The sequence below is a fragment of the Rosa chinensis genome, chromosome 3, assembly GCF_002994745.2.
Source record: "Rosa chinensis cultivar Old Blush chromosome 3, RchiOBHm-V2, whole genome shotgun sequence".
Lineage (NCBI taxonomy): Eukaryota > Viridiplantae > Streptophyta > Magnoliopsida > Rosales > Rosaceae > Rosa > Rosa chinensis.
The window spans coordinates 38,952,862-39,013,809 of NC_037090.1; the positions used below are offsets into that span (position 1 = coordinate 38,952,862).

The window sequence follows — 60,948 nt, forward strand, 5'->3', positions numbered from 1 at the left end:
CTTTACTCTAGCACAATCGGTGCGGACAGTAAAGGTTTTTCCCAGATAAGCTGGAGAATTTAAAATCGTTTTCTTGACAGCTAAAATTTCTTTTTCCCCTGTGGGATAATTCAGTTCTGCAGGGCTGAACTTGCCACTACAAAATTTGCAGATCTTTTCAATGTTAGTTCCAGGCGCTCTCGCCAGAACAACACCAGACCAGTAATTATCACTCGCATCTGTCTGGAGGATAATTTCATCATTCTCTTCTGGTTGTTGAAGAGGAGGGAGGTTCTTGCAGAGGTTTTTTATCTGCTTCACGATCTTTTCATCATCTTCTGTGAAGTTCCATTTCCTTTTGGAACTTGTCTTGGGAGATAACATTGCTGTTAACCCTGAGATTCTAGGGATGAACTCTCTCCCATAATTTATGACACCAAGGAATCTCTCTAGACTCTTAGCATCAGGAATTTTGTCTGGGAACTTCCAGATCTTTTCAAGGATGTGAGGTTGGAGTTTTATGACTCCATTCTTGATGTTTATTCCTAGGAAATCAACTTCATCGAGGATAAAGAAGATTTTCTTCTCTCCTAGGATAATTCCATGCTGAACTATCAGCTTTGCTACCTCGTGGAGGTGCTTCATGTGTTCTTCTCTGTTTTTGGAGAAGACCAGGATATCATCTATGTAGACGACGCAGAACTCCGCTACATGCTTGAAGATGTTGTCCATCTTTCTTTGAAAGATTGAGGGAGCTTGTTTGAGACCAAAAGGCATTACCAACCACTCGTAATGACCTTGTGGTGTTCCAAATGCAGTGAGAGGTACACTCTCAGGATGCATCTTGACCTGCCAGAAACCCGACTTTGCATCGAATTTCGAAAAGACTTTAGCTCCTCTGAGCTGGTTGATCAGGACTCTGACTTGAGCGATCTGATATCCGTCTTTGACAGTCTTCTTATTGACATCTCTATAGTCAATAACCATTCTAGCTTTTCCTCTTAGATTCTCTGCATGATTTCTTACGTAGAAAGCTGGAGCATGATGAGGGCTAGTGGAAGGTTGAATTAATCTCTTCTTCAGGAGATCTTCAATATCACTTCTGAATTCTTTTTGATCTTCCTCTTTGTACTGAGGAATGGCTTTGACATGGCAGATAGCATTCATGTCATGCAATCTCAATTCACAGACCACTGGGTCTTTTTCCCAAAACTTCTGAGGATTTGTGTCCACATTCTGCTCGAGTAGTTTCTTGATTTTGTCAAGAGTGGGAGTTTGTTGAGACTCAAGCTTGTTCTGAAAGTGCTTGAGGTTGTGCTCGTGGATGAAACTAGCTTCTTCATCTTCACTGGCTTCTTCTTCTTCTTCTGAAGATTCTTCAACAAGCAGTTCTTCTTGTTGTTTGATTTGGAGTATGGGTTGAAATTTGGGTTTGTAGGGGGTAAGATCACCACTATTCTGTTGCGATCTCTGATACTGAGTAGTAAAACCGGGACCGGCCACACTGAATGCATGTGGGAGGCGGTCAGCCCAGAACACCCGTTCTCCTTTTCTGAAGCCTATCGCTTCTTCATCCTGAATGAATCTTTGTTGGAGAATAAAATCATTGCCCAACAAGAAATCAGATCCTTGGCCTTCAGATTGCCAAACATTCTGGATGATAAATGTTCCTCCACCAATGGTGATATGAACATTTTTTGCTACTTTCTTCATGGTGAGATGGCTTCCATCGAATGTAACACCAGTAGCTGACTTTTTCTTGTCTTCGTTCCAGAGTTCTTCTGGAATTGCAAATCTCTTTGCAACAGTAAATCCTGATCCATTATCTACAAAAGCATGTAGATGATATTTCCTGTGATCAGGGAACTTGAGTCCGATCTCTATGTAGTTGCTGTATCTACTTGTAGAGACGACTTTCGATTGGTGAGGCTCATTTTCTTGAGCTTGTTCCGTTGGAATGAATGGCTTACATTCTTCTGGAACATTTTCCTGAATGGGTGATTTGTCATCATCATCCCAATCTGTAGGAATTATCTCTTTGCTGTCTGGATTACTGAACCAGGGGGAGGATCATATCTGACTTTGTAATCAAACTTGCCGGAAGGTTGGCCAAGTAGATCCCATGTACCAGTATCCGCAGCTATCTCTTGTCTTTCTAAGAGATGAACATTTTCTGGTATTTCAACCAGTTCAATATCTTCATCGATTGTTTCTTCACCGATGATTTCTTCCTTTATTTCTGAGGAAGATGGTTGTTCCATAGTCGTTTCTTGGACTACAGTTGTTGCAACATTCTTTGTTTGTTCCATGGTTTCCTGGAACAGAGTTTCAACTTCTTTCGCTTTTTTCTCAGCGAAATACTCTTCATATTCTTGCTCAACCCATTGGCTGACAAGACCATTCTTGGTTTTTCTTCTTGCTTCAGCTATGAAGCATTCTTTGTGATACGTCTTTTTAGACTCTTCACAGAACATAGGGAGACCATTCTTCTCGTGACATAAACAGTAGTCACAGACGAACGAACCAGGGTTGACCTGATAAGAAGACATGAAGGATTCTGTCTTGCTTTCTTCCCAGTTTTTGACTTTCAAAACGTTCATTTGTCTGGATTCGAAGTACTCTACTTCAGAATCTATCTCAGACTCTTCTGATGAACTTTCTTCTTCTTCAGACCAGGAAGAATAGACTGACCTGTCGTCATCTTCATCATCAGAATATGCTAGTTCGTAGCCTTTCATATTTGCTACCTCTACTATTTGCTCATATTCTTCAAAGAGAGCTTTAGTAGATCTGTTACCCTTTTCCGGGCATTCATTGGCATAGTGCCCTTCAGCTTTACACAACCAACATCTGCAAGCTTTCTTGCTAGGTTGTTTATGCTGCTGAGTATTCTTCTTTTTCTTGAAGAATTTCTTTTTTGGATCTTCATCCTGTTGCTTCTTGTAATTGGAGCTTTTCTTGAATCTCCAATTCTTTCTCTGATTACTCTTTTTGAATTTTTTCGAGTAATTTTTCTTCTTTCTGTGGAATTTGGATTCATGACATCCCCAGTTTGTGGGCATATCCAGTATTCCGTAGCAGAAATTTTCAACTCCTTTGAGTTGCTTCTTGGCCATCTTAGCTCTAAGATTGGCTTTGCATTGCTCCTTCAGTAGTTGCCGGATTCTGTCGGCAATTCCTCCAACTGAAAATCGTTCAATTGGTTTCTCAGCTATGCTTTCTCTCACAGCTGTTCTCCATGGTTCAGGGAGCTTTCTGTGCAACAGATTAACTAGATCAGTATTCTCTAGTTCACCAATTGTACAGTAATATTCCTGAAATTCATTCAGGTATTCTTCGAAATATCTCATGTCACAGATTTTGAGAGCATAGATATTTGATTTTGCCGTTTCTTTGGCTTTCTCACTCAGATTTGAGAGATCTCCACAGAATTGATCGTACAGGGGTACTGCAAAATCATACGGAGACTTTGAATTTTTTATCTCTTCAAGCCAGTCTCTTCCTCTGGTAGTTTCTTTGAAAGATAGGTAGTACTTTTTTGCTACTCCAGTGAGAGTAGTTTCATAGTACACCTGCAAATCTGGTGCTTCAAATTTTCCAAGGGTGAGTGCAGAGGCCATCATCAGGCTATCTACCCATTGGTCAATGGTTTTTCTTTTGTCTAGACTCTTGTCTAGATTCAACCAGATGCCATAGTTCGTGATCGGAACTCTTGGCAGATTGTCCTCGGGGACGAATCTTTGAGAATTTCTTTCTCCTTTTTTACCCGTGGGGGCTTTCTGAACTGGGAGTTTCATTTCCCTTGTTTCTTTTTTTATGAAAGTTCTGGAGCTTCCTCCTTCTTCCATTTCAACATCTTGGTAAGGAAAGACTTTTCTTGTCTTTCTGCATTTGAATTCTTTTATTTCCTCGATTAGTTTTTCTAATCGTTCAGGACTTTCACAATTCTCAGCTTCTTTGTAAAGATCATAGAGCTTCTCAGCTCTGAGCATATGGACTGGTCTGCATAGATCAGCTTCCAGATCTTCTTCTGATATTGGTTCTTCAATAGTGGGTTTTGTACCACTGACACTTGCTTCTCTGGTGCTGTAGCTTCTTCTCAGAAGATTGCTGTTCATCCTGAGGTTCTCAGGACAGACATCACTCTTTCTGTGATTGTCGAAGTTGAGGCTGATTTCTCCAGTTCTTCTACTCTCGTAGATTTTTGCTTTTGCTCTTTCCGGTTGCTTTTTTGGACCGGATAATTTCCATTCAAGAGGAAACGTTACTTCATTCCAAGTAACTTTGTGGATCTGCTGTGAATGGTTCTTCTGATTGGTGAGGAATCCAGTAGTAAGACCTGGGATATTAGTAATCCGTGTCTTAGGGGCTACTGTAGTACTCATCAATTTATAGTATATCCTGTATACTATTGCTAGTTCTTGCATATCTTCTTTCATGGATATGCCATCTGTCTTGACTCTCAGTCTGAGACAATGAGCTGCATCTTTCAAGCTGGTGGTGAAGTTGGGGAAGCAGTTGAAATATGCCACTTGGTCACATAAAGATGCTTCGAGTGTTCCCAACAGACTAGCTTGGAAGTCTGTTAACCTGTTGTCCTGTAGTACACAGAGGACTGAACAGTTTATACCTTCTCGAGCGAGCAGATTTATGCCTACTTGGACTGCTCCAATATGCATAAATTGGTATTTTTTTGCTTGTGCTCTGGTAACTTCTGCTAGAGTGATCAGTAGAAGATCAGTCTCTCCACCGGCGGTTGCTGGGGTTGTAATCTCCAGTAGTTTAAAATAATGGCTGTCCATTAGATCAAACTTTCCTCTTTTGTAGATCTGTTTGAAATCTAGCTTTGGGATTGAGGAATTTTTTACTTCTTGTTCAATCTCATTGAACTCAAATTCTTCGGCATTTAAAAGTTGAACTCTTTTCTTTTTTCCAAAGATGCTTAACATCTTCATTTCTCTTTTTTCTGTATTCTCCGGATTTTCATACCGGATACTAGTATGACTAGTAGATGGTTCCAGAAAAATCATGTTAGGAACACGATTTGAGTCTGGTTTCTCTAATGGTTTGAACCCATTAGTCTTCTTTTTTACTGTAGGCAATTTCTTGTCCTTCAGTATAAATTCCAGTGTTTTTTGCTGTTCTTTGATTTTTCTACTGACACTTGTCAGTCTTTCTTCTTCCGTTTTTGGAAGTTCTTTGATATAATCCAGTTTGTTTTCCAATCTTTCCAATTGGTGGATTATAGAAGGTATTGTTTCTAGTGTCGACTGACATCTAGATATTTCTAGTAACATCTTCTGATATTTCTCATCAGAAGCTTTTAGTAGAGAATTTATTTTCTCTAGTAACAATTCGGACATTGTCCCCATTAAGGAGGGGTTCTCCTTTGAGCCTTTTACAAGCTCTGATACCAGTGAGGTGCGGATCTAACCAATGCTCAAATAATTCAGAGGTTTTTGTTCCTCTTCCAGAACATATAGGAGATTTTCTATCTCTTCTTCTATCTTATAGATTCTAGTCTGAAGTCTATAAATAATATCCCAATAATTGGGAGATTCTCTATCAAGGCTGTCCCGATAGGTTTTTAATTTTCTCAGTTTTTCTCTCTCTTTCTGCAGTTCTTTAGTAGTATGTTTGCATATAGCAACAAGCTCAAGTCTGTCTACAATTGAAATTATGAATAGTAAATTGTACTGTTTACCTTTCGAATTAGAGGATGACTGTCAGCTTCATACATATATTCAAATGAAACAAACTCTGATGGGCCCACCACGTTTCTAAAACAACATATATAAATTTATGAAAGAGACATATGCAGATGCAGACTCAAACCAAAACAACAAAGGGGTACTAATGGTAGAGATTTTGAAAAGACGGGTAGGTAGGAAAGAAAGTGAGAAAAAGTTGTGTAAAGAGAACAAAAATAATACACTGGGGTGTATGAGAAGTATTTTCCCAAATTTGGGGTGTATGAGCATTAACCCTTTTTGAAAAGGAAAAAGCAAAAGTAGCTTTAGAAAAGTCTAAAGTTCTACAGTTGCTATTTTGGTGCTGATTCTTCACCTGTAGCTTCACATGTTCTCGTCCGTTTCAGAATGGTGGCCAAAGACAAAGGAGTTGTTGTCTGTCTGGGCCATGCGAGTTGTTGTTGCATTATCCTCGACGTCTGTATCAACATACATCTTGTAGTGGTTGTCATTTTCAAGCTTTTCCACCCAACGCATGCATGCCATTGTCGAGTCTATCTCTTTTCTGGTTAGATATAGGAATATATCGCTGCTGACTACGTCAGGATGATCGTAAGCAGTGATAATTGTCTTTTCTCCTGCTGCCAGGAATGTGTTGTTGATGTCTTCAGAGATGATCTTTTTGATGTAGTCAAGAGCCATGGCCTTCATCCAGGGAATGCTAGAATTCGGTTGGCCGTTGTATGCTACACAGGCTGGTTGAAGATATCTTCTTTGAATAATTCTCACATAATGATATGGAGGAATATATTCAACTTCACCATCTGTCTTCTGGATCCATTCAGGAGGTGTGGATCTGAACTTCAGACGAAGCATACAGTTGTCTTTTCTGATGTTCTTGACCGTGTTGACAATAATAGGCGGCAAGCCTCTTAGATCATCATTAGTTTTAGTCCATAAATTATGGACAAAACCATTTTCAACAAGCCATAGCTTGTGTTCTTGAGGATGTTCACTCTGAACATTTACCAGGTATCTTCCAACATATGGTCCTGAGACAATAAAGAGGGTTGGAGGAACTAGGTTTTCAGGATTGTGCCTTCCTATCAGATTATGGAATTCATACCAATCTGATTCATTGAGTGCTGTGATAGGGACCCTAGCACTTTCTGGATTTTCGAGGAAGGATGGTTTTTCTTTCCTTACAGCACTCTGCTGTGTATGAAGCTCTTCACCTTGTGGTCTACCATTCTCGTAGAGTTCTTCAGCTAATGCAAACAGAGCTGGGAACATTAATCCACTGCTTCTTTCTTGAAAGGCAAATAAGAGATTGTCCAGGATTGCCTTCTGGTGATACGCTAGTCTCCTGCCAGTTCTGAACACAGGAGTATCAAAAGTTCTTAATTCGTAATTAAAAACATTTATAACTCCACTAGGAGTTGGTCTGCTTTTTGGCAAAGCAGCAGCCGTTAACGGTCTTGATGTGCCTTTACCGTCTGCCGTTTGAGACGGGCTAGCCAATCCTTTACCCTGGGATTGATCAGTTGAGGCCAAGCCTTTTGAGCTTAGCAGAAACCTTTTAAGGATTTTCTCCTTGGTTTCTTTTGGATCTTCTTCAGATTCCTGTTCTTTCCCAGTCCTTCTGCTTCTGGGATTACGACCTTCGTCGTCTTCTCTTTGGCTGAACATTGCCAGTTCTCTGGTCAATGCGTCTGGAAGATAGTTCTTGTTTCCTGCAATTAATTCAACAGTATAATCATATTGGTTAAGAAACAATTGCCAGTTGGCTAATCTTCCTCTATCAGCAGCTTTGTCAAGTTTAAAATTTTTAAAATTCTTTACTCTAGCACAATCGGTGCGGACAGTAAAGGTTTTTCCCAGATAAGCTGGAGAATTTAAAATCGTTTTCTTGACAGCTAAAATTTCTTTTTCCCCTGTGGGATAATTCAGTTCTGCAGGGCTGAATTTGCCACTACAAAATTTGCAGATTTTTTCAATGTTAGTTCCAGGCGCTCTCGCCAGAACAACACCGGACCAGTAATTATCACTCGCATCTGTCTGGAGGATAATTTCATCATTCTCTTCTGGTTGTTGAAGAGGAGGGAGGTTCTTGCAGAGGTCTTTTATCTGCTTTACGATCTTTTCATCATCTTCTGTGAAGTTCCATTTTCTTTTGGAACTTGTCTTGGGAGATAACATTGCTGTTAACCCTGAGATTCTAGGGATGAAATCTCTCCCATAATTTATGACACCAAGGAATCTCTCTAGACTCTTAGCATCAGGGATTTTGTCTGGGAACTTCCAGATCTTTTCAAGGATGTGAGGTTGGAGCTTTATGACTCCATTCTTGATGTTTATTCCTAGGAAATCAACTTCATCGAGGATAAAGAAGATTTTCTTCTCACCTAGGATAATTCCATGCTGGACTATCAGCTTTGTTACCTCGTGGAGGTGCTTCATGTGTTCTTCTCTGTTTTTGGAGAAGACCAGGATGTCATCTATGTAGACGACGCAGAACTCCGCCACATGCTTGAAGATGTTGTCCATCTTTCTTTGAAAGATTGAGGGAGCTTGCTTGAGACCAAAAGGCATTACTAGCCACTCGTAATGACCTTGTGGTGTTCCAAATGCAGTGAGAGGTACACTCTCAGGATGCATCTTGACCTGCCAGAAACCCGACTTTGCATCGAATTTCGAAAAGACTTTAGCTCCTCTGAGCTGGTTGATCAGGACTCTGACTTGAGCGATCTGATATCCGTCTTTGACAGTCTTCTTATTGACATCTCTATAGTCAATAACCATTCTAGCTTTTCCTCTTAGATTCTCTGCATGATTTCTCACGTAGAATGCTGGAGCATGATGAGGGCTAGTGGAAGGTTGAATTAATCTCTTCTTCAGGAGATCTTGAATATCACTTCGGAATTCTTTTTGATCTTCCTCTTTGTACTGAGGAATGGCTTTGACATGGCAAATAGCATTCATGTCATGCAATCTCAATTCACAGACCACTGGGTCTTTTTCCCAAAACTTCTGAGGATTTGTATCCACATTCTGCTCGAGTAGTTTCTTGATTTTGTCAAGAGTGGGAGTTTGTTGAGACTCAAGCTTGTTCTGAAAGTGCTTGAGGTTGTGCTCATGGATGAAACTAGCTTCTTCATCTTCACTAGCTTCTTCTTCTTCTTCTGAAGATTCTTCAACAAGCAGTTCTTCTTGTTGTTTGATTTGGAGTATGGGTTGAAATTTGGGTTTGTAGGGGGTAAGATCACCACTATTCTGTTGCGATCTCTGATACTGAGTAGTAAAACCGGGACCGGCCACACTGAATGCCTGTGTGAGGCGGTCAGCCCAGAACACCCGTTCTCCTTTTCTGAAGCCTATCGCTTCTTCATCCTGAATGAATCGTTGTTGGAGAATAAAATCATTGCCCAACAAGAAATCAGATCCTTGGCCTTCAGATTGCCAAACATTCTGGATGATAAATGTTCCTCCACCAATGGTGATATGAACATTTTTTGCTACTTTCTTCATGGTGAGATGGCTTCCATCGAATGTAACACCAGTAGCTGACTTTTTCTTGTCTTCGTTCCAGAGTTCGTCTGGAATTGCAAATCTCTTTGCAACAGTAAAGCCTGATCCATTATCTACAAAAGCATGTAGATGATATTTTCTGTGATCAGGGAACTTGAGTCCGATCTCTATGTAGTTGCTGTATCTACTTGTAGAGACGGCTTTCGATTGGTGAAGCTCATTTTCTTGAGCTTGTTCCGTTGAACTGAATGGTTTACATTCTTCTGGAACATTTTCCTGAGTGGGTGATTTGTTATTATCATCCCAATCTGTAGGAGTTATCTCTTTGCTGTCTGGATTACTGAACCAGGGGGGAGGATCATATCTGACTTTGTAATCAAACTTGCCGGAAGGTTGGCCAAGTAGATCCCATGTACCAGTATCCGCAGCTATCTCTTGTCTTTCTAAGAGATGAACATTTTCTGGTATTTCAACCAGTTCAATGTCTTCATCGATTGTTTCTTCACCGATGATTTCTTCCTTTATTTCTGAGGAAGATAGTTGTTCCATAGTCGTTTCTTGGACTACAGTTACTGCAACATTCTTTGTTTGTTCCATGGTTTCCTGGAACAGAGTTTCCACTTCCTTCGCTTTTTTCTCAGCGAAATACTCTTCATATTCTTGCTCAACCCATTGGCTGACAAGACCATTCTTGGTTTTTCTTCTTGCTTCAGCTATGAAGCATTCTTTGTGATAAGTCTTCTTAGACTCTTCGCAGAACATAGGGAGACCATTCTTCTCGTGACATAAACAGTAGTCACAGACGAACGAACCAGGGTTGACCTGATAAGAAGACATGAAGGATTCTGTCTTGCTTTCTTCCCAGTTTTTGACTTTCAAAACGTTCATTTGTCTGGATTCGAAGTACTCTACTTCAGAATCTATCTCAGACTCTTCTGATGAACTTTCTTCTTCTTCAGACCAGGCAGAATAGACTGACCTGTCGTCATCTTCATCATCAGAATAGGCTATTTCGTAGCCTTTCATGTTTGCTACCTCTACTATTTGCTCATATTCTTCAAAGAGAGCTTTAGTAGATCTGTTACCCTTTTCTGGGCATTCATTGGCATAGTGCCCTTCAGCTTTACACAACCAACATCTGCAAGCTTTCTTGCTAGGTTGTTTATGCTGCTGAGTATTCTTCTTTTTCTTGAAGAATTTCTTTTTTGGATCTTCATCCTGTTGCTTCTTGTAATTGGAGCTCTTCTTGAATCTCCAATTCTTTCTCTGATTACTCTTTTGAATTTTTTAGAGTAATATTTTTCTTTTTTCTTCTTTCTGTGGAATTTGGATTCATGACATCCCCAGTTTGTGGGCATATCCAGTATTCCGTAACAGAAATTTTCAACTCCTTTGAGTTGCTTCTTGGCCATCTTAGCTCTAAGATTGGCTTTGCATTGCTCCTTCAGTAGTTGCCGGATTCTGTCGGCAATTCCTCCAACTGAAAATCGTTCAATTGGTTTCTCAGCTATGCTTTCTCTCACAGCTGTTCTCCATGGTTCAGGGAGCTTTCTGTGCAACAGATTAACTAGATCAGTATTCTCTAGTTCACCAATTGTACAGTAATATTCCTGAAATTCATTCAGGTACTCTTCGAAATATCTCATGTCACAGATCTTGAGAGCATAGATATTCGACTTTGCCGTTTCTTTGGCTTTCTCACTCAGATTTGAGAGATCTCCACAGAATTGATCGTACAGGGGTACTGCAAAATCATACGGAGACTTTGAATTTTTTATCTCTTCAAGCCAGTCTCTTCCTCTGGTAGTTTCCTTGAAAGATAGGTAGTACTTTTTTGCTACTCCGGTGAGAGTAGTTTCATAGTACACCTGCAAATCTGGTGCTTCAAATTTTCCAAGGGTCAGTGCAGAAGCCATCATCAGGCTATCTACCCATTGGTCAATGGTTTTTCTTTTGTCTAGACTCTTGTCTAGATTCAACCAGATGCCATAGTTCGTGATCGGAACTCTTGGCAGATTGTCCTCGGGGACGAATCTTTGAGAATTTCTTTCTCATTTTTTACCCGTGGGGGCTTTCTGAACTGGGAGTTTCATTTCCCTTGTTTCTTTTTTTATGAAAGTTCTGGAGCTTCCTCCTTCTTCCATTTCAACATCTTGGTAAGGAAAGACTTTTCTTGTCTTTCTGCATTTGAATTCTTTCATTTCCTCGATTAGTTTTTCTAATCGTTCAGGACTTTCACAATTCTCAGCTACTTTGTAAAGATCATAGAGCTTCTCAGCTCTGAGCATATGGACTGGTCTGCATAGATCAGCTTCCAGATCTTCTTCTGATATTGGTTCTTCAACAGTGGGTTTTGTACCACTGACACCGGCTTCTCTGGTGCTGTAGCTTCTTCTCAGAAAACTGCTGTTTATCCTGATGTTTTCAGGACAGACATCACTTTTCCTGTGATCTTCAAAGTTGAGGCTGATTTCTCCAGTGCGTCTACTCTCGTAGATCTTTGCTTTTGCTCTTTCCAGCAGCTTTTTTGGACCGGACAGTTTCCATTCAAGAGGAAAAATTACTTCATTCCAAGCAACCTTATGAATCTGCTGTGAATGGTTTTTCTGGCTGGTGAGGAATCCAGTAGTGAGACCAGGGATGTTGGAGATCCTTGTCTTTGGTTCCACTGTGGTGCTCATCAGTTTATAGTACACTCTGTATACTATTGCCAATTCTTGCATTTCTTCTTTCATTGAGATCCCGTCTGTCTTGACTCTCAGTCTGAGGCAGTGGGCTGCATCCTTCAACCTGGTTGAAAAGTTGGGGAAGCAGTTGAAATATGCTACTTGGTTGCATAGTGATGCTTCTAGGGTTCGCAACAGACTAGCTTGGAAGTCTGTCAATCTGTTGTCTTGCAGGACACATAGGACTGAACAGTTGATGCCTTCTCTTGCCAATAGTTTTATGCCGACTTGGACTGCTCCAATGTGCATAAATTGGTATTGCTTTGCTTGTGCTCTGGCAACTTCAGCAGGGGTGATCATCAAGAGATCTGTTTCTCCTGTTGTTGAGGGGGTTGTGAATTCAAGTATTTTGAAATGATGGCTGTCCATCAGGTCAAATGTTCCCCGTCTGTAGATCTGTTTGAAATCTAGCTTTGGAATTGAGGAGTTTTTTACCTCATGCTCGATTTCATGGTATTCAAATTCTTCAGAATTTAGGAGTTGAACTCCTTTCTTTTTTCCAAAGATGCTTAACATCTTCATTTTTCTTTTTTCTGTATTTTCCGGGTTTTCATACCGGATACTAGACTGACTAGTAGATGGTTCCAGAAAAATCATGTTAGGAACACAATTTGAGTCTGGTTTCTCTAATGGTTTGAACCCATTAGTCTTCTTTTTTACTGTAGGCAATTTCTTGTCCTTCAGTATAGTTTCCAGCGTTTTTTGCTGTTCTTTGATTTTTCTACTGACACTTGTCAGTCTTTCTTCTTCCGTTTTTGGAAGTTCTTTGATATAATCCAGTTTGTTTTCCAATCTTTCTAATTGGTGGATTATAGCAGGTATTGTTTCTAGTGTCGACTGACATCTAGATATTTCTAGTAACATCTTCTGATATTTCTCATCAGAAGCTTTCAGTAGAGAATTTATTTTCTCTAGTAACAATTCTGACATTGTCCCCATTAAGGAGGGGTTCTCCTTTGAGCCTTTTACAAGCTCTGATACCAGTGATGTGCGGATCTAACCAATGCTCAAATAATTCAGAGGTTTTTGTTCCTCTTCCAGAACATATAGGAGATTTTCTATCTCTTCTTCTATTTTATAGATTCTAGTCTGAAGTCTATAAATAATATCCCAGTAATTGGGAGATTCTCTATCAAGGCTGTCCCGATAGGTTTTTAATTTTCTCAGTTTTTCTCTCTCTTTCTGCAGTTCTTTAGTAGTATGTTTGCATATAGCAACAAGCTCAAGTCTGTCTACAATTGAAATTATGAATAGTAAATTGTACTGTTTACCTTTCGAATTAGAGGATGACTGTCAGCTTCATACATATATTCAAATGAAACAAACTCTGATGGGCCCACCACGTTTCTAAAACAATAAATTTATGAAAGAGACATATGCAGATGCAGACTCTAACAGACCAAAACAACAAAGGGGTACTAATGGTAGAGATTTTGAAAAGACGGGTAGGTAGGAAAGAAAGTGAGAAAAAGTTGTGTAAAAGAGAACAAAACTAATACACTGGGGTGTATGAGAAGTATTTTCCCAAATTTGGGGTGTATGAGCATTAACCCTTTTTTTAAATTCCAATAACTCCCTAGTTTGTTTGGGGAAAATAGTGCGTTTTGGCCCAGGCTAGGCCTGTTTTATTAGTGGGTTTTAGTCTATATTGCTATGGTTTCTTCTTACACCAAGTTAATGAATCTCCTGAAGTACCACAATTGAGTGCATTGACGAAAGGAGATTCGAAATAGTTTTCTTAGTGTACTATGAGATTTGTAGTTGTGTAGGCTCGTAAAATTCAAATAAACATCATTGTACTAGTGAATGGTACCCGTATTCCCTTACCTGCTTAACCACTGATTTAGTAGGGTACAAGCATATAGGGTTTATTTGTACTAGCCTCTTAACACACGCGTCAATTGGCCTTTTTTATTTTTTCATACTTTATTTGTGTCTATAACATTTTGTTTGAGTTTTTATTAGTATTTCTAAAAAAAGAGTTTGTTTTAGTAATTTATCTAAAAAATATTTTTTTTTAAATTATGAATAATTTTTTTTTCTTCAAAAAAAAAAAATAACTTTTTGTTTAATAAGTAATTTTTTTATTTAAACTGCCAACTCCCAAAAAAAAAGATAAAAAAAGAAACTGCCATTGCAGTTAACAAAACGTTTAAGATCTTTTTTTTTTTTTGTAATTTCTTCAATTCAGTTTGCTATTATATTTACTATTTTATCCTTCCTTTGTTAAATTATAGATTTTTAGACTATAATCAAAGAAGGGTAAATTGTGGATTTTTAAAAATTTAACCATAAGCCTTATTGGCTTAATTAATACTGATGTGCCGTTCTGGCTTTGGGATTAAATGAAATCTCTATTACTCTGTCCAAAAAAAAAAATCAATAATGATTTGTTAATTGATATGATCACTATTGGGGATTTGTATTGAACCAACATAATAAAGGAGCCAAGGAGGAGAATCGCTCGCTGGAGTGAGGGAGGGAGAGAGAGAGTTTAAGTAAAAAGAAGAAAAATAATAAAGCTGTTAATAAGCAATAATTAGAGGTATATTTGGAAGAAATGAAATTCAGCTTTGACAAAATTAATATTATGGTTTTGAGTGACAAAAGAGGACACATAGCGGTTAATAAATGGGGAAGGTTACTAACATTTCTCATTCTGAAATCTCACCAACGGGTAGTCCAGGACAAAGCCATTGGGTGCCCTCATCATTCAGCTTTGTGAATTCTATCAAAAATGTTGTTTTGTTCCTCATGACTAATACCAGCACCACTCGACTTGACTTAGAATCAATGGACAAACTTTGCTTTATCCAATAACAAGATGGGAGCAATGTGTATGTACGTCAGCCTTATATGGAGGTTAATTCCCAACTTGAGTCGAAGCATGGTAAAATACCCCATGTTTAATCCAATTAGCCTAACTAATCCATATTGCAGCTTATTACCATTTGATCTAGTAACATAAGTCTCTCATTTTTAAGTGGAAGGTTGTGAGATTGCTTCACGAAATGCTAGTTGTAATTATCATAGATATAAAAACTAGAAAATGGGTGGAGAATGTACAAGGAGGGCAAAACGATTTCATCCATGTTTCTTCAACATATGTTGCAGGTTTTCTTTCCTAGTTTGATTAGGTTTTCTATTTTTATTTTGATTAGAACTTCTTTTTTTGACTTATAGTTGTTACGTTAGCAAGTTGATAACACACCCACCCAGTCAAGATTCGGACCGAGGTTCACGAGAGTATCTCAGTAAAGTCAGACTAATCTCCCACTGTAGGCACACGAACTTGAAGGCCCCTCAAACGTTGCTGGTCACAAACTGGTGGGAGTTGAGACTCAAACTCCAAATATGAGGAGTTCCATACTAGGTAGCTCGACCAACTTTACTACATGCGCCAAGTGGTTTTGATTAGGACTTCTATTCCACATAGATTATGTTTAGTCATAATATCGTCTATAAATACCTACCTTCAAGATAGAAGAGAAGAAGAAACAAGATTTTGATTTCCGATTGCACCAACGAAAACCAGAAGCCGATTTCTACCGAGAAGACCAAATCACAGACAGACCAATACCGAGAGAAAGACGTGTTCTGTGATGGAGATGCTATGGACATGGCTTTTTTGAGTATCTCCTTCATCTTAACTCTCTTATGCCTTGTGGGTTATCAGCTTTTGTGCCTAATGGACCTCGAGGACGATTACATCAACTCATATGATTCATCATCTCGGATAAACCGTACTGTTTTGCCAGAGTTTATCGTTCAAGGAGTTTTCTGCGTCATTCTTTTTATAACGAGACATTGATTTATGCTTCCATTGGCTCTCCCGCGCCTATATTATAACGTCAATTCGTACATGAAGGGGCGGCACTTGGCAGATGTGATTGAGATCTACAACCTGCTGAGCTGGGAGAAAAAACAACGCATCTTCAAGATTGCCTATCTGTTCATCCTGGCCATCCTCTCTCTATTCGGGTTGTTTTGGAGCATTGCAGATGAATAAGATTAATCATGCACTGTTGCTCCCACTGAGCTCTATCATTGTTTTTATGAAGGAGCCATAGAAGAGATGGTCTCGTGTGGATTTGAATCAGTACTTGTGCAAACTCAGCCTGATTTTGACACAACTAGCTTGCTGATTTCTCATTTGATTTTGTGTTGGTAGGTAGATGCTCCACCTATTGTATGTAAATTACTTGCACTCGTTCACTTTATATATGGACAACTTCTTTCCATCATTTACAATGTCAAGCATTATAATCTTTTAATGGTTGCAAATGGGCGAATGGCAGAGCCTCATAGTGATTCTGAAGTTCGTGACATAATAAAATTATGGGATTTTCAATTTATTTATTTTATTATTATTATTATTATTATTATTTTTCTATAAAAGGAGAGAAGAACATTGTACGTCGTGACTACTCGATCTCATTCACCCCAGTATAATTTAGGAAGAGATCATAAATCAAAGTTATTGTCAACTGCTGCAAGATAATAACATAATATTCATGTCTCTACGATTGATGCATGTGCTGCATAATGTACTATAATGCATGTGCATTTATCTGCCCTAACGATAAAGCATGAGTTAAGCTGTTAAGATATGCGGATCCCATTTCTAGGAATAAAAACAATTCCGTTAAAAAAATAAAAACAATGGATATAAAACTAGAAAATGGGTGTAGAATGTACTACGGAGGAAAAACTATTTCATGCATTCTCAGCTTGAGGGAGGTAAATTGCAATATACATGTTTCCTAGTTTAAGACGTGTTATACTAGTTTGATTAAGATTTCTATTCCTAATAGGATAGGATTATGTTTTGTCTATAAATACCTACCTTCAAGATAGACTAGAAGAAGTTTGTACATCCGTGACCACTTGATCTCATTCACCCCAGCACCAAAATAACCCTAGATATGGATGCTTCTGGAATCACAGTGAGACCAGCAGTGGGCAAGGAGAAGGAGAAGTACTCTGAAGAAGATCTAAAGGCTGCCGCCAGAGTCATCAAAAAAGAAGGATGGCAGATTTGTGGTGATGATCACCAACACATTATTAGTTGCCCGTACTTGGAGTGTGTTCCACCTGGTGCAACTGTTGGCCCTGACTATCTAGTAATATGTGACTTGTGTGGTTATGAGTTATTGCAGCCTACAGCGGCTCACTGTTGGATGTGCGGTAAGTGGGGAGTACGTGCGGTGGAGGCGTCTACCTTTGATGAGAGCTATCGTAACCACCTAGAAGAAGATTACATAGCAGAACCAATTGTGTATGCAGGGTACATAGACCTAGACAAAACTAAAAGTCAGACTCTGAAGATCACATAAAGAAACATCATATAAAAACTAAAAGTCAGACTCTGAAGAAAATCAAAACTAAAAGTCGGACACTGCAGAAAAAGAAATGATTTTATGCCAGAGCCGGAGACCTTGGCACAGAAGATCTTTGTTATTGTTTATATGTTTGCGTGGGTTCTATACTTGTATGCATACTTGTCTACAATAGCAAGTGGGATGTTAAAGAGAATAAGCAAAACTATCATCTCCTATTTCTAGTAGCCTGGGTTTAGGGAATGAGCGCCTGGTTCCTGATTGATTTCTACCTTAACATGACAAATGACACTGGTATTCTTATTCCTGAAGATGTCAAAAAAAAAAAAACAAACAAACCAAGCACATTCAAAAAATGGAGCTTCAGGAGAGGGACTTTGCGAACATAATGCACCCCAGTGCCATCACCAAGAGTCCAAGAGAAGTTCGCAGAATGGGAACTTTGCCCTTCATCAACAAATTCGTCACCCTCATCAATCTGGCCAGAAATGCTGACACACCTCACTAATCTCATATTCTTCCTCTTCCCTTTGTCGGGCAACCTCATGCTCCTCATTTCGACGCAGGGTCATACATGGCGGTGAAATTGATTGTAAAGGGGCTACGTGTAGCGGTTCTCCAAACTTACATCCTACAAAAGTAGAACGATGCAACGAGTCAATAAATGCCCTTTTCGAAGGACTAAGTGGCGAAAAATTAGACCTTGATTCTTCACTGCTTGAGATGTTAGTGATAACCGGCATCCCCTACAAACGCTCTAACTTAGAAGTTAGCAATCAAGTTTGATCCAACCTATCCTGCTCTAATTCTATTTTCAAGAACACAAACATTCAAACCTATAAACCCAGAAAAATTAATAGCCCATAACCTAATGAGTACTATACCCAAAACCTTTAGGCACAAAGGAAAAAACACCACAAAAGGGCATGATAGCACATTCGATTTCACCCTGATAAAGCAAATTACAGGACAAATACAAGAGAAACCAAAAAAGCATAAGAAGAAGTCAGCGATTCGATACTAACCTGAGACGAGGCAAAAGTAAAACCACAACCGAACACAACCGAATGCCGAGGAACCAAACTCTACTTCTCACCCCTCGTCGATCCTCCTCTCTGATTTCCCCCTCTTGATCATCTCTCTAGTTCAAAACTCGTGTTCAAAGGTTGAAGATGGGTAAAAGTTTTTAATTGAAGCAAAGAGTGAAAACCTTCTCCATTTCTCTCTTTAAATAAAATTCCTCCGTGACGGTAGAAGCAAAAGGAACTGCCTCAGAAGATCGTGCCACGTGGCCCACGACCCCATTATTTACTTAGCTTAACCGAGTCATCGCATCGGTTTCCCATATAATAATGAGCCCTATTTATGACGAAGCGACTTGTCGATGCACGCCAAGCCAATTAATAAGAGCCACGTGTCACCCCACCCTATTAGAGGATAACTCAGAGTCTTTACCCCATTCAAAATTCAAAACAACTCCGCCAACAGGCCTTGTCCTCCGCCATTGAGACATGTTCTCCCCCAACGACCTCTGCCCTCTGCCCTCTGCCATTTAGACATGTTTTTCATGAAACAACTCTGCCCCTCAGCTAATTAGACATGTCTTTCATCAAATAACTCTGCCATCCGCCATCGAGACATGTTCGTCAACAATGAACCTTGTATCTCGTTAACAAGGTCTATTCAAATAAGTTCCTACTTAGCCGAATATTCCGTTAACATGGCCTATTCCGCCAAGTTCCTACTTAGCCCAATATCCCATTAACGAGATTTATCCCGCTAAGTTCACACTTAGCGCGAAAGATCTGGCAACTCAAATTTTCACCTACCGGCAATGACAATGACCTCCACGAGGCATTGCAGTTAAGCTTCTCCTTCAAAAAAGAGTGAAGGACAAGTTAACATAGCCTATGGCAGCCATTGATCAGGCCGTTAACTCCCGACATTTAGGCAATGAAAGATTAGGCTCGCTAGCTGAAGCCCAAAGGCAGCTCTCCTCACTAAACAATTGTTTGACCAAATGGAGGTCTTTCTTAGTCGGGGAGTGGGGGACTCCCTGGAGGGCCAAGTGTTAAGATCAAAATTTTTAAAGCTCAATATATGGCTTTGTGGATGTTTGTGACCCGAACATCAAAACAAATTCCATCTGTTTGTTTAAAAAATACACACAGAGTCAATTTAAATCAAGATGGTTGAATGCCAAAGAAGGAAGCACATCTTCTCATTCATACAAGTGTCAAGGTGTTAGTAGTTGAGTTCCTAATCATGATAAGATCTAATTCAAATTTATAAAGGAGCTAGCTATCAACTCTATTGTCTTCTGAAGTTAAATGCTAGGCTTATCTCTAAGGTGGGGAAACATATGAAAGACGAGCTGCAAAGATAAAGGAGTTGGCATGGTCAAAATGGTTGTATTTGATATTGAATAACAAATGATTTGAAAATTCAAACCACAGTCATCTCATCTCTATCTTATCCATTTGTTTGCTCTATAAATAAAGCCTTAAACTGGAGGAGGAACGAAAGGGGAAGTAAAAAAGAGAGAGAGGAGGGAAAAAGCAGAGAGGCCAGGCTAGGTAGAATAAGCAACAAAAGAGAAAAAGAAAAAAAATAGACAAAGGAGAGAGCAGTGGGAAACACACAGAGGAGAGAAGAAAAAGACTATGAGCAAGGGAAGAAGAGAAAATTAATCTGAAGCTAAGAAGAGACCACGAGAAGCTACAAATATTCAGCAGTGGAAAGCTAATAGGTGATCAACTCCTAAATAAGAAGTTGATGGTCTATTCTCTCCCCAAGAGTCCCTCGTTGCTCTCTCACCAATGGCTTCCAGGCAAGACACTAAGTCGATATCAAGCCCTCATTCGCAGCCGTAGTTTCACTCCTTGCTCACTTTGTTTTTCGATGTCTATATGGAGGTGTGTCCTGCGTATAGGCAGTGAAAGCAAAGTGAGCTAGACCATGCATGGTGATTCATTTCGTTCGATGTCTATATGGCGGTGCGTTCTGTGCATAGGTGGTGAAAGCAAAGTGAATTAAACCTAGCATAGTGGGTGGTGCCTCTCACTCAAGCATATGAGCATTCATTGCACGCAAACTATATAAATGGAGGGGAGAATGAATTGGCCAGCTTATACGGAGGATTGAACATGTCTATTCAATCCTAGCAAAATACATGTCAAAGCCTCAAAATTGTGGGACCTCTGTGAAGCAATGGCTTGTATGGCGTCTGCAAAGAAACAAGTCCTTATGGTGTTCCTTTTCAAAACTATGTCTGCAAATGAAAGATAACTATTGCACTACTACCATCAAAAGAAGAAAATCGAAGAAGCTACATAGCTAATGGCTATCTGACATCTTTGTTAAATATCAAACTCCACTGCTCCACCATCTTAATTAATGATGGGACACGGATTCATCTAAGAAACAAGGATGAATTCTCTAGCTAAAGTGGAAACATATGAAAGAAGTGAAGAGGCAAATGGAAATTATTCTATGCACCGACGGTGCAAGTGACCCAACCCTTATAAAATAATCTCAACCCTTGATATTTATTATCAACTTTATTTTTAATAAATAAAAAGTGTATTTAATGCAATCTAACCATTCATTTGTGTTGGTGCAAGTGCACGGCGGTGCTCTGAATAATCTCTCAGAGGCAAATTAAAGACAAAGTCCACCGCTTTAAGTATTATGAAAGGGAATTATGAATCCCACTTGAACTACACGGTGCTTATTTTTTAACACGACCAAAAGTCTAAAGCCAAAGTTGTGTATGGAATTTTGCTAGGCAATTGACACCAAAATAAAAAAAGGATAGAGAACATAAATAAATAAGTTAATGGATTATTGTTCAAATAAATATATCCATTAATTTAATAGCTTTCCAGACAATTCTCAAACAAAGTTGGGCCTCCTACAAAAAAATGGAAGCAAGCCCACTCTACAAAAGTCCACATTAAATCTTCGACTCCAATCTCAAAGCTCGTCTTGATGGGTGTCTAGATTAAATATTCATCATCAAATGATACAAGCTTCGGAGATTGTCGACAACTTTACCAAAATTGGGGTGTCCACTTAAGATATTCAGTTGACAAATTTACTAAAATATATGTTGATCACTTGGTACAAAACCAAAAACTCAAACCTATGAATTACAATGGTTTTGTGATGCCCCGAAAATTCGTAATTATTTTCCGAGGAATTTCCAGAATCTAATTTATGGTTGTTGGACGGTTTCGTGGCTCGTGGACGGAGCGGAAATGTTTCGGACGAAATTCTATTTGAAAAGTGTGACTTTAGGGGTGGCGCGAAGGTTGACTTTTTATTTGTTGGGATTCTCTGAAAACTTCCTTCACGAAAGTTGTAGAGGACGTCGATACGAGTTCGTGGATATGTGGAACGCGAGAATCGGAGTTCGTATGAGGAAGTTATGGCCATTGGAAGGAATTTCCATTTTGGTATAAATAGAAGTTTCCCAAGTTGGAAACTTACTATTTTCATTTGGTTTCCTTTTCCGGAAAACCAATTTTCCTTTCTCTCTCTTCTCTCTCGGCTGCTACCTTCAGAAACGAAATTTTCCTTCTGACCCAACCCGAACCCGGACGATCCGACCCGACTTTTCCGGCGAACTGCGGCGGTCTCCGGCGACGAAACTTTCCAGATCAGTTCGTCTCCTCCGTCTGGTCGTCCCTGTGGTGTCCTCTAGCACCGATTCTCGGTGGTGGCGGCGGTAGAAGGCGGTGCAGGTTGGCGTTTTCGGACCCGGTCGGAAATCCTTGTTCCGACGTCGGTGAGGCTTAAAGTCTTCTTGGTTGAGCTCAGAGCAGCCTCGTTGATCGATCCTTGGTGGTTGTTTGGATCGATTCACGTGAAACTTCGATCAACTCGGATTGGATTACTGTTCACGGCTTGTGAGGTAGTTTTCGATCCATTAAGCTTGTTTTCTGACTTCGAGCCTGTTATGAATGTTCACAAGCATGTTTAGATGAAGAATTTTGATGTTGGGAGTTTTGTGAAATATTGAGTTTTGGCCGGCGGCGGTGCGCCACCGTCTGTGGCGGCGTTCCGGCGGTGTTCCGGCCACTTAAGGAACTATTTTTAGTATTATATATGTTCTACTCGTTGATACGAGCGTTTTGATATATAATATGCAAGTTTTGGAGTTCGTTTGGAATTGTTATGATTTTTGTAGTTTCATACCGATCAATTTATTCTATCTGTGAGGATTTGAGCGTCCGATCGACTTGTGGTTTGGTCACATCGATCGCAAACCACAAGTCGATCGTGGACGTATTCCGGAGACTTTGGGAGGTCTCGGATGTGGTTTTTCCTCGATTGGCGCCACTTTGGGGATTTTAGTTCAAAACAGGGGTTTCGGACTTAAATCGTTTGTGAATTATTATTAAGTGGAAACCGATTGTGATTAGGTACTTGACGAAGTATTTGGACGAGTTGTTGGTGATAGTTTTGGTTCAGTTCTGTATTGAAGACGCAGCAGGAGTTCGAGGTGAGTAATCTCACTAAGTTCATTCACGAACGGGTTGACCTTATTGTTTTGAGAGTTATTTAGTTAACTGCAAACTATAGTTAGTATTAGTGGCCTTCCTGAGTGAATGACCACTTATATATATATTTACGTGGATTATGTATATTCTTGTGGGTTGATGAGTGAATTGAAGCAATAGGTATTGATGGGTTTCATTCTATTGTTTGGGGGCTTGACTTTTCGGGAAACATTTTGTGGGAATTGGGAATTTCTATTGTTTTGAAAAGTGTCAAGATTTGGTGTGAGTTGCTTTGATGTGATTTGAATGTTTTGATCTAACGACCGGGGGTAAGAGGATCAGAGAGTCACAGGTTGTGATTTCTCATTTTGGTTTGATTTAATGTTTTGATCTGAAGACCGGGGAGGTCTGATGATTGGAGGTCACGGGGTGACATCTCCTTTTGTGTGAGTTGAGTAACTTTTGGGTCCTGAGTGACCATTTTGAAAGGTTTTGATCTGACGACCTGGGAGGTCTGAGGATTTGGGGTTGCTGGGAGTAACCTCAGGCATATATATCGGGACTTCACGCCTTTGGCCGGGTTTGTGGATACGATCAGTTAGAGCTCTAGTCTGTTGCCATAGTACATCATGGGGGTAGCGGGGAGCTATCTGATGCTCATGAGTACGTGTTTTTAAAAGGGAGTTTCGGGGATTCTTTCTTTTAAATGTCATGGGAGGACTTGTTTATCATATTTAATTGTCAGAGTTTCAATTATTATGATTTTGTCACGGGGTGACTTGTGTTGATTTGAGAATGTGTTTTAAAAGGGAGTTTCGGGGATTCTTTCTTTTAAATGTCCTGGGAGGACTTGTTTATCATATTTAATTGTCAGAGTTTCAATTATTATGATTTTGTCACGGGGTGACTTGTGTTGATTTGAGAATGTGTTTTAAAAGGGAGTTTCGGGGATTCTTTCTTTTAAATTTCCTGGGAGGACTTGTTTATCATATTTAATTGTCAGAGTTTCAATTTATATGATTTGGTCACGGTGTAACCTTTATTGTTTCTTTTGGGAAAAGAATGTGCTGTTTTGGGAAAACATGGTGTGTGTTCCTTTTTACGAGTTGATGGGTTTCCTCGTTAGGCGAGTTGTGCATGTGTGGTTTTGAGTTACTCATACGGGCTTGCAAAGGCTTACCGGGTTTGTTGTGTGGCAACCCGGTACACCATTCAAACGGTGTAGGGGTTAATCTTGCAGGTTAGGATAATCGAGGTTGAGGCAGCGAGCTAGCAGCTTTATGGTAGGAAGCCACCTTTGTGACTTTACTTTTGATAAGGACTTCCGTTGTATAGTTACTCTGAGCAGCCTTTACGTTTTATTTTGTTGTTGACAATTTAATTCGTAAGCTTGTGTAATATATAACTCTTTGGATGCGAGTGTATATTAACTTTGAGGGTTCAGGACATCAATATGTGTGTAAGTTTAAGGGAAAAAGATTTCAGGTACTTTGTATTGATGACTGGACGTTCACGCATATATAATTATGGGGTTATATATATCGATTTTCATGTGTGTAAAATCGGGGGCATGACAGGTTTGATCCCTTCACAGGGTATGTAGGCAGTCTAGCGACCCACTAGATGCAACTGCAACTCTAAACAGAATCCTTGACTCCAACAGTCAAATTCGGCCAGTCCCAAATAAATCACTGACTCCTGTCAAATTTTTCCAACACCAGAAAAATCAAATTCATTCCTATATAACACAAATAAAGTCCAAACCAAATTCAAGGGATTTAAACTCCCTCCCAAATACAAATTCAAAATAAATAGGTCACCTACCCATTTAAACCTCAAATACCGGAACTACATGTGGTTTGATCCCGCAAAGGGTATGTAGGCAATCTAAAACCAAATCTATCTAGATTCAACCGCGTCCTAAATACAAAATCGAATCCCTGGTCCACTTAAACCAAATTCGTCCCAAACACTACTCTTATTTCAAAATCAAAGCCCTGCAATGAGTTATTCACTCATTGAAACTCGATCTTGAATTACGAGTGGCTTGATCATTTTCCAAGGGTATGTAGGCAACCCACTCAAATATCCGGGTGCAGCTGTAAAAACAAACAAACACACATCTCATCAATTGGTTTCTTCATAAATGGAATAAAAGGGTTTTCCCCTGTTATAAGATATGAGACACATTCTGTCTAGAATGGGTCGAACCCAAAATAATAAAAACTCTATTCTTTTAATGAATACGAGTAAAATTATGTTGAGTGACATTTTCGCTCACTGTGTACAATTTTTACTCAACACCAAGCAAGGGCCCACCCAAAATGGCAAAAGCGCTCACTTAGACAAAGTCATGGTTGACGGTGCACTCGCATTGATTATGCCCGACATATTGCCTGGGGCTTTGCCTTAGCGGCAGTAACTCCCCAACCAGAAATCCCTCCTTGACTAGGGACTTGTACATACATGGTACTATAGGTGATAACCAACACATATTGGAGTCCACCTCCCATTGTCGGACCCCCGTAAACACTGCATGCCAACCTCTAATGACAAACCAGCCTCAGGCCAAACCAAGCTTTGATGTGCCACCACGCGCCACTCAAAGTTGTCCCCTGAGGAATGTTCAAAGCCTTCAGACTAAAGCATATTAATCCTACATCGAAACCAAGACTGAGATTAGTTCTCACTTCACCTATAAAAGATCAATTTCTCTCCCTTCATTTACTACGCATTGAATACTTACCTACGGATACTCTGTCAAAATATTGTCTAACTTTGGCATCGGAGGAGCGAATACAACCAATCACGATCTTCCCTCTTGACGTCGATGTATTTCATTTGACAGGTAGCGTCATTTCACAACCTTGTAAAGATATCGGAAGATTGGGACCCTCGTCCACGTTATCAGAAGCTGACACCAAGTGACGGTATTCTGAGCATTAACATTCTTTAATTAGTTATAAACTTCTTATCATGTTTAGTATCCCACTTGATTTTATCTATCTCAAAGTCAAAACCCATAACAAAAACCCAATTCACATTGGGATAAAGGATAAAAAGAAACAACAAAACCGAAGATAAGCTATAGATGATATTTTTCTTTGCAAAGAGCATCTGTGCACCAGATCTGCTATTGTGTTTTGCTTGGGGTTTTGATTTGAACTGCAATTTGCTTGGGATTTTGATTCAAGCTGCCATTTGCTTGGGATTTTGATTCAAGCTGCAATTGTTTGTTGTTTTCATTCCGGGTATACATCAGATCCTCCGTTTTAGGAAAAGTTTCACCCAAATTGCTTGATTCAAACTTTCACCCAAATTGCTTGATTCAAACTATTAAGTTTTCTTCGCTCTTGGCTTCACTTTGACGAATGAAACTGGCCTTTTAGTTTTTGTTGTAGCAGCGGCAGAACAAAGAAATTGAAATCCCAACCTCTTTTCTCTTTAACAGTCTGGTCAACCCGACTTTTTTTCCTTCTTTTTCTTCTTTTCCACCTTTATTTCTCTGTTTAATACGCCTTGATGTTTAATAAGAGTACAATTTGGTTCCTATGAAAAAAATGGCAAATTTTTCTATATCTTTGCAATTGATACGGAAAACGGATGTTTTATATGTACAGTACGTTGTTCACATACTATTCCAGTATAATACGCAAATTTACTAATTATGTATTGATTTGCGATTATTATTTTGTTGCGAGATTTTGGGGAAGTTTACTGATTTCTATTTTCGATTGTTATCCATCGCCATACATGATTGTGATTATATTATCATGCCAGCATGTTGTCTCCGACTTTCGAGGTGATGTGAGTACTACTACCTTCATGGTAGGGTCATGATATCCCTTTCAGCCTCTGTGGTGATGCAGTGCCATCTTAGATGTGGCGACCTGAGTGGGTATACCACAGTGCCGTATTATTAAGCCAATAGGAGCTCGATACGTCGTAGACGTACCATAGACCTACCAACTTAATACTACAAGACTTTTTGAAATGCAAATTTTAGTAAATAGGAGACAAAGAAAACTTTTAAGAAAGGACTTTCGATCAACAACCCAATATTCAAATTAACAAGTCTAAAAATGTTTCAAAAATAAAGTGGGCAAGTGCACTGTGACGCCTTAGGGCTTATATCATAACCGAAATGAGAAGAGTTCAACAACAACAATAAAACAAAGGGTGAGGCGTGCTCCCAAGTAGGCGGACCTCGCAGAGTTCAACATTGAAAGAAAAACGAGTAAATCGATAGAGTACCAAAAGGGAAGAACTTCAAGCAATAGGGACAGCAACACATGGACTCGGCCAACAACCCACTTCTAGTCCAAATCTTTCGGAGTGACCTCGTGGTAACCTGAAATATAGGGGTCAGCATTTCGTCCTCGCTAGCCCAATAGGGGCCGACCCAACCTTAGTTAGGTTTGAAAACTAGTAGGTAAAACATAGCTACTAGAATATAGATTGCACGCATTTGTAAAATCGAGTAAAACAAATGCAAACAAAAACAATCATCGTTATCCTTTTTCAGGAAATCATATGCAGCATGCTTCACACAACTTGGAGCTCCGAGAGACTTACCTGCCGGCTAAACTAAAACAAATCGGTGATCGACCCGGTTCGTCATCCTTCAAGAACCGGCCAACTACTCTGTAGTCCTTGTGACTATAAGTAGCGAAAGTGTCCATTTCCTGGCCCTGAGTGTCCTATGACTGGTTCACTGTCAGTACTCACCCTTCCTCAACAAACATAGGAGCACAGCCCCTTCCGGAGGTTCACAGTTATCGACAGCGTGGGATCCCTAGGAATCAACGCATCTAGGTCCCATTCACTTTCAGGTCGCAAGCACAAACATACAATGGGTACAGTATCTCAACATGCAAGTCTAGCCTCGGTTTTCGCAATTAGGAATTATGAAAACACAGGTATCATAAGACATCGACTAATGAACAACCAAAAACGTACTTGCAAGCAACATACCATTATACTAGAACATTCCACGTATATCGAAAAACCTTTAACAAGGAAGGGACAACTCACCCTACCTGGAAATGCCGGCGTATTCCACACACTGGTGTTTTCCGCTTAAGCTTCCTTAACGATCGTGTTTCCTGAACCATTACTTAGTTTATAAGTAATTATCGAGGTAAACATCATGATCAACTCTAAGTAATCGTGCATACTAAATCCCGAGAAATTTTTGAGTGCTCTTGTCAGTCCATGCTAGCATTTGACCTGGTTTAACGAATCAATCAGACATTGACACGTGGTTTTCAATTTATTGAATTAAAATGTAAACTCTTTCTCCTTATTTGGGAAAAGACCATTTTGGGTCCTCCTTGAATGACCTTTTATTCATTATCTCTTCGTCTTCATCCTCCAACCTCATCATTATCCATAATTTGCATAACTGTCTTCTGCAACTATAACCAATGTTGGGAGAGTGAACCAATTAATCTTAAAATATGTTATATGTCCCCCAATATTGATTGGGTCCTTCAAATTTGAATTGTATTTGGAATTTAATTGGATAAGTTGCAATCCTTCAAAAACTTACTGAGTTCAGGAGTTTTTGGATATGAGAGGTCAATCTGTGTAATCTAATTGATTTTTCTAGCTAGAAGCTTTGGTCATCAGTGCCGAGGATTTCACTGAGGCTATATCCACAGGTTTGATCGATCTTGCTTTATAATAATCATCAAGTATTTGAATTCAAATCAAATTAGAATTTCCGATCTTAAGAATATAATCCGATGGCTTTTTAAGGATAGGGCAGGTGTAGCAGGAGGATCTTGATGATAGTGTTGATGGGATATAGAGTTCGAGAAAATTTTTCATTAGCAGGATCATGAAGAACGAAGCCGAGAGTAAAAGCCTTGAATGGTCTTTTTAATAAATGACTGAGTTAATTAGATTTTAGTGGAAACCACGTGTCAAATTTTCATTGGGGCGTCATACCACTTGGCAATCCAAGGTGGTTTGACTGGAGCACCTAATAATTTCTCCTAAATTCCTTTATTTCAATGAGGTCATTTATTATTTCTTTCAACTTTTACCAATTTGAGAAACTAACTTATTTCTTAAAAAGGAAAAACGTCATGATCGCTTCATTAAACTATCGTCAATCCAAGTGACCAAAGTCGAGTCGATCCTCTCGTTTTACGAGGTCGGTCAACCCTGATAAACTCTCAGAGTTCTTTTGACCTTTGACTACTGACTTTTGACCGAGTATCCTTTTATTTACTATTATTTCTTATTTATTAAAAATAAATAAGTAAATAATTATAAATAAAGTTTTACTTATACTTTTATCCATTTACTCCTCCTTTTTCACCTTTTTACTTTTACCATAATTCTTACCTCCTCACTTTCACCTTTATCTTTTTACCTCCTTTTTACCGAATTTACCTTTACTTTCACCTTCTTCACTTTTTACCACCTTACCACAGTAAAACTCAATTAATTCAACTTTTACACATTTTCTTTATTTTCTTTTTCTTCCAAAATAAAGACATTTCTTTTCTTCTTCCTTTTCTTTTTCTTTTGGCCAAAATTACACAACAACAATCCCCAAAACCTTCAACACCAAATTCCAACACTTTGAAAACTAGGCTAATAAAATCCTACTAATTAAACCCTCCTCAAATATCTATTTTTCACAATTTTCCACTAACAAAATAATTCAACAAAAATCAAAATCAACACAACAAATTCCAAAAATTCTAGGGTTTGTCCAAAACTCATTCCTTACCCTTTCTTCTTCAAAACTCACAACCTATTCCTCCTCCTTGGCCTTCTTCACCTACAAATCCGTCCAAAATCAACATCACAACCAAAAATTCGAAACAAGGTTGCATGGGATAGATCCTTACCACAAATTCTTGCCAAACCCATAGCCAAGACTTTTGGTTTAAGAGAAAATCAGGTTCATGCACCAAAATCACAAATCAAAATCAAAAACACAAATTTGGGAGGAAATAAGTATAGATCGGATGAATAGAGGCTAGATTAGGAGTAAGATTACCTTGATTTGAACCTAGAATAAAGAAATCACAAAAAACCCCAAATTGGCTTCGGGTTCTAGGGTTTTTGGAGGATTGAATGGCCAAATTTCATGATTTTAGGGTTTAGGGAAGAGGGAATGAAGATGAGAAAATCTGAAAATTTTGGTGAAGATTGGGGCTCCGGCGACTGCGGCGTCCGGAGAGAGAGGGAGAGCTGAAGAGAGAGAGAGAGAGAGAGAGAGAGAGAGAGAGAGAGAGAGAGAGAGAGAGAGAGAGAGAGAGAGAGAGGAAAGTGAGAAAATGATGCTTGAGGCTGGGGTTTGAGAGAGTGTGTTGCTTAAATACATCTCCCTTTTAATGAGTGCGAAAAGACTAATCTACCCCTCCTTTTGGGCCAAGTGGGATTGGGCTGCTCCATTTTCATTTTTCTCTTAATTTCCCTCAAGTGCGCACTCCGAAAATATACTTCAAACATCCTTATTTCTCCGACACTTCACCGAATCATTTCGGGAAAATTTTTCGAGCTTGTCCTAAGCCTCGATACTTTAAAAATAGTTTCTTAGTCCCAAATTGGATTTTCTCTAAATTCCTAACCCTTTAAAATGGCCTCAAAGTCTTAACCTAAGCGCTAATACTTTTGTACCTTACCAATACGTAGTTTCATACGTTATGCGACAAAATTAAAATAAACAAGAAAAAGTACGGGGTTCTACACTAGAGACGGTATCATGAAAGCCCATTTTCCTCTCCGCCTTAGTGGCGTGAAGATATGGGAGCGAGTTTGGGAATACCTTAGCCTGGGAGGTTATCACCGAGCCAGGGAGCTTCACTTGTATGGCTATTGTCTTCCCCTATTTATGCTTTATTATTTTTGACTAGCGGGTTGGTCTGTTTTATTCTTTCAAGTATTTTTCGTAAAAACTTACATGCATCGTTAATTTTGTAAGCGTACAAGTGGGAAAGTAGTGAGTTCTCGATTTCCTTTTATTTTTGATTATTTATTTTCGTCCCCTTTCTCTAACGTTTTTAATTACTTTTTCCTGAGCCATTCGGTTTAAAATGGGCAGTCTGCAGATTAGCTGGTTCGGCACATTAAGAGTTGAAGCATAGCATTAGCTGCGGTTGTATTTTGATTGTAGGTGACTTATTTAACCTACGTGTAATTTGATTTCATTTTTCTTATTTCGATTGCTCTGATAACTTATGTGATTAATATTTTAAAGTGTAGGGTTATATCTATGTATTTGGAAATATGTTAAATTTCAGATATTCAATTGACTATTATGAAATAGTCGTGATTATGAGGAGCATGTAAACTCCAGCAGTAGTTAAGGATGGTATTTGTTTTTAGAAGTGTAAAGTGTTTTTTTTTTACAAGTTTTGGGAAAGTCCATCTTTAGGGGTGATTCAGCCGAATTTTCTGTAAACTTGTTCCTAAGGTGGGCACCACAGGGTCACCTCTGATTTCTGGATGAAATCTGAGGCTAGACCTATCATATAGTCGTAATCATTACTGCATTCATAGCAGACTTATTTATCATAATGGCGGGTCCAAAATATTTGATCACTCCCACACCATATTTCACTCTTTCAAGTTTCCATCATTCAAAAGAGATACACAAACATGAAAATAAAGCATACCAAAATAACTCTCTAAAATGGCTGACGTTTTATATTTGTAATCCTAAAAGGAGAATCAATTAGGTTTGAAATGTTAGATGGTTAAAATGATATTTTTGATTAAATATTTTGATAAATAAATAAACTGACAAAAATGTAACAACAATCAAATATGACATTAAATTAAGGTCTGAAATCTTAGTCAAGTAGAGTCTCTAGTTAGCATTGCACGCCGCTTATGATAACTTTTGATCACCCAATACATCCACAGTATAGTACTTATTCCCATAGAATTAGTATTATCCTCCAACATGCCTGATAACGATGTCAATGGAGAAAGATTTTAATCCTTATTCAAGACACACTAGTAGCTAGAATAACACTTAATTTTCTCTAGTTAGCTTAATTAGCTAGCTAATTATCATGAACATGTCATGACACATGATGTTATAATAAAGTTATCTTCTCTAGCCACATGAATTAATGTACTTGATTTTGCTGAATGCTAAACAAAACCGGTCATTCGTCACCAACTATATATGTATAGTACTTCAAAAAAAAAAAAACTATATATGTATAGTGCCTTATGCGTTACCAGATTAGGATTTAGTTATATATATGTACTCTAGAACAAGCAAATAGAATAACTTGGTTCTCGTAAGAGGTTAGTGGCCTTAACCTTTAACAGTTGGTGGTTTGTTTCTACGTAGATATCCATTAGCAAACTCAGGTTTGTGGCATAGAAGTTTGGTGTACTAGTTTGGAATGGTAGCTATTAGTTAGTGCTCCATTAGCAAACTAAGTATCGTACTTGTTTTTTTTTTTTTTTTTTTTTAATAAAAAGAAGATCAAAAGATTTCATTCCTACTCCTATGATGACTCGAATCCATAACCTCGATTTTAGGTAGTGGGTGCTCTACCTCCATGATGACTTGTACTTGCTTTTTTCTTGTTTCTTAATTTCTTTTAAATGCTTTCTACCTACAATTTCCTATATATAAGAAGCTAATGAATAAACAACGTTGTTTTAAGTATGCACGCTGTTGCACGAGAAGAACTAAGATGAGAGACCCTAGTATATTAGAGAACTCCATAAACTTTTCAGCCGTTAGTTTCGAATTCAGAGTGATCGAAAATATATAATAGCAAGATACCAGGCTAACTAGAAGCCACGTATCTAAAATAAATTAGAACGATGGGCACATTACAAACCAAAGAGCCTGGTGCATGCATGTTTTCACTTTCAGTACAAGAGAAATGGATTGCAGACATTAATATTACCACGTACTGAAATTACAACTTCGACTGTGATTATGGATAAAATCTTTATATGATACCTAAATTATCATGAAATGCACTTTTTGGTACCTACAAATTTTTAGGGAGTCTAGTGTATTATCCCTCCGTTAGCCATTTTAGTACTTATGTCAATTATTCCATTAAAGTATGGGTAAAATCGTAAAACACATATTTTTCATATTTCTTTTACAAATTTTTGATTAAACTAAATTGAAAATTGGGGTTGTGACCACTTACCCGATTTTAGGCTAAAAATTGCACACTTACTCCACTAAGAGTTTTTTAACCTCATTTACCCAATCTAACAACTACTGACAATTTTACCCTCATTAATCAAATTGAAAGCTAAAAATTGCACACTTACTCCACTAAGAGTTTTTTAACCTCATTTACCCAATCTAACAACTACTGACAATTTTACCCTCATTAATCAAATTGAAACTCATCCGGACTCTCTCTCTCTCTCTCTCTCTCTCTCTCTCTCTCTCTCTCTCTCTCTCTCTCTCTCTCTCTCTCTCTCTCTCTCTCTCTCTCTCTCTCCCCCCCCCCCGGCTAGCCTCCATCCCCGTCGCTAATGGCTCTACCGCCATCGCCGTGGAGCAAGAAGGAATGGGTCCTCTCGGAAATCGATGAAAACGACAATGTTAGCGCCTCCTGGAGATCGAACTCGCTCCTCCGCCGCCTTCTCCACAGCTGGCAAACGCTATCTCTGCCCGATATTGAGGACGACGAGGAGATCCGGGACAGGTAGTCGTGCTCGTGCCTCGAGGACGAAAGCGAGAGGCGCGAGGAGATGGAGACGGACTCGCAATCGCAGAGGCAAGCTGAGCGAGGCGTCAGAGGATGACGACGACACCGATTTCGAGCTTCTATGAAGGAAGTTCTTCAGAGTTAGGCGCTGCGTTTGCTGAGGTGCTGGACGACGTTGTTTTCTGACCACTCTCGGCCTTCGCATCGCCGTTACCGTGGTGTGGTCTGTAGCCCGGTTTCAAACTTTTTTTTTTTTTTTGGATTGAGTCCCAACTCCCAATTACATTCTCCACTGCCAGTCTGGGAGGATGGCGTGCTCAAGCCGGCTAAAGTTATACATGTCAGGAAGGAAAGAAGAAAGAAGAATGAAAAAAAAAGGTTTTATTGAGGAGTTATACATGTCTATTGCGACCATATTGAGGTAATAATAAGATTATTACTGGGTAATAATAAGATTATTTATTTGGATAAACCTACAAAAACTTTCAAAATTATAAACATCTTCATTTTTTATTAATTATTGATCCCTAATAAATTTGTTACTGGGGGGCAATAATATAATTACTGGGCATTATTAGGGGCAATAAAATCAGATGCCGGAATCCCATCACTAGTCTGGTAGCCAGATTCGGGATTCCGGTGAACGGTCGCCTGATTCCGGTCGCCGGATTCCCATCACCGGAGTCGGCAGATGGCCACTGGTTGCCGGAGTCCGACAAGGTGGAGGATGACTTCTCCCTCTAAATGAGAAAGAAGGAGAGGGCAAAAAAGTCCCAAAAATAAATAAAAAAGAATTAATTGGGTATTAGGGAAATAATCTCTTAGAGTGTTTTGGGTAAACGAGGTTAAAAAACTGTTAGTAGAGCAAGTGGGCAATTTTTAAGCTGAAATTGGATAAATGATCATTTCCCCTAAAATAAATTACACTAGGTTAAAAGAAAGACCTAGAATTGAATTTAGTGAATATCTAGATTTACCTACCATCTCTATTAAGTAATCCTATTAATTGTTCGAGCAAAAAGTTATCTTTGTTTTAGAGAAACGAGGATTGAGAGAAAATCGCTGTGTATTCTCATTGATAATAGGGGCCTCTTTATATAGAGGATTACAATGCATAAAATCTGAATTGTACAAGGAAAGATAATCATACATTGAATGGATATCTCTAAGATATTCTATGAGATTATCTATAATTAAAACTCTATTACCACTAGGTCAAGTAACCTAGAGTTTGGGCCAAACACACAATTAGGGATTTACTTGAACACTCCCCCTTGTGTTGTCCAAATGCGGTGCTTCTCTTGTTGCCTGGCTAAAAACCTTGCCGAGTAACAAAAATCTAGTGGGACAAAAATAACCTTGGTTGAAGGGGGAAAAAAGCACAACACACCCTTCACGTTTCGAGACCATACGTGTAGACATCTCCCCCTGATGTCTGCATTTCCCCCTAATGACTACGGTCATGGGAGATCGGATAACTTCCGTAAACGATGCTACCAACACGTTTCTCGAAAGTGGAATTTAGGCAATGACTTAGTGAGCAAACCTGCCACACTGTCCTCAGATTGAATCTAGTTCAAATTGATCTTGAGGAGAGTCTGTTGTTGCTGATTATGCTTGGTGTTGTCGCTTTTGATGTAGCCTTGCTTCATTTGTTCAAAACAAGCAACATCAAATACTCGTAGGCTCATCTATGGTAGACTTCAAATCACAATTTTTTCGAACATGCGTAATTATGGATCCAATCCATATACATTCACGAACCACTTCGTGAAGAGCAAGAATCTCTGCATTATTTGAAGATATAGCGACTAGGGTCTATTCTATAAACCTCCAAGATATCACGGTGTTTACCCATGGTGAACACTTAACCAGTTTAGGAATGACCTTTGTATGGGTCAGAGAGATACCCAACATCAGCAAAACCTTCCAAAACACTTATCCAGTTTTGGGGTGGGGATAAAGAACGCAGGCCAGCACTGGCGGCATTTTTGGTGTGTGATGGGTCTGAATCCATCATCATCTCTGTAGGGATAGAACAAGCCCATATCAATTGTACATCTCAAGTACCGAAAGATGTCTTTTACACTAATCAAATGGCGTCGCGTTGGCGCAGAGCTATATGTAGCTAACAAGTTCATGACAAATGAGATGTCCGGTCTTGTGCATTGAGCTAAGTACAATAATGCGCATATTGTACTTAACTAGGACATTTCTGCCCCTAGAGCATCTTCATCATCATCCTTTGAACGAAGAGGATCCTTTTTAGGATCAAGACTACTAACGATTATGGGGTGCTTGAAGGCTTGACCTTGTCAAAGCATCTATCAACACGATGCTCAAGTTCCAAATCGAGACATAATCGTGTTCTCCCAAAATCCTTCATCTCAAACTCGGATTTCAAGTGTTCAGCGGTTTCCCTTAACTCTTTAAGGGCTTCTAATGAAGATCATGTCCAACATGAACCGCGATGGAATCCAAAACTTGTTATGGATACGCGTGGGCATATTCCTTCTCAATCAAGTAGTCATTTTAGTGAGCGCTTCAACCTATTGTAAACGCACTCCGTGGTCTAGAGCCACTTAGGGTAAATGAAGTTCACCATGAACCTTCATATATATTCCGTATCTAGATCCCCATAGAGATACGTAGTGATCACATTTGTAAGCTACATAATCAGTTATTCGGAAACTACTAAACTGACAGGGCAGTGAAGTGCAATGACATCCATTACGAGAGAATATGTCTCATCGTAGTCCATTGCAGGGTGTTTTGTGAGAATCCTTGCGCCATAAGGCGAGATTGCCATCTCTTTTTCTCATCACGCTTTCTAACGAATACCCATTAGTCAATAGGTTTTACGTTAGGAGGTGTTGGTGTCACTAGCTCAATAACCTTCCTTTTCGTTAGAGAATCCATCTTAACGTGGATCGCATCTTTCCATTTATGCCAGATTTCTCTACGTTGGCATTTATTCATCAACGGAGTGTGGTTCGATATCGTCAGACTCAACAAACTCAAGCGCAACAAAATGCGCAACTACATCATCAATTATGGTAGAGTTTCTATTCCACGTCTCATGTACACTAGTGTAATTTTCATAGAGCTCTATATTCTCAGGAATAGGTTCTGACGTTGAGGCGTCCCCCAACGATAACCATAATCCGGAAGATTCTCATGAGACAGATTTTGAGTCTTGATGATCAAAGGATTGGAATGTGCCAAAGTATCCTTCGAATCCACGGGCCTCCCACGCATCCTAGCTGGGGCCATGGCCTATAATGCTAGAGTGCCACTCTATTTGGCGTTGGCACCATGCCTACCTCCGTGTAGGGTGGCGCTACGTCTTCTTGTAGGGACGTACTTCCTTGCAGGCATGTTTGCAGCATATTTGTGTGATCTCGTCACTTTAACAGGGATCGAGATGAGACATATTGGGGACAGGCCACAAAAATTCCTGTCGTTCCTGCTGAACATCTGTGTTCTTATCTCCCCCTAACGACGGGAAGACTGTCTCATCAAAATAACAACCCGCAAATCTAGCGGCAATGAGATCGCCTTGCAAGGGCATTAAGTGGCGGACAATTGTTGGAGTCTTAAATCCAACGTGGTTGCCCATTCGTCTGTAAGGACCTGTCATAGAGCGCTGTGGTGACGCAATTGGCACATAAGTGGCACACTCAAATATGCGTAAGTACGATACTTGTACCTAGTCACTAGCTGTAACGCAGAGGTAGATTGAGTGGCGATAGGTTGTAGATGAATGAGCGTAGCTGCATGTGATATTGCATCACCCCAAGCGGATGTAAGGAGATTGGTGTGCCTCACCAATGTCTGGACTACCATCGTAGTCGTTTCCGCGAGACCATTTAGGTGTGTTCATGGGAATATGATGTCCAACATCAATCCCAATGCAATAACCATCGAAAGTCTTCGATGTAAACTCTCTAGCAATGTCAAATCCAATTGACTGAATAGGATGATCCGGGGAGTGAGCCTATTGTTGTATGATATGTGCTAGGAGTGTAGCATAAGTAGTATTTACAAGTGGACAATGGCACAACAAGTGACCAGCGTGTTTGCGTGTTAACCAACATCATGAAATATTTAAAACGTCCGTAGGTTGGTTGAAACAGTCCACAGAATCCCTACGGATTCTATGTAAGAACAGAATGAGTATTTTTATATCCTTTGCATGGGACGGTCTCAGTCCTAATTTCCCTAAGGAACGGGCTTTGTAAAACGAGCGAGAGGCTTTAGAAGTAACCAATGAGAATTTTGGTTGGGCCTGAGCATCTGAAATGCTATTTGAAGCAAGTTGGTGATTGTAGCATCACCTGGGGCACCATCACCATGATGGACGCCATCCATGGTGTCATGGATAGGGACTACGCTAACCCTAGGCTGGTAGTGGACAGTGGTGGTGCCCTAGGCAGCAACGTCGGTCACACTTAGTCCAGGAATCAACTTTGGATTCATGCTTCATTTCGCTCGATAGAAAAGATGTCCATGTGAAGTCTTTAGTAGACGGATCATCATATCATGACCAAGATGACCTATCATGTTGTGACAAAACCGATATGTGTCTAAATCCAAGAGATCTTCTCTCATAACTTTATTGGATTTAATAGCTCGAATAGTGACACAAAGTCCACTACAGACCCATAAACTTCTCTAAGATGCGCCTTTATTCGCAATCATTAGAGGCATTGCAAAGGAACTCATTTCCGTTCTCTACATGCGTTTTTGCATGGAATCCGTTGGCTATTCATAGGTGCGATTTGCCCTATAAGCATAGAGAATTTCTGTGACAGTAATCAATGTGCCATTTGGCAAGGGGAACTTGGGCTATTCCATGTCCTTGAATTAATACTGATGGCTCAGCCATTATAGTCACAAAATAATATGCTTAGAATCAAAATGGAGTCAAAATGAAAAGAACTCAAAATTTTATTCATAAGCCAACGGAGTCACATCATTGTTTCTTTGATCAAAGAAAATCTAATCCAAAATGCTAGCTAATGCAAAACAATGGTAGTCGTCTAACTTCTTTCGGTAATTCCAAAGTGAATGTGACCAGGTGAGTAAGAGATGTCGGTGGAGCAAGACTCGCTTAAGTACCACAAATCTCAGAACCTTTCTAGACATCACACTTACTTTGGGGTGAGCCTACTTTGAAGAAAGAATAAACCATTGGTATTTACTACAAAGTATATGGCAATTGCCTATTACATCTCTTGGAAAAATAAAGACTTAAACAGAATTGGCGATCTATTGATCCCAGCCAGATTTGTAGTCTTCAACCCTTCACTCTAGATCATCTTCTTGTTCCACATAGTGAGCTTCTCTTGCTTCAAATATGCTTTGTAGGCGGTGACAAGTTCTTCATGAGCTCTACAAATGTGTGCCCAATGATCAGACACTCCACATCGAGAACATACATATCTTTACTCAAACTCCATTGATTGATGCGCTTTGAAAGCGTCGTTTAGATGGCTCTTAGTGTTGGTGGTGCCACCAACATGGCCAGAGGCGTTGCCTCCCTCTCTCTTTCCACGTTAACCTCTTCGGTTCCGTGTTCGCCTATTTTGGCGGTTACCTTCCCAAGTAGAGCGATTATATCGACCAGAATGTCCAAATGTATCCCTAAGATTAGGGTTTCGCTCTTGGCGCCCTCCTCTCTTTGGGGTGCGACTATAATTGGATTCAGGAATATGCTTTGTCCCACGGATCTCGAATTATAGTTCTTCACAAGGATGTTGTCATGCTTTTTAGTGACATTCATAGCTCCAATGAGCTCATGAAACCTTGTGATCCGTCTTGTAATAACATCGATTCGATAGTTCTTAGCAACCATTAATGCAGAGACAGGGAAGGTAGAGAAAGTCTTCTCAATCAACATCGCATTTGTGATCTCTTTACCACAGAATTCCATTAAGAATTTAATGCGAAGTGCTTCCGAGTTGTAGTCAAGAACTGACTTGAAATCACAGAAGCGGAGGCTATGCCATCTCACTTCTAGGTCAGGAAGCAGGGAGTCACGGACGTTGCCAAATCTTTCTTCGAGTGAGACCCACAGCCTTCTGGGGTCTTCTTCATTCATTCACTCGTACTGGAGTGAATCATCCATATGACGAGTCATTAGGATGATGGCTTTCGCCTTATTTGGCTCTAAGGCTGCTCTATTTGCTTCCAAAGTTTGAGCTTGCTCAACAGTTAGCACGTCCTGGCTAGGCTCGAGAATCATATCTAGGATTCCATCGGCCTTGAGATGCTGGCGGACATCACGAACTCACCTGTGATATCCAGAGCCAGTTGTTCCTAATAGAGCAAAGTCCAATTTGTTCAGGTTACTCATCCTGAAAGAGAACAAGGAAAAAGGGTTAGTTTGGGAGCATAAAAGGCTACCACGAAAACATATAAAATTCCTGAGTGTAATCGCTTCCAAGAAATTAAATTCCAAGAGGTATTGGATTAGATCGAAATAATGACGTAAGTGGTCAATCATAAATTCTCTACAAACTCTAAGTTTGGAGATCTCAACAAGCTCTAAGCTTGGAGTGAGCACAAACCCCCACAGTTCGGCTTAATTAGGTCTCCCCTATGATGAAGAAAGGGGGGTAGAAAAAGGGAGTTTGCAAGTCCCCGAAAAAGAAGACAAATTGAATTTAAAAACTCTAAAAAAAGGGGAACGTTTAGTAAAAAATACATTGAAATAGGTCACCGAAAAAGTGCCCGGAAAGTGGCCGGAAATTTCGCTAGAAAAGTCACCTAAAAGTTGACCTGAATCGGTCAACCGATCGATGACCGGTGCTGACCGTCGCTGACCTGGCAGTGGGGTCCTGATACTGACGAGGTAGTGGGTCCTTGGGAGCTGACATGGCAGTGGGTCCTGGAAGCTGACGTGACAGTGGGCCTGCGTCTGTGGGCTTCTGGGCCGAGACAATCTTCTTCTGGGCCGAAGGCTTGGGCCAGTTGCAAGGGGCTTCTCCTTCCTCCTTTTTTTTCTTTCTTCCTTTTCCTTTTACGGATTTTCTGCCGGACGATTCAGTCAGCCAGTTCGGTGAGTTTTAGGCCTGTTTTTAGGGTTTTTCTTCCGATTTCTGAATCTTCAGATTGAGTAGTGTATGCTGACAAAATTTGGCTGAAATTGGATTCCCGGAAGATGGTGAACTGGTGGAATATTTGTTGCGGGTTGTATGGAGCTTCCGGTGGCTGGTTCGGTAGGTTTCCGGCCTGTTCTTCGGGTGTTGCCGCCGGTTCTGGACTCCTGGGATCTAGTACTTCAAAGTGTGGGGTGGAGGCAGAAGAGTCTTCAATGTTTTGTATTCAGATTCAAGGTTTTTAGCTTCTTGAATCATGGTTTGGCTATTTGTTTTAGGATTAGGGCTTCGTGCTGATAACGTGTTTTAGAGAAACGAGGATTGAGAGAAAATCGATGTGTATTCTCATTGATAATAGGGGCCTCTTTATATAGATGATTACAATGCATAGAATCTGAATTGTACAAGGAAAGATAATCATACATTGAATGAATATCTCTAAGATATTCTCCGAGATTATCTCTAATTAAAACTCTATTACCACTAGGTCAAGTAACCTAGAGTTTGGGCCAAACACACAATTAGGGATTTACTTGAACAATCTCCAAATTAGTATATATTAAATTTTCATAAAATAAAATAAAAACTAAACAAAAATAAAAGTACTTAAATTAATTGACCCAAGTGTCCCGATAACAGTGAAGAATAAATTAGGTATTATTTATCTTTTTTTTATGTGTCAAAATATTTTTTTAATTATAGATATTCAATATATTAAATTATATAATTCTAATTATGAATGAAAAGGTTATTTTACCGTACTATTTTACTCACACGAGTGTCACATGATCGCCACATAGGCATTTTTAACAGAATAATGGACAGAGTAAGGGCTAACAAAGGGATAGTACATGTACCATTGGATTCCCTGAAAATTTGTAGGTACCAAAAAGTGCATTTTGTGATAGTTCGGATACTATATGAGGATTTTACCCCTGTGATTATATATAGTCTTAATTGGTTCAATGATATATGAGTGAAACGTACTTCATAATACTCAATAACTTATGCTCGAGAATAAGTTAACATCGTAACTTATGATTCGTCGAATCGATCCTGATTCAAAATATTGCAACGCGACATGCTGTTGCTCGGTGAGCTCTTTGAGGAAACTGAGTCTTGCAGAGAATTGAGCGGGAGATTGACAAGGAGAAGCAGAGCACTGAGAGTGAACACGAGCACGACTCAACTCGCCATATTGAGTGAGTGAGGGAATGTGTTTAGAAAATGATTAGAGATGGAGACTAAGATCTGATTTGGCTGGGGTTTAATTTTATTTTTTGAAAATATATGCTTGTGAATTATTAAAATACTGTACTTTTTTAAGAACATGACAAAGAAAACAGAAAGACATGGTGAAAAGAATTAGAGGGCACCTCGATCACCTTCCATAAGGTTGTTGTTCACTTGTGTGAATTAGCAATACACGCAAATTAATTTTCGAGTTAAAACGGTCGTCCACCAGATACAGAAATCAAACAAATTCGAATCAAAAGATTTTGTCTGAGTAAGCTGGCTTATCTACCTAGTCAGTTAAATTTGCCAATTTTTTTAAAAAAAACTGTCATTTTTTTTTATCAAAAATTGTCATTTTCTGAATTATTTGAAAAAAAATTCTTTCAAAATCAACTGAATTTTCAAATTTCTCAATTGAAAAAAATGCTAGATTTTTTTTTTTGAAAATAACGGCATTTGGAACTCAGTCAAGCTGGGAGGCTCAGCCCCACGCCCATATTATTAATAGGTAGATTAAAATGTTGCACGGGGGGGAGGTAATACCTAAACTCCGAGCAAGCATAGTTGCGTTACAATTATCCTCATAGAGGACATCCGCTAAAAAAGTAGGAGCTTCATCTAAACAAAGATCCACAATATGATCTAAACTAGCAAAGTGAACCAATTTATATGCTATACTATTTGCTTCACGAAAAATACATGTCGAATTCTAATCTAATTAAATATCTACAAGTAGTCTTTACAATCATTTAGAATCAGACTAACCCGAGAATTATCCTCCACATGGTGATTGAGGGCAGCCACTATAATGGAGCAGTCACTTCCATCCTAGATGTATCGGTAGAAGCAAGCCCTGACGACAGGCCTCTGAGAAGTCTCTGGGAAGTCTAGCTAGATATAATTGTAAAACATTAACTTAAATGCCACGAGTTTTAGAGGTCACATCTTATTTATATGCCAACCAACCTTGTATTAGATTAATTGAACTCTTCCAGACCAACAGATAATGTCGATCCTTGTGTACTATATATATAGGCCATTTTGCCTTAGAACATAGGATGCTTCATAACCAAGCAAATGGGAAATTGTGGGTATATTTAGCTTAGCAAAACGTGATATATTTTGCTTAATTTGTGATCTTTCCACATGGTACGTAATTCATTTTTGTCCTTGGCCATGTCCGTCTTACGTGATAATCCAATTAATATACAAAACCCTAAATCTAACGCGATCATCTATATATTTTCATCCAAGTTGGCAAGTTCCAAGGTCATAATTGCATTTTAATTTTCTATATATTTTCATCCAAGTTCCAAGGTCACAATTGCATTTTAATTTACTCCAAAAGAAAAAAGAATAAAATAAATCAGCTACTACCGACCCAGCCGCCAGCAAGCAGGAACCATCTTACGTTTCCTGTTAATAAAAACACAATATCTATTAGTACCTACCTGTACCTAATTAATTGATTTTATAAAGATCCCATTTAGCAAGATTTGTATCCTGTTTAGGCAAAATTCATATTTTGTTGAAAATAGTAAAAGTGTAAAATTACATCAGCGTACTTGGTTTTTGAATTGTGCGCATTTTTTTTAACTTAGTATAATTTGAATTTGGGACTCTGTTACTTTATTATTAACCTTTTTTGTCTTTCATCGTTTCCGCTAATATTAAAAATTATGCTTTCACTGTAATCAAGAATTAATTTGTGTATACTCTCATGGATGGGTAGTATGTCCACCAATGACTCAGGTGTCTTTCCCTTCCTTAACTTAAAATACGAAATTCCTCTGGACAACTCAAGACATTGTACTCATTATATTTTATTCGATCCTATGATCATAGTTGGTTTAATAAAAACAAATAATGAAAGAATATTGATTGGTTATTGCCTTAATGGGCGCAGCGGCTAAAGATGCGGTACACGTTGCGTTTGTAGCTAGCACACCAAAAACAGATAAAAAAGAAAAAATAAAAAAAGAAATGCTGGAAATACGTCAGCGCGTGATGGATAGTGAGAGCTGTATATATAGGACAATTCCGTAACAGAAGGAACAGTAATGTAATCGCCAAACAGAGTTTTGAGGGCTTTAGTGTTGTTGATGAGTGAAACCAGTGCGCGCACAGAATTGAGGTTTTCGAGAATCCACTCTTAACTTGTGGCTCTCTCTCTGTCTCTTTTTCCAAATTCCAAGTTGCACCGTGATATTTCGACGTTGATCTTTATCGTCTTCCTCAGCAAATAGCCAGGGTTTCCGTGAATAAAGGTACCTTTAAGCTTTCGCTCTGTCTCTCTCTCTCTCTCTCTCTCTATATATATATATATATATATATATATGATACGTAGCTAGCTAGGTTGGACTATATCATACCCAACCATTCATGATCATGGATAAGCCTAATCTAGCAAACTAGCTTAGCTTCTTGGATCACCTGCTGTTCATTCATCACGTTTTCGATTTCGATTTCAATATATATTGTGAGTTAGAAGGTGTTAGATAAAATGCGTGGGTATTATAAACAGAAGAAGAAGGGCAAAATGTCGAGGAGAGTAGTGGAGGACGAGGACGTGGACGAGGTTGGGGATGATGAGGAGGAAGAGAACGAGTATGAGGTGCAGGATCTGCGGGACAGGATCAAGTCGTCACGGGGAAGCAGATTCAATCTGATATCGAACGATTTGGGGCTGGATGGATCGTCGACGTCGACAACTCGGAGGAGAATGAGGAACTACCTGAGCCGAGAGAGCGTCATCACTGGCGTCAAAGGCCTCTCCAAGGGCATCGGCGTTATTCATCCAGACAACAGGTACCCTTTTCACTGCTCTTATACCTCCTTCAACCTTTTTTTTTGGTTAATTTAAGCGAAAAAAGAAACAAAATTAATTAAATTAAAGAGGCCGGATCCGATATTTTTTTGGTTTTTATTGACTCTAGTCACTCTACAACTGCGGGAAGCTAAAACGCCATAGACCGTTGGACACTTGGGATTATTGGATTTGGCTTTTGGATGATGAGGGTCGCAATCTTTTATTTTTATTTTTATGACAAGGGTCGCAATCTTTGTGTCTTTCAAACTTATTGATTAGTATAGGTGGAGATGATAATACTGGATGATATTGATCGTTGCATTATTTAGTATTAATCACGCCACACCACTATCACTAGTAAATTAAAACTTCACAGTTCCACATGACAACAAATATAGGTTTGGTGGAAATTAAACACTAGGAGTTAACTTAAGCAGTGAAGAGTAGACATTGAATTATAATTAAAATAATTATATTATTATATAAGATAGCGATGATCGATTTTCAGTGTTAAAAAAATAGATCATTTGACCTCTCTATGGGTTGAATATGAGTGCTTATCATGGAATGACTTGTGAAGTTTTAATTTGGGATTTTGGATGGGTGGCGTCATATCATTATCAAATAATTAAGATGGATCGGCAAATATATGAAATGAACGACCAGGCTTTGTTGTGATTGTTACAGCTGCATGCATTGCACAATGCAACTGCATATCTGTATTGTACAGGACACGCCATCTGACTCGATCGTACAGCTAGCAATTTCTCTGCTTCGCTTGCATGTGCAACTCAATGCCTACTTTTCCTTTCCCTCGTGTCAATCTGAATCCAGAAATCCCTAGCAAAGGGGCGCAATACTTTTCTTTGAGGTGACTAGATAGCTCACCACGTACGCAAATTTTTAATATTAAAACATTGATATTTCGCAATGAGGTTTTGAAAAGAAAGATTTTAACTGGGTAGGCCGATCTACCACGTTGCAAGATTGCCTCTTAAATTTTAAGAAGTGACGGGAAGAATAAATCAAGTGGGAAAAACCGGTCATAGAGCCACTCCTACCAGCGAGAGGGATGAAATCACCTTTCCAACATTTTTATCCCTTTCAATATGACTAATCCATAAAGATTAAAAAAATGAAACAAAAGATTAAGAACTCGCTGAGAAGGCATTAAGCTGAGAAGGAATTTTTTTTTTTTTTTGGTAAGCAAGCTGAGAAGGTATTGGGTTAAACAACTTGCCCAATGGATCTATATGACGCGTTAATCAAAAATCGCCACATGGAGTAGTTTTTAAAAAGTAAGAGTGCTTTATCCTTTTTATGTGAAAAACATAAATATTTAGTTCATTTACTTACTTATGTGTCATATTTCTATTAGCTGTTCGGACAAATTTAGATTGGCTTACTTATTATTGTTGAGATTATAGATTCCATGTGAAAAAAAAATGAGGACATTGCATATGAATTTATGAGGATTTTGACCACAGTAATGATTGATTTAGGATGTGACCCCTAAATATTTTATCAACTATGACCTCGTGGTAAATCATTTCATATGGAAAGTTTGATTAAAAGACAAAAAAAAAAAAAAAAAAAAGGCTAAAACCTTATCCAACAATCACTTTGTAGAATAATACCATTTATACGTATAATAATTATAGAAAGTGAATTTATTTATACAAAATTCTCTCTTTGATATTTCTTAATTATATGGTTCATCATAGGATTGAGTTGATCACATAGTTAGTAGTTATCTATATCAACGTGTATGAGTCAACGTTTTGATCTTTTCTTGAGGAAAGCCGTCTAAACACAATCAAATCGAGATTTCTTTTTACCCCACAATTTAAATCCATTTTCTTTTCCTTGTTATTAAATTTTTTTTGGCACCATAAACAAATATTAGAAGTGAATTACGCACCCCGGTTGGCCTTACTATATATGATGGTGGATGAAGAATGTGCCAAGGATAAGCGTAGAGTGACATCTTGAGCTCATCTGCAACATAGTCCAATTATCCCTGTCATTTAGTTTAGGCATCAAGGTTGTGTAGTTAGTCAAAGTTGAAAAACTTGAAACTCAAAGATAGAAAATGCTGCAGATACGAATTTGCCAGCCAAAAGAAAAATTCCATCAAGGAAACAACGATGTGGATTACTTTGAAAAGTAGAGCAAATTGACCGGCTCAAAGCTCAACCGAGCTAATTATCAATGTGGATCAAATTTAGCCCAAATCCTACTCATTCCATTTATGAACATTCGTTGAATGAGGAAAAAACTTGTGCACGGGTTGATATATATCAAACTGTACGTATTAAGTCTATACAATCTCAGACCTATTATTATCCTTTATTCTCTGATTGTCTTCACCCATGTAAATCATCGTTTCGAGATAATTTTTGTAAAACTCAACAAAATCAAAAAGTTATATAGTCAACCAAAATATCAAGAAATGGAGGGTTTCTTCTATGTAGTTTAGACGGTAGAATCGTCGGTTTCGGGCAGAAGTAACACGACAGGGGTGCGTACCGTGTACGTGTGAAATATATAAAAACGTGGATTTTGCTTGGGTTCGTATTTTGTCTCTGATATTCAGATCAGTGGGTGCTAACATGTTGGAGGAAATAATGCAGGTGGTATCGGGTATGGACGAAAGTGATACTAGTATGGGCAATCTACTCGTCCTTCTTCACACCATTCGAGTTCGGGTTTTTCAGGGGTTTGGAAGAGAGACTCTTTATCCTAGACATCGTGGGTCAAGTAGCTTTCCTCGTCGACATTATTCTGCACTTCTTCCTCGCCTACAGGGACAGCCAGACCTATCGAATGGTCCATAAGCGCAACCTCATTGCTCTCCGGTTTGTTTCTTCCATCTTCTTCCCAGATTAATGTCAAGTATATATAGCTTGTTCGATTCTTATGCATGTATACCACAATTTGATGGGTTCATGGCTTTTGCTTTGTAGGTATTTGAAATCTAGTTTCATCGTTGACTTGCTTGGTTGCATGCCTTGGGATAATATCTACAAGGTACGAACTACCATTTCTAATTCCTTTTCCTCTCGTGTTTATTTATATGGAGTGTCATGGGCTATTGCATTTGCATTTTTCCTTTTTCAGTCTTGTGCTGCCTGGATGCATGTAAACTTGTAATGGATTGGCAACTCTATGCAAATGATAATCAAATTGTACCTTTAACATGCTGTTGCTCATCTACTCACCTTTCTACTTTTTGAACAGGCTTGTGGGAGAAGAGAGGAAGTGAGGTACCTTCTATGGATAAGGTTGAGTCGGGTGCGCAAAGTCACTAAGTTTTTCCGAGACCTTGAGAAGGATATTCGGATTAGTTATGAGTTTACCAGGATTGCAAAGCTTCTGGTTGTTGAGCTCTATTGCACACATACAGCAGCCTGCATCTTTTACTACTTGGCCACCACCTTGCCTCCTGTAGAAGAGGGGTACACATGGATTGGAAGTTTGAAGTTGGGTGACTACAGTTATTCAAACTTCAGAGATATCGATCTGTGGAAGCGCTATACAACATCTTTATATTTTGCCATTGTAACCATGGCTACTGTTGGTAAGTTACTTCTTCTTTTTTTTCTTTTTTTTTTCTGTTATGATTTCACCCATAATTTTTACCTTCATTTGACTCTCATTCTCTTATCTTTGATAATCCTACTGAAAAAGAACTATAAACCTTCAAGGCATATGTGGACATATACTTAACTATAATGTTATCCATATAATATTATCCATGTCTCATTCAGAATTGTTGACAAATATATTTAAAGTACTATCTTGATTTGCACTTATCAGTTGATAATTTTGAGTAATGAGTGAAGAACACTATTTCTGCCACAGGATACGGAGATATACATGCAGTAAACCTGAGGGAAATGATCTTCATAATGGCTTATGTTTCTTTTGACATGGTTCTTGGGGCTTATTTGATTGGTAACATGACAGCCTTAATTGTAAAAGGATCAAAGACAGAAAAGTTCAGGGATAAAATGACAGATCTTATCAAATATATGAACAGAAATAGACTTGGTAAGGATATCCGTAATCAGATCAAAGGCCACTTGCGTTTGCAGTATGAGAGTAGCTACACGGAGGCTGCTGTTCTCCAGGACATCCCTGCTTCAATTCGCGCTAAGGTAACATACTTATGAGAGTCCTGTGAGTGTCTTCATATTCTCGACTTAATTAGAATAGAATCCTTAAAATATTTCAACTATGTGCATGTTCTGCAGTTATTATAATTACATGCTTCCCATCCTGGGTCCATCTGTGTTCTTTTTTACCTCTTTTGTTTTAATATTTATTTTTTATCCTTCTATTTCCTTGAAAGAATATAGGTTTGCTAACAAAGACCTATCACTATTTCTCTAGGGTGTGAGCGCCGCTACAAGTGTTCTTGCTTATTGCATGTTTCGTGTTTTAAGTTTTTAGTTGAGAATAATATCCTTATTTGTCTTATATTATTTGTATGTTAATGGCATAGATACGTCCATAATGGAGCTGTAGGCTGCAAAAGTACTTATACACATATAAATTAGGATCTAACTTTCATTTCAAATTATATGCATTATGCAGACTACTGCATAACATAGGGTTGTTGGTTAGTTGAGCTTTTCTTTTGAGAGATTTCTGTATCATCATTTTTTTTTCTTTTTCATTGCAGATTTCACAAACCTTATATTTTCCAAACATTGTAAATGTTCCTCTCTTCAAGGGATGCTCAACGGAATTCATCAATCAGATTGTATGTCCTTTTTTTTCTTTCATTTACATAATAAATGTTCAAATGAAAAATGATATTTGTACAAAGTTGAATTTGTTTGTAGGCTAGCTGGTAGTTCATCATAGACAATGAAAATCAAATTAAATTGGTAATTGTAATTATGGAAACATTGTAAATAGTGTTTACTATCTTGCATGGAAATGACTTTGACTTAGAACCTTATTTCAAAGTCAATAACAAATGTATTAAGTGTGTACTGTAATGTCCCTGTTTGTGGGTCATGCCAATTAGTCCACCTTAAAGAAGCACCTGGTGGTGTAATTGTGTCAAACATTCAGGAGTTTTCATGTGTAACGCCACATATAACGTCAAATAAAATCTTCCTTGGTTCATGGATATCTTTGCATAATGTGTACTAATGAATTTGGTATTCTTATTCTTTTCATTCTGCAGGTTACTAAGCTACATGAGGAATTTTTTCTTCCAGGAGAAGTGATAATGGAACCTGGAAATGTGGTAGATCAAGTTTATTTTGTCTGTCATGGTGTACTGGTACGTTTTCAGTTTCTAGATTCACTGGTGGATCCAATTTAATTAGTTCAGTAAACTTATGTCAGTTTGCTTTTGAATTGATTTCTGGGTTTGCCTACATTGCCTTCATGTTGGTTCATTAAGTCGACCAGTTCCACATAGTGGTAGACTGGCTGCAATCAGTGGTAGGCTAGCTCAGCCTGGTCTCTAGCTAGTTTATGCTTTCATGGATCTTGTCTACTGTTGTAGGGGGCTGGTCTACTATTGATGTACGGAAACGTTAGTGTACTGTAAACATTTCCCTGATTGTTTTACCCCCAAAAGTTTAATTTATTTTCAAGGGTTTACCAAACAACTAAATTTTTATTTATTTATTTATTTTTGTTATTTTAAAAACCTGGCTTTCGAAAACCATCCCCACTGCATCAGCCTTCTTGGGTTTTCCTTCCTCCTTTTAGTTTCTTAAAGATTTCTGCTGATATTATTGAGTTCAACTACTTGCTGCTGACACATAAAAAGACACTTTTTCAGTTTATGCATAAATATAATGTTAGCACACCATAGATTCTAGTTACATGTATAGATTGGTTGGCCTTGGTGATATGAACTTTTAAGAACATGCAATAACTGAGGTATCACGAGTCCTCTGATGTTGCCAGGAGATCACCCCTTTTCGTTTGAAAGTCTCTTTCCTTCTTGCATTTTCCAATATATTTGGATCTTGCATTTTATTTCTCCTAAGAGCCAACATGGAATGTGGTTTGTGATGCTTTCAACAAACGGATGCCTATCTGTAAATCTATAAAATGATTGAAGGAATTCTCTTTCTCAATTTTTAGTGGATTGTATCCTTATCGCTTCAAACTATTTCAATAGTAGATCTAAGACTAAAGATCCTACCATAGCATGGTCACAGCAGTAAAAAGGATAGTATGTAATACTATTTCATTATCTTTTTCTATTGTAATTTGATATTTTGATCACATTGCACAATCATCTGACCTACATGGCCCCTCTGATATGATCAAAGCTATTCTTGTACAGGAGGAGGTGGGTTTAGGCGAAGATGGATCAGAAGAAACAGTTTCGCTTTTGCAACCCAACAGCTCATTTGGACAAGTCTCCATCCTTTGCAACATTCCCCAACCTTATACAGTTAGGGTATGTGAACTGTGCAGGCTTCTGCGACTGGATAAACAATCATTTACAAGTATCCTTGACATATACTTTTATGATGGGCGGAAAATCTTGAACAACCTTCTAGAGGTTTGTTCTCTATATCTAATTGACATATATATATATATATATATATATATATATATATATATTCTGTTTTCTGAGTAAAGTTGAGTATATTTGTAGTGGGTGTCAATCATATGGCTGAAATTTTTACAGGGTAAAGGACCTCATATCAAGCAACTAGAATCAGACATTACTTTCCATATTGGAAAGCAAGAAGCTGAACTTGCTTTGAAGGTGAATAGTGCTGCTTATCATGGAGATCTGCATCAGCTAAAATGTTTGATCCGAGCTGGAGCTGATCCCAACAAGACAGATTATGATGGAAGGTCACCCTTGGTATGAAACGTTTCATGAATTTCAGATGACACACACACATATATACATATAGATTTAATGTATGTACACACACACACACCCCACACACATACATATAGATTTAATATATTTAGCTATTGAATTCCTTCCTAAAGACAGACAAGTAATTGGGGATAGCTGTACTTTTGAACAGACTAGTAAGTACAGAAAACTGAGCCAAAACTGATAGCTGAAAGTTAAATCCTAAAATTTAAGTCCTGAAAAGCAAACTGCAACTTAAAGCATAGACCATGTCAGGAAATGGACTTAAAACAAATTCTCAACATTGAGCACGCTATTGAAAGCACCCACAGTGCGATTATCTGCCCCTGAGGAAATTTAAATAGTCATGTATATTCAATCTTTGTGTGCTGTATTTTTAAACAAATTATTAAGGGTCAATTCAAAATTGGTAAAAAAAAAAAAAATGAACATATGATCCTGTTATACTAGGCTCAAGCCGGCATGTTCATTTTGCATGAGCTTCATGCTGACAAAGCCATTAGAAGGCTCTAGCATACACCCAATTTGTATGATCAGGATTGTTACTCCTACAGGGAAGTATTTATTCTAGTCAGCTCTAATAGTTGAAGTTCATGATTTTTAAAGTTCTAAACATGGACAAAATTGCTCATCCTAGCAAGAAAAGTCAACAGCTATAGCTTTAGGAGGGATTAAGGACTGTATTTAACAAGACTTGCAAGATGTGGACCTTATAATGTAGTTGTAAAAAACATGTCTATAGATTAAAAAAAGCGGCTAAAGACTTGGGGCCAATTTGCAATTATCTAGAAATATTTACAAGGGAGATGCCTTTTGTCTGAAAGGAGTCTTATTTCTTCTCTACAGCATCTTGCTGCATTACGAGGGCATGAAGATATTACACTTTTCCTTATTCAGGAAGGAGTAGACATCAATATCAATGGTAAATATATGATAAAATATATAATGTTGTTTTCCTTGTATGCTCTTATTTGTAACCCAATAGTTTGATGTGGGTTTGTTTTTCATAGACAATTTTGGGAACACACCCTTACTTGAAGCCATCAAGAATGGTCATGATCGAGTTTCTTCTCTACTTATAAAAGAAGGGGCCTCCTTGAAGATAGAGAATGCTGGTAGTTTTTTATGTTCAGCAATAGCAAAGGGGGATTCAGATTTCCTTAAAAAGTTATTGTCAAATGGCATTGATCCGAACTCCAAGGGTTATGATCAACGGACCCCACTGCATATAGCTGCCTCAGAAGGACTATATTTGATGGCAAAGTTGCTGTTAGAAGCTGGGGCAAACGTTTTCTCAAAGGACAGGTAAACTTCTAATAACCATTTCTTTTCGATGTCAATAGATACATATGTCAACTTTTCTTATGATTAGTATTCTTTTGCAAAATACATAGCTTAACTACACCATTTGAGATTATAATGTTATCTGGATCAGGTTAAGCAACATCATTTTAGCATGTCACTTAATAGTTTCATTCAACTTTTCTTCCCACCCTTGGTTTTTGCATGCATCTGTCTGTGCTTGCTCCATGCCTATCAGAATAAGAAAGAAGGAGGCAGTTATAAACAATATGATATAGTACTGTCTGTGCTTGCTCTATGCCTCCAACAACCTTATGATTGTTTGGTTACCCTGCAGGTGGGGAAACACCCCACTAGATGAAGGTCGGATGTGTGGGAACAAGAATTTGATTAGATTACTGGAAGAAGCAAAGGATGCTCAGTTGTCGGAATTCCCATACCGTGCTCAAGAAATTGCAGGTACTTGAGATAATTCTTTTATAATCTCTTTGCTACATTAAATGGAACCTAGATTAGATTTATTGACCTGGAGGCAAGCCAAACTGCTATCAAAAGGTTCATTTTGTTTTTTTATTTTTTTCTTCAAAAAGGTTTGAAATAACAAGAGCCACAAATCCGAGTCTAATTGCAGTAAGGTGTTACTTTTGTAATCACCAATTCTGAAACCAAGGGGTGCCAATGTGGGATTGAACCATGTCTAGTTTTGGCAAAAGAAGTAATATCTGCAGACGACCTGACTGGATTTAACAGTGGAAATTTTTACCGTCTTACTGGGTCTAGGAAACAAGTCAAGGCATTTTCAGAAGTAGGAGTTTAGGTGAAGTCTTTTTTTCATAATGCCTCCAAGTGCAGTCCCAACTTTAGAATAGTGTTTCCATTTTCAGTTGAACGAGGAAACATATTACAGGATCAGAGCAACTTGCTTCCCTTACTATGAACAACTTAACAATTAGTGCTCAACTTACTTGTCACCGGTCTGTTGATACTAAATTACTGTTGCAACTTGCAGATAAAATGCATCCGAAGAAATGCACAGTGTTTCCATTCCACCCATGGGATAGCAAAGAACACAGAAAACCTGGAATAGTGTTATGGGTCCCTGCCACTATTGAAAAGCTTATCAACACAGCGTCGGAGAAACTAGAATTTGAAGGTGGTATGTGTATATTATCTGAAGATGCAGGTAAAATTCTTGATGTAGGCTTGATAAATGATGGTCAGAAGCTGTATTTAGTCACCGAGACGCATTTGAAATAAACGTTGTGACCATTATTAATTGCCATATAGTCCTCGTACCATCTTTGTCCACAAACAGAACCAACTTGAATTGTAGGAGGGAAAGATTTTAGGCACAACAGGACAACACGAGTTAGTCGGTGAGATGTGATATGTTAGTTATCTAAAAGTCATGTAGAGATCAGGAGCTACATTTCCACTAGTACATGGATGGATGGGTGGGAATAAAAAGAAAAAAGGATAACATGTGTTGAATTATAATCGAGGATCGATTAACGACCTGTGTAATATAAACACTATCTTAGGATTTCTGATCTACAAAGAAGAAAAACTTTCCCTTCCAAGTGGTTGTCTCTTCACTCTACGGACGTAGTGGGCGTCATGAAAGCCGCTGAACCTTGAGTTAAAGTTTTCAATTACACCAGATCAACAAAAAAAAAAGTTTTCAATTACATTTTCGGTTCCAAATTATGTACCTTCTGATTTTATCGTGCCGTTAAAAGAATAGATGGAATTATTTCTATATAAAAAAAATAGATGGAATTTTTTTGCCTCGACAAAAAGAAAACAACGATAAATAAAAATGTCTGTGATGACTGTGTCGAGCCCTTTAATAAAATTACGTGTTGGCTAAGCAAAATAAAAAATAAAAATTCTAAGCTATAACCTTACCATTGCATAAATATTGGCAATCACATGAATATTGGTAATCACATAAAAATAAAAGGAATTAAAGGAAATTATCATTTTCCTGTCAAAAACAAAATTTGAGCAACTATGTTAGCATTTTCATGTACAATTTGCATTGCACAACTGAAAGGGTAAACAAATAAAAATATACCAATCCTCTGCAAACTGTGAACTGGCGAGTCAACCCAAACTGCACTAGAAGCAAATTCAGGAGCTTTGACCAACAGTGAGAACAGATTTCTGGGTAGAAGTCATCTAGTCAAGCCATGCCTTGAATGTAGACAATCATCTATCATATCTCAAATGACTCACCGTAGCATAAATCTGCAGTTGTACGGGCTTGAACTAGTTTTGCCATGAGTTCCAGGCATAATAGCAGTACCTGAAGTATCTGCCAGGTGACATGATGAGAAAACAACGCAATAAAGTTCCATACAGTTTCATTTATGCAAGTAGGGCTAAGAAGAAAGAAGCTGGTTATAGTACCAATAAACAAGATGTTCCTCGCGACTATCATAATGACATGAGAAAAACCAAATAGTCATAATGCTTGACAGTTGCACTTGATTTGAAAGGCTGAAGTATATGACTCCACTTATAATAAAATAAGAAACATTTTTCAAACACTGATTTCAGAATAATAAAGTGACTGTCTTTGCTTAGGAGAGTGATTCTTCTTTTTCTTTTGGTTAAATTTTGTTTTCAGAAATTTAGTTAACTGCATGTTGAAGGCATAGTACCACCAGGTAAAAAGAAAATAAAATAAAAATATATAGCCATAGAAGTGCATGGAAACAGAATGACCCCATACATGCCATGAGCAGAAGTTCATCTAGCTAGGACCAGAAGAGGAGTGACTCTTTCTCCTGGATTTCCTGTTCTTCGCCTTTACAGCATCCTTTAGGGTTTTCTCTCCATTTGCTCGTTCGGCAGATTCAGCTTCCCTAAGGGGTGAAGTCTTTGGATTGTTATTTTCAGGAGCATCCTCTGGCTTGGCTTCACTTCTTGTTTCCTCACCTTTTGAGTCCTTTTGTTTCTCAATAGGCATTTGCATACCTGCATATGTACATGACATGAGCTCATCTGTGAATGCATGCATGAGTGAATAATAGTTTTCTCCGCTACCTCGTTATGACACACACACACACACGGACGGTATGCTGCAAGGGTATTTGACATATGATACTTTGTTACGAAAATATTATTTTAATATGCTCACTACAAATAAATTTCTTCCGTAATAATATGTCGGTCATTTGAGATTATGCAATTTTCCATGACTGACACATTAGCACCAGAATGTTGTCATCATGGTATTTGTGGAGGGCACACAGTGCTTCACCATCCCATTCCATATAGAGTTGATTCTTACATCACCCCGTCATATGAATGCAAAACTTAACGCATTTTGACAAACTATGTGTTACTTACCCATGCATTTTCTTTTATCTATGAGAGACAGCACTTTAAATGACACAAAAAAGAGAAAATAAAATAGGACAAGGTATACACTGAAATATGTAACAAACTTTAACCATAAAAAAAAATAGATGAAGTATTTAAGGGACAGAAATAAAACACAGAACACAGGAAACTGAAATACAGCAGCTTAGTAATAACTATCTCTAATTTCTGAAGAAACTGATGCCCTAAGCAATGCAACTATCCAATTCCATCCCAAAAGTGATCTATCTTCTTCCCTGTAGCTCCACAAAGATAAATCCCATTCCATTTCATCCACTCCACCCAAAAGATTGCCAAGACAGCACATCCGCCCAGCACCATTACCGTCTTCCTTCCTCCAAGAAACCAACTCTCACATGATAAGGGAACATGAACATTTTAATACACATTAGACTCCACAACAATTTCTGCCACAACATGGCCTTTTACACATCACACACCATTTTGGTGAGAGACACCAAGAAGACCGTCTCCTCTGAACCAAATGACAGATATTCATCCTCCCATCAACAATAGTTAAAGCTAGCGCTTTACCTTAAGAGGCACTTACCCATACAATGATCATCTATTATTTCAAAACAGAGGAACCTTCTACCTGTACTGTTCAATCCGGCAACCTGAATTTCACATTCTTTTTAATACCAAAACTTACAATCTTTAGAGGACAGGAACTCTAGTAAAGAGCTAGGGCACGAATATGGCCTTTTACACTTCCCACACTATTCCTACTAATCGTAATTGTCAAAGCTGTGCGGTTACACTATTTTCCCAACAATAACAGTCAGATAGGAAAATAATTTACTTTCTGATTATGTTAGTAAACTAATACCACAGCAAGTCATGAGACCATTTTTTTTCTTTTTGGCTTCTGAAATTCGACATTCAGGATATCGCAGAGATATATCTGGGGGTGTGGGAAGGACCAGACCAAGAGAAATTCTCTCTTCCTTTTTTTTTGGCTATATTAACCAGACATGCAATGCACAATGTTAAGAGTTAACTCAGACATGAAATCTATCCACTTTTCACAAGGACGAGCACCAAAATGAGCAAGATATAATTTAAATTATTCATAAAAGTTATTGAACATAATAGTCAAAAGAATCAGCAGAACGTAAATCATCAGTTCAGTTACTCTTATCAATGATGTAAAATATGTACCTTGGGAAGCTAGAGAAGCTTTCAAGGAATCTGAATCAACACCCACAGAGTAAGGATCCCTGAGATAAAGGGAAACGAATACGTGTTAGAAAGATGTGTGATAAATCAGTACTAAGATACAGAACTCCATCTCTCTCTCTCTCTCTCTCAATGGCATGGTTCAATAATATATTCACCGAATTTATCTTATATAAATGTTCAATATAATCCAAGTAGAGTATCCACATTTGACTTTCAGAACTCTAAGAACAGACAATTTCTAAACCTATGAAAGGTTTAATAATATCACACACGGTAAATTGCTCATCATATTATAAAAACAAGAAATGATTTAGTTCATTGGCTTGACCTCATGCGACAATTTTAATTATTAATTATGAGTAGTTCTACAGAGATACATGAAATAAAGAATCCCATTCTTTTAAGACAAATGAAACCCAAGGGTTAATATAGAGATATCCAGCCCAACAGGTATTAATTATGAGGCTTCTTTATCCCAAGTACTGGTCTCGACTGGAGAACCTAGCATATACCCAAGTGCAGGCAGCTATCTCCAGGCTCTATTTCTTGTTTCAAAATAGAGTTATTCCTAGACTCTAATTATTATCCCATATTTCAAAGTTTATTGCTCTAGAAAAGAAATCATTAAATATCAGACCTTGGCTTTCATTACACTTTACACTTCTATTACAACATAGATTGTATACTTAAATGTTAACTTTTGACCTCTTTGGGATCAGAAATAAGTCTGCCCTGATGAAGATGAATAATAAGTCATCCACTTCTTCTACTTCAAGAAAAATGGATTGCTATTAAATTTGCTATTTTTGTTCTTCTAAGGTAATAAGTGAACAATCTAAATCCTTAATAAATAAATAAAATTAAAATTAAAAAAAAATTAAGAAGAAGAAGAGGAGCAAAAAGTATGCCAGTATACAGACACGAACACTAGCAAACGGACTGAAGAATGCCCTCAATTACTGATGGTCAGGGAAAGATACTGAGAAGCACGGTCCTAAAGAACCATACCAACTTGAGGGGCCTCCAATGAAATTCTTTGTATCCTCATTACTCCTGTTAGTTTGCGTTTTGTCTGACAATTTAGTTTCACTTTCAACATCCCTGCTTTGCTTGGCAATGCCTTCCTCACACTCCTGCTTTATTCTCTGCACATGATGCCCTGAAAATTCATCAACTCTCATCTGGTCAACAGAGGAGTTCTGTTTCAGCCCTATGTCAGAAGCACCTCTATCTACATCCCTGGGAGTAGAATGACGCTTGATCTTCAGTAATGCTCTTTTTGTGTTATATGAATCAACCTACATTTCAGACCACAAGATAAAGAAAGAGAAAATAGAATCAACCTACTTTCAGATCACAAGGAAAAAAAAAAAAATCGACCTATGTTTTATTTCTTGTATAAAGAATAAGAATGCAGCCGAAACATGATAAGACTGACTAACACAACCAATTAATGCTTTTCCACATGAACTAAGATATGAGCTTTATATCCAGTGGTGTGTGAGATCCAAACCAAAACAAAACGACTAATCCAATCCAAATTCAATTGGATCTTATATTGGATTGGATGCTAATTTTGAAAATCCAATTGAACTGTATTCGACATGTTTTGCTGACTTTGCTTTGTTCATTATTTTCTACATATTGTAAGGAGTTATCAATCTTCTGTAAACCTTATGGTTGAGGCAAAGAAAATATGAATGTTACGTTTGATTGAACTAAAACATGACAAATCCAATTATAATTGAACTGGATACAGATCCTTGAAAAATAGGTAGCTTGGGGCTGATGCACACCCCTACTTATATCCAAATGTCCGATTCAAACACACTATTTTGTATATTCAGACTTTTTTGACAGACCTTGCCAAAAACTATTAAGGACAAAGGGCAATGATATGTTATTAAGAGAAACTAGTCTGGCATTTTCCTTCAAGGCTTCAACTGTCAAACAGATTTGGGATACAAATTCATCATACTTCTAGAACAATATTTGAAAGGTTACCATCTGTTTCAGGCGAAAAGGGAGCTCAATTACAAAAATTCTATTTCAAAAAGGCTGATACCTCACCTCTTTCTTTATCATATCTGAGATGGCACCAGCCTTGGCAGCAGCAATTCGCAAACATTGCATTATAACACCCTGCAAGATGGCCTCCCCTCCAGCCTTCTGAATGGCACAAACATCACCATTAGAATTAAGTGTAGCGGTCATTCGTCCCCCCATAACAGCCTCTTCATGGTGGGTTGGATCTATAACCTATGAAGCATCAAAATCAAGTTAGACAGAGAATTCACCGTTGCAGCTAAGCAGTGCACAAATATACATTACTTAGACATACAAAACTGCTTATTTTTTTATTGGTGTAACAGATGAATTGCTTACCACACTGCTCTCATAACTGAAGAATGCAAACGTTACTGCAATAGGGAGATGATGTACTATTAGATGAAGTGGCTCTCTCTCCTGTCAATACAATGCACACGAGATTAATTAGTTAACTCTACTACCCCTTTAGTTTCTGTTTACTCCTGTTAAATCTTGTACATATGACCAAAGGTGTGCTTAATTATCAAAAGAAAGAAAGAGGAGCTAACCTCGGGTGGATGTATGATGACTTCCTGACCGTTTTCTCCCCCTAATGAGCACTCAGGCCTCCGGAACGTCAACAAACCAGCCAGTGCAGCAATATTAGCAGCATCAATAAGATTCCTGCCACAGCAAAGTTGCAATTCAACGTCCTAATTTATTTAAAAAAATAAAAAATAAAAAAAAAAGAGCTTTTACCCTCCATTATCTAGAATGTGGAGATCAACACGAATAGCCCATACTAATTTCCCAGAGAGAATACAAAGCGACTCTGTATCAACTGCCCGGCTCTCCCTGCAAATTTGAACATTGAATTTTCAAGCATTAGCTTATATGGCTGAAAATCAATGCTACTAGTAAAAGTAAGCTGATGATTTGACCTGAGACCGCGGTCAATAACGCGGCCGAGCTCGACGGCGGACTCGCCGGGGCGGCCAGGCTCAAAGGAAGGGTCGGCCATGGGAGAGAACTCGGTGAAGATGGAGAGGGTGCCGTCGTTGGGCCTGTCCCGGTAGGGCTGGACGAGCTGGGCCGTGACGAAGGCCATCACATGAGTTTGGCCGAGGTGGACCTCCGCGGAGCCCTCGTCCTTCCCGAACTTGATTTCGAGCTTACGGTAGTCGAAGGGACGCCGGCCGTCGATTCGGAGCCCCGACTCCAATGCCGTCTCGATGAACTTCTTCTCGTTCACCGTCATCCGCCACGTGTTCGCCATTCTCTGCTCCATTCCTTCCTTCGCCACCAAACCCCAATTGCTTTGCTGCTTTCTTCGGTCTTTTAGACGAAGCAGGGGTTTTGTTTCTGTCTAGGGTTTTAGGGGGCCAAGACGACTACAACGACGTCGTTGGCTCTAATTTTTGACCTTTTCTTTTCGACCGTTGGATGGATAGCCAAGATCAATGTCGTTATCTTCACCTCTATTTATCTTGTTCAATTTCTCGTGCCTTGGACACCAAGGAAGTCCTCATGGTTTTGTTTTTTTTTTAAATGGAATGAGGCATTACCCTAGTCGGGTGCCTCCATCATA

At 38.6% G+C, this 60,948-nt stretch overlaps 2 protein-coding genes and 1 long non-coding RNA gene across 12 annotated transcripts; 1 reads left to right on the top strand and 2 right to left on the bottom strand.

Moving 5' to 3' along the window:
* Positions 1-17,271: 17,271 nt before the first annotated feature.
* Positions 17,272-18,489, bottom strand: LOC112193265. Its single transcript, XR_002933818.2, has 2 exons — positions 18,288-18,489; positions 17,272-17,893 (listed from the first exon to the last, which is right to left on the bottom strand). It is a non-coding gene; the product is annotated as an uncharacterized LOC112193265 (long non-coding RNA).
* Positions 18,490-43,843: 25,354 nt separating this feature from the next.
* On the top strand, positions 43,844-54,072 carry LOC112192098 (potassium channel SKOR). 5 transcript variants are annotated; one of them, XM_024331662.2, is made up of 14 exons: positions 43,844-44,039; positions 44,297-44,580; positions 47,215-47,439; positions 47,548-47,611; positions 47,822-48,161; positions 48,446-48,741; positions 49,269-49,349; positions 49,782-49,880; positions 50,904-51,125; positions 51,255-51,437; positions 52,305-52,380; positions 52,469-52,763; positions 53,098-53,219; positions 53,770-54,072. In XM_024331662.2, exons 2-14 carry the CDS (start codon positions 44,312-44,314, stop codon positions 54,015-54,017), a joined length of 2,520 nt encoding a protein of 839 aa, XP_024187430.1. In that variant the 5' UTR covers positions 43,844-44,039; positions 44,297-44,311; the 3' UTR covers positions 54,018-54,072. The 5 variants fall into 5 exon arrangements, with proteins under 5 accessions (XP_024187430.1, XP_024187428.1, XP_040372408.1 ...); XM_024331660.2 differs by lacking the exon at positions 43,844-44,039 and having other exon boundaries at positions 44,136-44,580; XM_040516474.1 differs by lacking the exons at positions 43,844-44,039; positions 44,297-44,580 and adding an exon at positions 46,590-46,888.
* Positions 54,073-54,636: 564 nt separating this feature from the next.
* LOC112192099 (exosome complex component RRP45A) lies at positions 54,637-60,727 on the bottom strand. Of its 6 annotated transcripts, XR_002933355.2 has the most exons (11): positions 60,302-60,726; positions 60,120-60,215; positions 59,930-60,044; positions 59,718-59,798; positions 59,403-59,591; positions 58,341-58,630; positions 57,312-57,370; positions 55,498-55,742; positions 54,999-55,077; positions 54,838-54,926; positions 54,637-54,747 (listed from the first exon to the last, which is right to left on the bottom strand). XR_002933355.2 is itself a non-coding variant. In XM_024331667.2 (9 exons), the coding sequence occupies exons 1-8, from the start codon at positions 60,646-60,648 to the stop codon at positions 55,519-55,521; spliced, it is 1,401 nt and encodes a 466-aa protein (XP_024187435.1). In that variant the 5' UTR covers positions 60,649-60,726; the 3' UTR covers positions 54,691-55,068; positions 55,498-55,518. The 6 variants fall into 6 exon arrangements, 2 of the variants coding, with proteins under 2 accessions (XP_024187435.1, XP_024187434.1); XR_002933352.2 differs by having other exon boundaries at positions 54,838-55,077; XR_002933354.2 differs by having other exon boundaries at positions 54,691-54,926; positions 54,999-55,068; positions 60,302-60,727.
* Between the last annotated feature and the right edge of the window lie 221 nt (positions 60,728-60,948).

Bases quoted from the DNA above. Each gene is read 5' to 3' on its own strand.
- LOC112192098 (XM_024331660.2), top strand. From the start codon at position 44,276: ATGCGTGGGTATTATAAACAGAAGAAGAAGGGCAAAATGTCGAGGAGA. The intron at 47,612-47,821 runs GTACGAACTACC...CTTTTTGAACAG, and splicing joins CTTGGGATAATATCTACAAG to GCTTGTGGGAGAAGAGAGGA. The intron at 51,126-51,254 runs GTTTGTTCTCTA...AAATTTTTACAG, and splicing joins TCTTGAACAACCTTCTAGAG to GGTAAAGGACCTCATATCAA.
- LOC112192099 (XM_024331667.2), bottom strand. From the start codon at position 60,648: ATGGAGCAGAGAATGGCGAACACGTGGCGGATGACGGTGAACGAGAAG. The intron at 60,045-60,119 runs GTAAAAGCTCTT...TTGCTGTGGCAG, and splicing joins CACATTCTAGATAATGGAGG to GAATCTTATTGATGCTGCTA. The intron at 57,371-58,340 runs GTATGGTTCTTT...CCTTTATCTCAG, and splicing joins ATTGGAGGCCCCTCAAGTTG to GGATCCTTACTCTGTGGGTG.